This window comes from Ziziphus jujuba, chromosome 4 (assembly GCF_031755915.1).
Source record: "Ziziphus jujuba cultivar Dongzao chromosome 4, ASM3175591v1".
Lineage (NCBI taxonomy): Eukaryota > Viridiplantae > Streptophyta > Magnoliopsida > Rosales > Rhamnaceae > Ziziphus > Ziziphus jujuba.
Genome location: NC_083382.1, coordinates 12,864,889 through 12,920,000, shown reverse-complemented (window position 1 = coordinate 12,920,000; position 55,112 = coordinate 12,864,889). Strand labels below are relative to the sequence as shown.

At 31.9% G+C, this 55,112-nt stretch overlaps 6 protein-coding genes across 10 annotated transcripts; 2 read left to right on the top strand and 4 right to left on the bottom strand.

Moving 5' to 3' along the window:
* Positions 1-13,296: 13,296 nt before the first annotated feature.
* On the top strand, positions 13,297-18,369 carry LOC107409072 (uncharacterized). The gene is made up of 7 exons (XM_048471609.2): positions 13,297-14,795; positions 15,960-16,076; positions 16,728-16,906; positions 16,981-17,074; positions 17,179-17,256; positions 17,387-17,488; positions 17,956-18,369. Exons 1-7 carry the CDS (start codon positions 14,313-14,315, stop codon positions 18,094-18,096), a joined length of 1,194 nt encoding a protein of 397 aa, XP_048327566.1. The 5' UTR covers positions 13,297-14,312; the 3' UTR covers positions 18,097-18,369.
* Positions 18,370-18,514: 145 nt separating this feature from the next.
* LOC107410084 (protein ENHANCED DOWNY MILDEW 2) lies at positions 18,515-28,219 on the bottom strand. 2 transcript variants are annotated; one of them, XM_060816428.1, is made up of 20 exons: positions 28,119-28,219; positions 27,119-27,534; positions 26,936-27,032; positions 26,256-26,306; positions 26,028-26,170; positions 25,745-25,841; positions 25,565-25,663; positions 25,011-25,258; positions 24,822-24,908; positions 24,272-24,742; positions 24,013-24,157; positions 23,836-23,937; positions 22,670-22,762; positions 22,277-22,318; positions 20,772-20,882; positions 20,436-20,507; positions 20,237-20,355; positions 20,092-20,152; positions 19,829-20,000; positions 18,515-19,720 (listed from the first exon to the last, which is right to left on the bottom strand). In XM_060816428.1, exons 2-20 carry the CDS (start codon positions 27,526-27,528, stop codon positions 19,041-19,043), a joined length of 3,300 nt encoding a protein of 1,099 aa, XP_060672411.1. In that variant the 5' UTR covers positions 27,529-27,534; positions 28,119-28,219; the 3' UTR covers positions 18,515-19,040. The 2 variants fall into 2 exon arrangements, with proteins under 2 accessions (XP_060672411.1, XP_060672410.1); XM_060816427.1 differs by having other exon boundaries at positions 18,515-20,000.
* Positions 28,220-29,121: 902 nt separating this feature from the next.
* On the top strand, positions 29,122-32,788 carry LOC107409461 (BTB/POZ domain-containing protein At2g04740). Of its 2 annotated transcripts, XM_048471307.2 has the most exons (6): positions 29,122-29,641; positions 30,457-30,522; positions 30,682-31,216; positions 31,468-31,504; positions 31,641-31,774; positions 32,120-32,788. In XM_048471307.2, exons 1-6 carry the CDS (start codon positions 29,164-29,166, stop codon positions 32,523-32,525), a joined length of 1,656 nt encoding a protein of 551 aa, XP_048327264.2. In that variant the 5' UTR covers positions 29,122-29,163; the 3' UTR covers positions 32,526-32,788. The 2 variants fall into 2 exon arrangements, with proteins under 2 accessions (XP_048327264.2, XP_048327263.2); XM_048471306.2 differs by having other exon boundaries at positions 30,457-31,216.
* Positions 32,789-33,011: 223 nt separating this feature from the next.
* Positions 33,012-39,461, bottom strand: LOC125421794 (fimbrin-5). The gene is made up of 15 exons (XM_048471305.2): positions 39,084-39,461; positions 38,616-38,807; positions 38,304-38,474; positions 37,836-38,074; positions 37,575-37,746; positions 37,402-37,440; positions 37,225-37,293; positions 36,975-37,091; positions 36,261-36,472; positions 35,966-36,121; positions 35,662-35,861; positions 34,619-34,776; positions 34,436-34,532; positions 34,170-34,261; positions 33,012-33,644 (listed from the first exon to the last, which is right to left on the bottom strand). The coding sequence occupies exons 2-15, from the start codon at positions 38,700-38,702 to the stop codon at positions 33,381-33,383; spliced, it is 2,073 nt and encodes a 690-aa protein (XP_048327262.2). The 5' UTR covers positions 38,703-38,807; positions 39,084-39,461; the 3' UTR covers positions 33,012-33,380.
* Positions 39,462-44,820: 5,359 nt separating this feature from the next.
* LOC107408840 (fasciclin-like arabinogalactan protein 7) lies at positions 44,821-46,934 on the bottom strand. Of its 2 annotated transcripts, none has more exons than XM_016016263.4 (2): positions 46,776-46,934; positions 44,821-45,915 (listed from the first exon to the last, which is right to left on the bottom strand). In XM_016016263.4, exon 2 carries the CDS (start codon positions 45,841-45,843, stop codon positions 45,055-45,057), a length of 789 nt encoding a protein of 262 aa, XP_015871749.1. In that variant the 5' UTR covers positions 45,844-45,915; positions 46,776-46,934; the 3' UTR covers positions 44,821-45,054. The 2 variants fall into 2 exon arrangements, with proteins under 2 accessions (XP_015871749.1, XP_060672852.1); XM_060816869.1 differs by lacking the exon at positions 46,776-46,934 and adding an exon at positions 46,748-46,768.
* Positions 46,935-50,619: 3,685 nt separating this feature from the next.
* LOC107408118 (rho GDP-dissociation inhibitor 1) lies at positions 50,620-54,905 on the bottom strand. Of its 2 annotated transcripts, XM_060816509.1 has the most exons (6): positions 54,713-54,905; positions 53,839-54,084; positions 53,630-53,696; positions 52,628-52,846; positions 52,415-52,539; positions 50,620-51,029 (listed from the first exon to the last, which is right to left on the bottom strand). In XM_060816509.1, exons 2-6 carry the CDS (start codon positions 54,061-54,063, stop codon positions 50,952-50,954), a joined length of 714 nt encoding a protein of 237 aa, XP_060672492.1. In that variant the 5' UTR covers positions 54,064-54,084; positions 54,713-54,905; the 3' UTR covers positions 50,620-50,951. The 2 variants fall into 2 exon arrangements, with proteins under 2 accessions (XP_060672492.1, XP_015870969.1); XM_016015483.4 differs by having other exon boundaries at positions 53,839-54,905.
* Positions 54,906-55,112: the final 207 nt, after the last annotated feature.

Below are 55,112 nucleotides of genomic sequence, written 5' to 3'. Positions count from 1 at the left end.
CTTCTTGGGAACAACTTTTCTTCTACCACTCTCTCTCACTATCTCTTTCTCTCTCTCTCTCTCTCTCTCTCTCTTTTGCTTCACTCTTTTTATATTCCTCATCTCTCTATTGACCACAACACACGCTTCTTCTATTTTCTCTCTGTTTCTTTTCCTTTTTTTTTCTTTTCTTTTTTTTTTTCCCCTCACTAATCAACCAAAAACCAGGAGGTAAAAGTTAAAGTCATGAAGAAGAAGAAGAAGAATATGGTGGTGGTTTTGCATCTTACGAGGAAATGGGATTTACGTAGTTTTTTTGTTTCTTTTACTGCCAGTACTCATTAGGAGAAAGTTTGTTGTTTTCGGTGAAGAAGAATTCATCGGCCAAAGAAAAAAAAAAACTATGATCATCGGCGGCGTACATGGGAAAGCCAGGCATTTGTTCTTGTTTTGTTTCTATTTTTTTTTTTGAAATATTTTTATATAATGTTTACTTTTTTTTTTCTGAGTAACAATGCTTACTTTCTTAATTTTTATTAAATATTTCAAGTGATGTTTACAAGAAATATATATGTAAACTGTATTATTCTTAGAGCCACATGTTGATGGGGTTTGATAGAACTGAAATAAGATTTGGCTGGTTTCCCAGGTCTCTCTTTCTTTGCAATTTTATTCATTCTTTTTTTTTTTAATTTTTTTATTTTCCATGTTCTTGATAATGGGATTATGGAGCATGATTTTGCATTTCTTGCATATATATATATATATATATACACATATTCCCCAATAATTTTTTTTCTTTTTTTTTTTAAGATCTGAAATGAGGAAGAACAATATCCATTTGCAGTGCTTGAATCATGTTTTGTTTGTGTAGTGTAAATTTAATTTCGTCAAACAATTTTTTTTTTTTTTTTTTTTGTGGTAATAAATTTTGTCAAACAATTTGATACACGAAGAAGAAATTTATCCTATCCCCTACATAGCAACTGTTTTTGATGATTTTTTACGTGGGTACTTTAGTAATTTTATTTATGAGGGATTTAAAAAATAAATAAATAAATAAATCGTTGTAAATAAAGTTTTCAGTGTTCTATTGACAGTGGTGTATATAGATATTACCTAATACCGTATAATGTTAAATTAAGGGCCAACAACCGACGTAATGAAGTATGATTTGGCCATTTTAGCTCTTCCATTTTCCAAACACATTATTTATTATTATTATTTTTTTTTGGATGAATTTTTCAAACACATTATTTGGTTGGTAAAGTGGCAAATCATGAATTGGACAAATTTAAACATATACAATGGTACATTTCATCAGCGGAGTCCTTTTCAACATTTTTGAGGCATACCCACCACCTCAATTTATTAAGCATCTCTAAAAATAATACACTTCATATTGATATGAACAGTATTCACGATATGTATGTCACCTATAATTAAAATTGTCTTTCCATTTCTTCTAATTATTTTCTTAAATTATATATAATTATTTTTCAGAATTGAGGCTGGTAGGTGGGGAGCTGACCCACGAATTTTGCATAGGAAACATCATAGTACAATATTAAGGAAGCTAATATTGAAAAGAGCCATGTGGAAGGAATTATAATCAGCATAGTATATACTTCCAAATTTCATGTATTTGTTGCTACCAAAAAAAAAAAATTAATTTCTTTTGTTTTATCTAGTTATTTCCAACAGAGGCCATAATAATTCACCAAAAAACCAAAGGCCATGATTGATGATTACATATCTTGATGACTACTTTTAAATCAAATCCGGCTGCTAGCTGCAAAATCAAACCTTTTATTTTATTAATTTCCCAAAAAAAAAAAACCTTTTATTTTCTTAGTCATACTATTTGTCATTTAGTCATTGTTGATGATGATCATGAATGGAAGAAGGATTTTTGGAATACCAAACTTCCCTCTCACATACATATGGGATCAAATGCATATGGATCCCACATTAATAGGATCCCTGTTAATATAACTAAAATTATTTTTTCTTCTAAAAATTAATTTGGAAGTCGATCAATTTGTGTTTCTAAGCCTAAAATGGTTATTTTTATGAAAAAAATGCTTTTGTCTCTTCATAGCATTTTAGCTGAAAAAGCACTGAAAATGCTCTAAAAGTCAATATGAAATAGTAAATTTTTAGTACAATCCAATTAAATTATCTCATGATAATGGTTTATTAGTGATGACAAATATATAAGTATATACATAGAGTTAAGATTCGCATCAGATTAGGTGTCAGTATCAAATCTTATATTATTTATCATTAAATCACATTAAAAATTAAAATTTAAAATTTTATTATTGATCAAATATATATTTTATTGATATATTAAAATTCTATTAAAATAAAATAAATTTTACTGGACACAAATATTTTATTTGAAAAAAATAAATCCTATAAAAATTCAAATAATTATAAATGAATTTTCAAATATTTTAAAACAATTTCAAAAAAAAAAGAATGATTGATCTAATAAAAACCTAATTGTATATATATATATATATATATTTAATGAAAAATTCTAAAATTTAGTAGTGTATTAAATATCACTAAAATGAAAGAAAAATATTATCACAAGCATTTCTAGTACATATCCCATGAATACCTTATAACATAATCACAAATTAATCCTTTTTTTAAAAATTACTTTGTGATAGGGATTTAAATTATATAAGGGAGCAGGTAATTTTTTTATTTATTTTTGATGAATAGGGAGCAGGTAACGTTGTTTCCACAATGATGCACTTTCCCCATATATTATGGAAATTAACTCATATAAACAGAAAAATTGAGACAAACTAATTACGTGCAAAATTAAATAATTATTTAAAAGGAGGATGTAAGAAAATGAAAACCTTAAAAAAAAAAATAAATAAATAAATAAAAGTAGGTACTAGTTTTTGAAGCACGAAATAGAAGATGATTTAATTGAAAAGACGTTTGATTTGAAAAGAATATTATATAAAAATGGGAAAATGCAGATTACGTAAAGACACAGTTGGTGATAAAAAGGAATATAATATAGTAATGTAGTTTGGGAGACCGTGTACGATAGGGAACAAGATTAAAATTGATACCACACAAATTAATTCTACTTTCAAATTTATACGCCTTGCATTACGCCCAATGCCATAGCTCTTGTTGACTTTTATTTTATTTTTTTCTTTTTCCTTTGCCATTTATATCTTCAATTACCATTACTTTTTCTAGACATGTTTCAATGGGACAGCCCACGGCTTAGGATTTTTTTTATTCTTCTTTTTTTCTTTTTAATATTGAAGTTTGAAATTTTGAACTTAAAATTATTGTTTCAATAAAATAATTATTTTGTATTGGAATGTCTCTACAGAAATATCCACAGCTTATTTCAAATATATCTGATTTTTCAACTGGTTTTTTCACTTGTGAAAAAGATATCATTGGCATCATATTGACATGGGGTTACTAATTCACCAAATATATATATATATATGGGGTTACTTAATTTTACCCCGTTCCATTATGCTACATTTTACTTTTGCCCCATAATATAATACGTTACTCATCACCTGAGAAATATTATTTTCCTTTTAATATGGATGTCTAATCATGTAATTTAATCTTAATAAATTTAACAAAATTATTTTCGGATAATATTGCTCATAAATAAAGTAAAATAGTTTTATAAGGTATATTTAAGTTCATTAAACTTATCTGTGAAAAGTTATGAGTAAACTTAACTGATAAAATATTAATAATCCATGAGGTAATATGAGAGGCTTCTTCGTATAGAAGATAAAGTGCAAAAAATAGCAAATTGTTTAAAAAATAAAAAAAAAATAGCAAAAGTTGAAGAGTTAAAATGTAATTATCCTAATAATATTCACTTTTTCTTTGCTATGTTGGTGAAGTTCCTAATAACATTCTTTTTTTCTTTTTGGTAAATGATCCTGATAATAATATTCATATGTAACAGGGTGTGTTCCTAATAATATTCATATATAATGTGTATATGTATTAATGTCAATAATAACCACATGTAGATGTTATTTAATAACAAAAAGGGAAACCAAAAAATATATATATATATATATATATTATGGGGAACAGTGAGGAGACTTGAATGTTCAACGACAAGAATGCCTTGGAATCTTGTACTTTGATTAAAGATTGCTTAATTTGGATTTTCTTTGTCTTTGACATTTATAATCCCTTTCACAAATAAACATCCCTCTCTCTAAATTTATACGCAGATAAATCAGGCTAATAATACCAAAATTTTCATCACGGTAACAATTTTGTAGAATTATTTGCCTTTTTTTTTTTTTGGGTACATTTATAATAAAAAGTATTAAATATACAAATTGCAACATGCATTCTTGATATATCTATATATATATATAGAAAGAGAAATCCTCACAATATATACATATATATATATATATATATAGAGAGAGAGAGAGAGAGAGAGAGATAAATAAGGTAGATAGGACAGGGCATGTGCCTTCCCAACTTTCAATTAGAGTTCTTGAAAATTCAATAAATGCTTCTTAATTTGCAAAGACTTTACAATTTTACATAGTCCCAATGCATTCCTAATCTCGATCACTCACTAACTATTTTCTTAATTAAATCTTATAATAATTGAAAACTAATTTTAATTAAGATTATGTCTTTAAAGTTAGCATTTATTTACTCTCTTTTAATCAAATAAAATAATTCAATTGGATACCACTCAAATAATCACATAACAATTTTCTGTCTGGCCCAAAGCATAAAGATGCTGGCTTTATTTATTTTATTTTACTATTTACAAAAAATAAAAATAAAAATGATAGATAACATAATTTCATAAGCACCCCCAGCCCCGCCAGGTTTGGTCAGAAATCTCATTCAATATCTCACCAATTGTCGATCTATCATGTCAATGTCCTTTAAATTGTACCTGGTTAATATCTCTACCAGATCAACTCAATATTTGACTGAAAAACTAAATATATGAACAGAGTAAAAAAGTGAAAGTTATTTTATTCTTTTTATCGAATATGATGCAGTTGGATTCGCTCTCTTTAAATGTAGATTTTTATTTTTTTATTAATCATTAATCTTTCAGTGAATAAAATTTGATTAAAAAAAAAAAAAAAGTTCTGTTGCCGTTGTAACAGTGCTGAAGTTATTTAAGCTATTTAAGCACTACCATTCAATTTCTTTCACCCAATTTCATCAAGTATAACCACACTTTAGGATCCTCTGTGATGACAAATATTTCAATTGAATTTTTAAAATTCAATTTTGACATATTTATGTTTTTAGTTTGAAAACTTATTTTAATATGGTTTAATTATATTAAATTTAATAGATTCTATCAAATTTGAATCACATGTATCTCACATTATCCTTTAAAAAATAATTTTTTATTATTTTATAAAAGTAAATAAAGAAAATATTTTAGTACCTTTTAAAATTATTGAATTTTATTTTAGATCTCTAAAATCAATTTTTTCACATCGATAAATAATATTATATATTTAATACAATCTAAGAGCTTAAAAAAAATTAGATACTAAAAAATTTTGAAAACACAATAAAAAAATAAGATAGTAAAAACAATTTTGAAAGTATCAAAAAAATATCAGATGCTCAAAAAAAATTTGAGAGTCCAAAAAAAATATTAGATGGCAAAAAAAAATTTTGAAAGCATAATGAAAGATACTAGATATTAGAAAAAATTTCGAGAGTTATAAAAGTATCAAATGTTTAAACATCGAGTATTTTTTTACCATTTGATTTTTTTCTAGACTTTTAGATTTTTTTTTAACATCTAATTTATTTTATTTTGGATTCTCAGTATTTTTCTAGTTTATTTTATTTTGGGTTCTCGGTATTTTTTTTTTATTTTTTTTGTAAATATCTTGTATTCTTTTAAACAATCGGATTTTTTTAATGAATTGATAAATTTTTTAACTTTCAAAATTATTTGAATATTTGATATTTTTATTAGGCTTTCAGAATTTTTTTGAATATGTGATATTTTTTATTATATTTTAATTTTTTTTTACTATTTGATATTTTTTTGGACTCTTAGATTTTTTTAAATATCTGGTATTTTTTCGAGGCTGCCAAATTTTTTTTACTATTTGGTATTTTTGTCATGTTTTAAAAGTTTTTTCAGCATCTAATTTTTTTTTGAGCTCTTAAATTTTGTTAAACATTTAATATTCTTTATCAAATTCTAAAATGAAATTACGTGATTTTAGAGGATACTAAAGTGTTTTTTTCTTTTACTCCTACAAAATAAACAAATGAAATTTAAAAAATAAAAAAAAAAATAATTTTTGAGGGGTTACGTGAGGTGCACATAATTCCAATTTGACGAAATTCATTAAATTTAACACAATTGGATCATATTAAAATAATTTTTCTAATAGAAAATATAAATGTGTCAATTTAAAAAGCTCAATTGAAATATTTATAATTATAGAGGATACTAAAGCGCATTTATCCCTTTTATCAAATAATATATCGGGAGATCAATGGTTAATAAAAAACAAAATTCTAGATTTATGAAAAATTAAGCCAATAAGGTGCTAACATTTTTAAGCTACATATGGCATATGGGATATATTGATTTTATTTTATTTTATTTTTTAATGCAGCTGAATGGGCAGGTTCCCAAATAGACAAGGCACAAACAGTATTTAATAACTTAATTTTTCTTACCATGTGCAACTATACATTCCTGTAGGGACCAAATCTCACAAATTTCCTGTACTTTCCGGAATATAATCTAGAGATAAATATTATTATTTCTTCTTCTTCTTTTTTTTTTTTTTTGTCCCTAAAAGCAGAAATTCTGAATTTGAATCTTCCCATATTAATAAGTCTCACAAATTTGTACCATTTAATTGTTATAAAATTATACTTTTAGGACTAAAATATAACAACTGCATGTAATGGTACTGACTTCAAAACATTACTTACCATCAAAGTAGCAAAGTTCATGCATATATATAAATATATATATTCTCTTAGCCAAATTATTATGAGATACAAATTTCCCGTTCTTAGAAATTTAAAAATATAAGCAACATTCAGTTGTGCTTATTAATAATTAAGAAATTAAAATTGAGAACTTAAAATGAAAAGGGCAAAAAAAAAAGAAAAAGTTCCAGGCTTTTGGTCCATAAAGCATTATTGGACATGACATGGATGGCCCAATTATATTCCTGCTGAATACTTGGGAGTATTGGATAGGTAAGGTTGTTGGGCTCGTTCAATGATCCTATAAAGTCAGTATATCTAAAAGCCCATTTGTAATCCAAAACAAACCAACTTAAATAAACACACTTTTTTGGTCCACTTTTTTTTATCTTTAGGCCCTTTTTTAGAGTTTGAATTCAACATAACTGTTTATTTATTTTTTTATTTTTTAATTTCTTTTTGTTCATCAAAAGGGATTTCATCCAAGTTAATAATAATAAAAAGAACCTGTAATCAGTGCCCAAAAAAATAAAAAATAAAAAGCTGGGGGGGGGGGGGGGGGGAACATCAATTTTTGTGTGATAGAAGAGAGATAGAAATTTTGTACTTAATAAATCATGATGGGGATTAGACAGAGTATTAGGATTTAGGAGCAATCGTTAATCTGCCGAGGAAGACCAGATACCTTAATTTTGACATATATATACTTTTTTCATACTAAAATAAAAGGCATAATGTAATTAAAATACTATTGTTAATGACTAGAGTAAATTATCCCCTTTTTTTTTTTTTTTTTTTGGGTATGTGTTTCTGTTTTTTCCTTTGCTCATTGATAGTAATTAAATAATCCTTATGATATAATTAAGGTTGGTATAAATAAGAATGAAAAATGAAAGAAATTCAAAGGACCTTCGTGGATTTAGAAAAATTGCTATGGAATATGGCCATGTTGAGTGAAACAAACAAGGTACGTAGAATTCACTTTTAAACATTATGTTAAATATTTTCAAATAAACTAGCTCGTAATGCATTCTAGACGATGACCTTGCATAAAGCGTCATTGTCAAACATTACGGTCAGTTCATAGAGTATGTTTATTAAACTTGAATCAATCTACTTAACGTGCTTTAATTTAGACCAGATCTTACAATGTTGTTTGTTGAAAGTTTCTACCTTTAAATTTTGATGAAATCTCTCTCTCTCTCTCTCTCTCTCTCTCTCTCTCTATATATATATATATATATATATATATATATCGTGTGTGTGTGTGTGTGTGCAATATTATATATCTAAGCTTCTGGAAGTGAAAATCCTGAGCAGTTGAACAACTTAAATTAACTTTGTTTGACTTGGGGTTTTGGGAGAACCCCACTAAATTCCTTTTTGGCAAATTAAGTAGTTTTTTTTTTTTGTTTTTTTATAATTTAATAATATTTACCATTTACTTTTTTCTTCTATATTATGTGTTTTTCATGACAAATAACAATATGGTGGGGGTCGTGGTCCTCACGTACCCTACAACTCCAAAAAAAAAAAAAAAAAATCAATTTGATATTTTATATTATATATATATATATATATATATTTATGTTTGTCTTTAATTTGCTTGGGATCGATCCGTGATGGATTTCATTTTTTATTTGTCAAAAAATAATTAATTATGTGTTAGACATGACCTTTAACAATATATGGCTGCCATAGACTTGCCCACGTTTACATTATATTTCAAGACCACCATTTGTCAAGTCTTGCAATTTGCATTAAATATGCTTGCAATAATTGAAAGTCTAAGTTACCATTTCTTTTCTTATAAATTTTATAATCCAACAATATCATTTTATAGATTACAAAGAGTTTTTCTAAGATCATCTTCAATAATATTGTATTTTTCCATTACAATGCTGAAAAATAATATAAATACCGAGTTTATATTATTAAATAATATAAATTTTAATTATTTTAGTTGTTAAAATTAAAAAAAAAAAAAGTGAGACCAAGTCTAATATAATAATATGATTAAATAAAATAATATTTGTCGATATTTCGTTTCATCGTATGTCATTGGCAAGACAATGTCAAAATTTGATATTAGCTTTCACATTTATCATTGAAAAAAATATGCCAATAATAAAAATCTAAAAATGTTAATAGCAAAATGTAATTTGCCATCAGGAATACTCTAACTTAGTTTATTATCGTGAACTCATGTTGGAAAGATTTAAGAGCCCATTGAACTCCAAAATAATACCGATCAATATGTTGTTCTCAATTGACCAAAAGTAATAAAGTATTGGTGTTTTCATTTTTAGTTAACTAATTGTATTACATGTATAAATTAAACAAAATCAAAGTTTTTAAAACGAGGGCTTTAGTAATTTGAAATAATAATAGGTAGATATACAACAACAAGCTCACATAATGGAGTTGACCATACCATTCATTTGCATTATCACTTTAATAACTAAAATAAAACATGTTAATGAGATACTAGATTCATATAGGAAACGTTAAAACAATAAAATTATCAGGGCCAACATAATGTGAATCTAATTTGTAATATATAAGTGCAAATTTGACATTTTGAAAATTAAATTTCAACATATAATGAAATATATGATGGCATGATAATTTATAAAATTATCATATTTCCAATTAAATTTTTATTAGTTCAAATTATTAATTGTTTGTCATTCATATTGTTTGTCACGATATTGATTTCGGAGATATAATTATTAGCTAGGAAAACAATTATTATATTGGAATTTGATAAGGAAATTAAGTATCTAGTGAGAAACTTTTGCACAAGAATTTCTATATAGTTTGTATGTCATAAACCACATTATCTAAATAATATATTATTTTAATATTTTAAAAAAATAAAATATAAATAAGAAAAAGAACAACCCATAAAATATGCATGGAATCTAATACTGATTATTATTAATGGTTAATTTCAGTTTTTTTAAATTTGATTGAAATTTATTTTCAAAACTGACATGATATATTCCTCTCTCTTTCGTCAATTTTATTACATTTTTACTATATCAAAATTATATTTATATATTCATAAAATATAGTATATGTTTTTTTGGTAATCTGCTGCAAAGAGTAGCCCACAGAATGATTGATATTGTTTGATGAATGTGTGATGTGGAAAAGAAATAATTGGGTCTTACTGTCCTTTATAAATATATATATATATATATATATATATATATGAAAATTTTATGATGAGGATGGTTCGCATGAGAACTGCAGTATTAGTAATAGTTTTTTATAGTATTAACGACAGTTTTTTAGAAAATCGTCACCAATATTAAAAAAAACCATTACCAATACTATGATCCGCATGAGGACCGTTCGTATCATAAACGGACTGTATAAATATATATATACACGTATGGCATATATATGGCCCACCCTGATTCAAGTATGAATAATTGCACTGTCACTATATTATTCATTGTTGGGCAACAGATCGAAGACGATGGATGGTGACTTTGCTTGAGCCATACAGCTCTACATGCACGCATATATATAAAGTCTACCATATGGCATTTTGTCTTTGTAGCAAAGCAAAGAAAGTTTGGTGCATAAATGTGAGAGGAGCACGTGTAATATAATGGTATTAATAATGCGATCAGCAACCATATAGATTTTTGATGATGATGATCAAGGGACCCACCCCATATGTGTCTTTGATGGATTCGATCTAAAGTTATCGAATGTCTTACATGCCTTGACAATTACAAGTCTTTCTATTTAATAACCTCGCATTTATACTACCATTGTAGCACTTTATATATATATATAAATTTTTTTACTACCTCATGGGTGTAGACCCTCACATTATAATACAAATCCGAATCCAAATATATATATAATTCAAAAATAAAACAAATATAATATTTTAATAAATGACATATAATTATATGATAATTTCCATCCAAATATATATATAATTCAAAAATAAAACAAATATAATATTTTAATAAATGACATATAATTATATGATAATTTCCATTATAATATGGACGTTGATATCTATTATAATCTAACTATTTATATATGTTTAAATACTATTACTATTATTGCTATTTCAAGTTTAACATAAACAATTATTGTTACATATAGATATATCAAAAGCAAAATCGCTATTTTCTAATACAATAATATTGAATTTTAATTCTTTTACTTTAATGTCATAAAAATAATCATCAATAATTATTTATGATTTACTTGAGTTCTATCTAATAAAATTAATTCCAAATCAAAAACTTATAAATACATATTTACAAAGTTAATAAAGACTTTAAATTGTATTGTAATTAAGTACCCCACTTGGTGTAAGTAGCTCACATTGAGAAGATGACCTACATTATGCACACCACAAAAACCATATTGATGATCACTAATAATAATCCCATGCATGCCTATGTTAATTACCATATTTTTTTTCTTCCTTCATTTTTAATAATACTCTCATAAAAAAAATAAAATTAAAGCTTTAATACTAATATAAATCTAATTAAAGTATGCAACAAGAAAAAGAAAGATTTAAATTTGGCCCTGTTTTAACAACAATTGAAAAAAAAATCACGCCGCCTAAAAATGGGTTTGAGTATGGACATAAAAAAATTAAAAAAAAAAAAGGATGGTGATTGAAGCTTTAAGAAAATCTAACAATGAATTAGCAGACAATCATGATCAATAAGATATAGAGTATATGTAAATCGTACGGTCTTGATCAATAGCTTCTGTCCCCATAGCTGGGACCACAACAAAAACCGGCCCAAGGAAGCCGGCCCACCTTAGTTACGCACTCGCAACGAGGAAAGCCGGCCCAGAACTGATTTAAACCCTTACACGTGTCCAATCCACGAGATGTTTGAATCCGGTGCATTCGTCCGCAGCTGAAGAACCGTGAGACCTTAAGGCAACACGTGTGAAGGCCCCCAAAATGTGGTATTTTTGTCTTCCTTTGGACACTGTCAAGATTCAAGAAAGCTCGCACGTGACAACTCCTTTTTGTTTGGCGCGTTTAAAAAAAAAGGAAGATGTGTGGCCCACTTATTAGTGGGCCCTTATGATTGCCAGCGCAACACCACTCAGGGAAAATCATTTTTGTGGACCCCACATACCATATAAGACGCCGCTACTACCTCCCCATCTTTGTTGTTTAATTACTTTCATATCCTTACCAACTGTTATCAACTAACACGCGGTACCATAATTATTGAATTACAATTTTACCCTTGTATGCTCTACATGAAATAGGACTAAAAAATAAGTCAACTCCCTGTCTCATTTAATTTTAAATAATAGTTTCATGCGCATAGGGTAACTTGAATTGAAGGTAATATTAATAACAGGGTTTTTGAATCAATGCCCTTTTTATTTCATAATTTTTATATTTTAACCCTTATAATATTAAATCAACACCAACATTCTCTATAAAGTTTTAAAATAGTGCAATATCAGTTCAAAACCTTTATATCATGAGTTTTTAGTTGATAAATTATATTTGATCCAATTAAACTTCTGTTTAGATCGAAAGAAATCTCTTTAAATGCAGTGTACTTAATGAACAAAATATTATGGAGTGAAGATTTTGAAGCTAGTTTTATTCCATTTGCAAACATAAGGCTTAATATTGTTAATTCAATATATATTGATAAAAATGCAAAAATGTTTAAATTACATAAGGCATTGGTGTCAAAAAGATTTAATATTATGCATGCAACTATATAAATGCACAATATCGATCACATTGTGTAATATTAATACTAATAATGCCATAATTCTTTCTAAGTAATTTTTCATGGAAAGAATAATTTGTATGTTATCATTTTATGTTCTTTTAATATGTTCCAAAAATAATTTCTTTTAATATAATTGAAATGACTTAATATTTTTATAATAGATAGGAAGCTGCTCTAAATATAGTTTATAGGATTAATGATCATTAGTTACATATTTATATTAGTATTATTTAAACGATATTTTCTTATTCAGTTCACCTTATTTACTACTTTTACTAAAAATCTTGCCATTAAATTCTTGATGTCTTTTTATATTTCACAATTATGTCAGTGCAAATAATTATCATTACCTAATAAAGGGCATTTTGGAACATACAAAGAGAAATAAAATCCATGTAAGGAGGGGCAAAAGAGTAAATTTGTATTTCCAAGCTTTTACCATCAGTTGTAAAATGTAAACCTACCCACGCTCTCTCTCTCTCTCTCTCTCTCTCTCTCTCTCTCTTAATCAGTTTCTCTCTCTAAAAAAATCATCAACGTCTCTATAATATCCACACTTTTAATAAAATGTTCCAAAAATAATATAATAAAAAGGAAATTCAAACCAGAAAAACTTCCCAAAAATTTTTTCTTTTGCAAAAATAGGACCTTTTCTTTCTTTTTCAATTTCATTCCATTTTCTTCTTTTATTTTTCCACGCACACGCACATACCAGAGAAGAAGGCCAACACTCCTCAAGAACACCTATTTTCACGTTGAGTCTTCCTTTTAAATTCCAAAAGCTTAATTTGCTCATCGGAAAGTTCGGAACTTTTTTATCCAATCTAAACCCTCTTCTTTGTTTTTGTTTTTGTTTTTTCGATCACCCATTTTCCCATATAATTTAGTCTTAAAATTAGAATCATTTTTTGGGTTATTGAATCATATTCAAACCCCTATCTAAGGTACCACTTTCGTCTCTCATTTTTTTTTTTTTTTTTCTCTTTCTCTCTCTGTTACTACATTGCTTGGAAGATCTGTTTTCTGAGTTTTGCTTTTTCTTTCTCATTTTATCTTTTTCCGGGTCCTTGGTGTTTTATTTTATTTATTTTTATGTGAATATCCTATCGTTTCATATTATAAGTATATAATTTTTTACTTCAAGAAAAGCCCACCTGAAAAAGAGAAAAAAAAAAAAAAGATAAATTTTTTTCTTTTTTCGGGAGGATTATGTAGTGTATTAGAAATTCAAGTTCTTAAATACCAAAAAAAAAAAAAAAAAAAAAAAAAAAAGAAAAGGGAAAAGGAGGAACTTCCATCGCTTAAAGATTTTAGTGATGTAATTTCCATTTCCTGACCTTCTTCCATCAAAATCTTGAGCTACCCATTTGACGAAGACAAGGAGTTTGCGGCCTCCTTTTGGTCTTACTATTCAATTCAAGCTTTTTTTCAAGCTTTAAGAATTAGACCATTTCATGGTTTTTTAGCTGGTGGGATTTTCTTGTTTGACAAGGGCCTCCCAACCGCCCCCCACACACACTCTTATCCTCTATTTTCCTCTTTCCTTTTTTTTCCTCTTTCTTGATCTATCAAAAATAGCCCTCAAGAATGTATGGAACTCAGAGCAAAAGAGACCTTTCCTTAGAATTCCAATCTCAAATTCCAATTTTGAGGCCTAGCATTCATGCGAGGAGGGCTAATCTTACTGTAAAATTCCAAGACCTTTATGGGTTCACTGTAGAAGGGAATGTGGATGATGTGAATGTGTTGAATGAGGTAAGAGAGAAAGTGAGGAAGCAAGGTCGAGTTTGGTGGGCATTGGAAGCCAGCAAAGGTGCAAATTGGTATTTGCAGCCTTCAATAGCTGAAGGGATTGCACTGAAATCCTCGCTTAAATTCTCATCTCTTGCCAATGCCATTACCTTGAAGAGGTTGATTAGGAAGGGAATTCCACCGGTTCTCCGGCCAAAGGTGTGGTTTTCTTTGTCTGGGGCGGCAAAGAAGAAGTCCACGGTGCCAGATAGTTACTACAATGATCTGACAAAAGCGGTTGAAGGCAAGGTCACGCCTGCCACAAGGCAGATTGATCATGTGAGTCCCATGTTCTCCTCTTGGTGCATATTGATAAGAAGGTTGTGCATTAAATATATTTATTACTTTATTTTTTTTTTCTTTTTCTATTTTTTAATCAATCATTTGACTTCTTGATTTAGATTATTTTTGAAAGACTTGAGCTTTTTTGCAGGTTAATTTACTAGTGAAACATATAATGTAACTGTAACTATCACTTTCCTTTCTTTGCTGATTCTTTTGTTCTCTGGGAATCTTTTGGAAATCTATAGTTTTCACCGTTTTGCTGATTGCTGGTACAAATTCATTTGCAAACACTTCCATTTATTTATTTTTTCTCTGTAACGTTGCATAACGAATGGGGTTTTGCCGATTTGCTGACTGTTGAGTACAGTTATTGCATTAAATGGTTTATAAAGATGTGACACCATAAGAAACCCACAGAGAGAGAGAGAGAGAGAGAGAGAGAGAGAGAGAGAGAGAGAGGGGGGATCTTGAGGGCCGCCAAGGAATAATGTTAAAATGAAAATCTTGATTTGGTTTAAGACATCAAAAGTATTGTTCTATAGGGACGCAAAGGTAGGATAACTATGTTTAGTAATATTACTCATCCTAATGCGCAGCTGAGCTTGTTTGGGAATATCTGATGGAAACAGTATAGAATGATTCATAAGGGTTACATGATTTCGAATACTTGAACATTTTTTCTTTTCTTGTCATTAGTGTAAAGTAGCATTAGCACTGGTAAATGTGCTGATGTTCTCAAAATAAGTGTGTTTTTGTGAATTACAGTTGAAGCTAAAATCAACTTGTCATTCATAATTACAGTTATGTTTTAGATCTTAAGAGGGCTTCATTAAAAGTTAAGAATGGACATAGACCTATCATGGTTTATTCTTGAAAATTTCAAATTTCAAACTTGAAAGTGGCATGCATTTGTATTACTATTGGTTTATTTTCAATATTGGTGTTGGGCTTTCATTTACCTTTGGCTTTTCAACCTTGATTTTATACTATTCAAGATAGTTTAGTTGTAATGCATTTAAGGTAGCATAATTCAGCTTCTATCTGTATTCTGTACCAATTTTGAGTCTACTTTTCAAGATGCTACTTGTAGTTGTAGTCATCTCTGTATGCAGTTATCTCTTCTAATTTTTCTCATTCATTCTCCAAATACTCATGCAGGATCTACCACGGACCTTCCCAGGTCACCCATGGTTGGATACTCCCGAAGGCCATGCTACTTTGCGACGTGTTCTTGTTGGGTATTCTTTCCGTGACTCTGATGTAGGCTACTGTCAGGTGGATTTTATTTCTCTTAATCCTCGATACCAAATAATCATGTTCAGTTATAAAAGTTTGAATAGTCCCACACAATACAAGTGTCATACTCTTTTTTATTCCTACAAACTAATAAATAGTGCCCATAAAAGTGAATCTTCCCAGAAATTATAGCATATTATGCTGGTACGCTTTCATGGGGTCTTGACTCGAATCATCTTGTCTTCTTGAACTTCTTGATCTAGCATATTAGTATGGTACCATTAGAAATCTTGGAGCCAGAAGAATATTTTGTCCAGGTTCTGTTTATAGCCCTCCAATTTGTTTACCATTATTGCCTCTTTATTGTGTATATGTCAAGGTTTTTTAGTTTCAATTCTTAACTAGCAATATTTGTATCTAATCTTAATGTCCAAAATACATATTGTATAGCTGCATGACTGTTGTCTCTCCACCGTTTTGACACTTTAATCTCTCATCTCATATGTCTGACCCTGTCTTAGAGCAAGTCCTGTTTTAAACACTGATTTAGTTGCTTCAGCAAACAATTCTGCTATCTTTTTTCTTATCAATGTATTGCTTCGAGATAATATTAAGCACCAAATATTGGTTTAATTAGGTCTACCAAATTCTTCCACTATGAGTTAAATTTTATACTATTATTTGGTGCAGGGCTTAAATTATGTTGCAGCTTTGTTATTACTTGTGATGAAAACAGAGGAGGATGCATTTTGGATGCTAGCAGTCCTGTTGGAAAATGTGTTAGTTAATGACTGCTATACAAATAACTTATCAGGATGCCATGTTGAACAAAGAGTTTTCAAAGATTTGCTTACTCAAAAATGCCCTAGGTATTTTCCTTTGATGAAGTGGACCGCTTTTATTTCCTTGTTGGTGTCTTCTAAAAATTGGAAGAAAAATGCAGGATAGCCACTCATTTGGAAGCATTGGAATTTGATGTCTCCCTTGTTGCCACTGAGTGGTTCTTATGCCTCTTTTCTAAGAGTTTGCCTTCAGAGGTCAGATTAATGTTCTCTCTTTGCTTGATCAAAAAAATTCTGAATTTAACTTGTGTACCTGACCTAACACTTCTTCTATTGCACTGTTTCGGCTCATTTACCAGACCACTTTACGAGTATGGGATGTCCTTTTTTATGAGGGTGCAAAGGTTCTATTTCATGTGGCTTTGGCAATATTTAAGGTATAAGAGCTTTTAACCTCAGGCATCAAGCATTTGTATTGGCCTAGTTTATCATAAGCTTCTTGAGTTTGGATTTCTTAAAACTTTAGAGAAGACATTACTTTGTTGACACTGTGATTTGTAATTGCAGATGAAGGAAGAGGAGTTGCTTATAACCCATCATGTAGGCGATGTAATTAATATTTTGCACAAAACTACTCATCACCTCTTCGACCCTGATGAGCTATTGACGGTAACACAAAACTACTCATCACTTCATACTCCTTTCTCTTCCTGTGGATGTAAAAACATTTGTGCTTGACATAACTCATATATGACATGTGTTAAAATTCGGAGGTAGGAGCAAATTATTTGGGATGGGTCACATTACTGACTAGTGTAAACTATACAAATGAAATGAAAACTCCTATCAAACAATAAGCAATGAGGACAAAATTTAGAGAAATTCCTATAAAATTATGTATATTTTATGGTGCTTGGAATGTATGACAGCCAAAGTTCTCAAATGATTTCTTGAAATGTGGTGCTTGACTCCCTCCTTACTTATGGCCTTGATCCTTTGCCTTGCATCCTGACCATTAACTTCGTACAAAAGATAAACATAAACCATCAAGTTCCTGAGGTTTATGCTACATCAATTTGAATGGAATATGGAACTTATGTTCATTAAAAACTTGTCTCTTTTATCAAACATTGCAGGTGGCATTTGATAAGATAGGTTCAATGACAACCAACACTATATCTAAGCAAAGGAAAAAGCAGGAACCAGCGGTGATGGCAGAGCTTGATCAGAGATTGAGACGGCTAAATTCACTAAAAGTTGATGAGAACGAAAACTAGCATTTCACTTTACCAAGCCACGTCAAACTCGAAAATTTCAGACAGCCCTTTTAGGTGTATGTCCCTGTCACTATGGAAGACAAGTGAAATTGTACCTGCATCCTGTTTGTTCCTTACATATGGGAACAACCAAGTTAAAAAAGAGTGCCTGTTGTTTTCCAGGTTTTGTTGTAGTTGATAATTGTAAATTATGTTTTATTACCATACACTGGATTAAATACAAGCCAATTCAGGGCATCACTGCGTTTTATATGCCCTGTAATTTTTGTTTTACTGTTATATTGTGTCTCTGCAATTTTCACTCGGAGTTTGATTAATTTTTTTCAGAGCCACTACCACATTCTCAAGCCCAACCCTTCTTTAAAAAAGAGAAAAAGAACGGAGAGGAAAGTGTTTTCCATCTTCTCGGATTCATGATTTGCACAGATGGGTAACGGTCATATGTACAGTAGGGGTCGGATCTAACAAGCAATAAACTACTCCTCAGAATTCGTATACAATAACCCCACCCAAAAAAAAAAAAAAAAAAAAAAAATTACTTCAAAAACCAAGACCAAATAAAGATCAGATGGTAGAACTTGACATGGAATGTGTACTATATATAATGTGGTCCTTTTCAGAGGTTATATAGGTTGCAAAGGAATTAACAATGATATTGTTTCCGGCAGTTGTTGTGGCAGTACAAGCTAAAGACTGCTCCTAGATATTATATTCAAATTATAAGAACATCTGGGTAAGTCAGCATGGTCAAATTTGGTCAGCTAATGTAGCTTTTAGGTTGAGAAGCAGGGTTTCCAGGATCAGAGTGATTGAAAGATCAGAGAATTGAAGCTGAGCTGCCACTTCCACCCACCATGGGGGTCTGATAATAATCTACACCGGAAGGAAGAGGCTCAGGATCAGAGTAATTGAAAGATTGAAGGACGGAAGCTGAGCTGCCACTTTCACCCACCATGGGGGTCTGAATAATCTACACCAGGAGGAAGAGGCTCAGGATCAGAGTGATTAAAAGATTGAAGAATTGAAGCTGAGTAGCCACTTCCACCCACCATGGAGGTCTGATAATAATCTACACGAGGAGGAAGAGGCTCCGGTGGAGAGGAACAGAAGTGCTGAAATCCATAACCCATATTTGGTGCAAAGTGAGGTTGGTATGAAAGATTGTGATTCAATGGCAATCCATGAATAATCTCCTTCATTCTTTCTTTATGGGATGTTTGGTTGAAATTGTAGATGGTACCAGTGGCGCGACCATGAGACTGATAGGTGAAATTGTGTGGCCAGCTATGATTAAGATTGTTGGATGATGAGAAATTAGGCCTACTGTCTATGCAAGTAGGATTACCAGTCTGAGTTCCTTGGTCCAATTTAATCTGCGATGCATGCCCTGAACGGCTTTTTTGTACGTCTTGATGTCCCTCTTCTATGACTTCCATTTTTGATGTTTCAACGTCTTCATGTTGTCTTGCAGAATGGACGGGTGAATCAGTTGGAGTAGAACATTCAATGTCAACAGGAAAACCATCAGTATTACAAGGTGTCGAACCATCCCACTTTCCTTGTTTCACCCCCTCAGTCTGGTCCCTTCTCTCGGCTCCTTCAGCTTCAGCTTCATTCTTATCTTCTGGTACATCATCAAGCGTGAGGTTGATTTCATCAGATGCATACAAACTGGGGTAGTCACTATAACTAGTATGATTTTCCTTCATAACATAGTTTTTGATGTTGTTACCCTTTTCATGCAGTTCTCTTTGGTCGTTCCATACGTGGCCTTGTTCTTTTGCTATTGCCTTATGCCTAATACTCCAGTCACAACGACTCCAAAGATATAATGGTGGTGCCTTCAAGTTCCAATCCTCTAGTTGCTTGTTATGTATGTCAACAGATCCAGGCAGATAGAATGACTGGAAAAGGGAAATATTGTCACGGAGTCATTTCATAGTGCATACATTTAATGAACGCATCAGGATTATGAGTGATTATTAATAAATATACCTTGCCTGAGAGTATTTCTTTGTCCTCCCAAATCAAATTGTATCCATCTTTTTCATCAAGTCTGCCAAAGTAACAAACACATGAGAGAGAGAGAGAGAGAGAGAGAGAGAGAGAGAGAGAGAGAGAGAGTGTTATAAGCACACACCGTTTGGTTTCTTTTGGAACAATTAAAATAAGGAGCTTTGGTCTAAACTCCTGGGCTTTTTTAATGAACTTGTTAGCAAGAGATGCTTTTACTCCAAAAGGAGGATTCAATCCCATGATCTACACATCAGAAAAGACCAAAACAAGCAATAAGAAAGAAGAAGGGATTTTGAAATTTACAATGCAAAATTAAGTCTTACCAGCCGAGAACCATTAGGTAATTCTTCCTGGTTGACAGTCATCCAGTCTCTCTTCTCAAAATTAAAATCATTCTATACAATGGAAAGAAGGAAATATGAATTTGGGAGAAGCCGAAGTAGCATAAACTTAAGGAAAAAGAAAGAAGAAAAACCCAGTAAAGCAAATAGAGTGCGTCAATCAAATATTATTCCAAGTCAAAAATATTGGATCCAAGCCCAACCAATAAATTGTCTGTTGTTTGAGTATCAATTCCCTCTAAATTAAGATTTGACAATACGCATGCATAAATTTGTCCTTAACAGAATTACAAATATAAATCAAGAGCCAGGGTCTACCTTGGGTGCAAAAATATCATAATTTTTGAATGTACAATGCTTCCCTGTTATTTCAAGCTTTTCTTTCATCAGACAACTGAAATCATTGGAACCGCAGCAGAAGTCAACTAGCTGTTGAATGGAGAGACTAGTATTAGTTGATTTTCTGATGATAATGAGCAATTTTATGGAGTTCATATACACAGTTGAATACAAATGCAACATAACAAGTAATAACAGCAAGACATCATCGTTGGAATTTTCGAATGACACAACACGACATCCGTTTCTAACTCAAAAATTTTCCAGCACCAGCAGCACTAAAACTACCAAATCATCTTAGTTTCCACAACCATTTTATTTGTAATCTCCTTTGCAATATATGCTTCCAACAACATACTCCAAGAAGGAAAAAGTCCCTTTTTCTTCTTCTTCTTCTTTTTTTTTTTTTTTTTTTTTTTTTATGCAAACTAGACATTCTATTAAATTATAGTTCCTTCTATATCATGATTTTTCTTTACAAATCACACCAAAGGAGACAGCATCTGCACAGGGGTGAAGCAGATGTCCCAAAACTGAATGGGAAGCGGCTAGCTTGATAAGTTTTTCTTAAATATTAAGCAAAGTCATGGATACCCAAAAACTTCTAAGCGTGGCTGTTCCGAATATTAAACACAGACCTCATAAAAAAGAAATCCTTTTTGTCACATGCTATTTCATTATTCATGAAAAATCCTTTTTGTCACATGCTATTTCATTACTCATGAATGATAAACTTGACCTAAATTATACACACTATCTGTAAGCATAAATTTAGCTAAGGCAAAAATTAGAACCACGACCAGTGCCCCTTGCTCTAGCTGACCTATAGCCAACTATGAACCAAAGATTCATGAATTATGTACCTTGGTCAAGACGCACTAATTATTTCATTCAAGGCGTGGAAGCATGTATTTAAAAAGTCAAAAAAATGAATTTGAAAATGCATGGCAAACACATTTTCATTGGATTTACCTTGAAGCCCTGAGATTTCTACTCTTTTTAACTATACAATAGAAAATGCTCAAGCATTGTGCCTATCAGTTAATACTGCCTGATCTTTAACCAACAGAAACTGGTTGTGGTTGCAGCTGCAATATTTTTGTCAAATCTGGGAACTCCTAACTAGTCAAACCTTCTAATTTATGGTACACTTTTATTGCGAAATATAAAGATATATGATGAAAATGTAGGGCAAGGGTATTGATATAAAGAAGCCTATTTGAAACATGACAGTAATCCTTCAGGTCATGTTGGTACGCGAAATTACTAGTAATAACCAAAAGACAGATGTCATATAAATTTATATTTCAGAGTCCTATATCTTTTAAGCTATTATATTTTGAGAGGTACAAACGAAGGAAATGCATCTATAGGAATATTTCACCAAAATGGACTAATTATCTATTTTTCTAAGCAAAGAAAGAATCAAATAAAATTGCTATGATAAAAGTATGGAAGCAAAAAACACGAGGACATATTCTTACGGTATCTCCATCTTGCATGTACCAGTGGAGCCTGTCGACAACCTGCAGAATTCATTCTTGCCGTGAGCTCAACCTCTTAATTTATAAATCAACCAACGATTTCTAGCTGATTCACAATGATATATTACAATGCATAATAATCTGAAAGCAGAAATACCAAGAGCAATATTCACACATAACATAATAACCCATAGGACTAGAAGCAGCATTTAGTACAGTTGGGTTCCTCTAATTTAAACGTCACAAAGACCTTCCTCTAATCCCTTGGGTGGCTGTTTGGGACAGAAAATTTAAAGGCAGACATGATTCAAAAGGTAATAGGAAATAGACTTAACTATGTAATCAAACTTTTTATTAATAATATATATAAATTGTAAAAAAATAATGATTTACCTTCTTAAGCTTGTCTACTTTTGTGAAATGACGACCAAACGATGTATAGCGCATGCCATGAAGAAAAGGTGCAAGATATACATTAAGTTTTCTCTGCACATTGCAAGCCAAAGATCATTATGCTTATCAGAGCATGGTCCATATAAATTGTCTTATTAAGATGATGATGCTATACATCTCACAGCCTGTTTTACATTAACTTGAATCACTTTGTGCCTTAAACATTACGACATTATAGCATATTTGAAAATGTAGTCATAAAAGAAAATTTTTTATTTTTGCACATTGCTATTGAAAAATTCTGGGATCAAAATAAATGATAAATTTTCAGGACTACATTTTAACGTACAAAAAATACAGAGGATCAAAAATAATTTGGAGTGACTATCACTCAACATATTGCTGCATCAAAATACACTACAAATGTGAACTCAAAATACATAATATGCAATGAGAATTGCAATGCATAAAATAATATCAATTAAAAAATAATGATTGAAAATGGAGCATGTAATCTGTATTCATAAAATTTTGAGTTTGGGTTATACTAAATTTTAAAATCTGAATGTATGACCACTGGCCTTCTTAATCAAGCGATACCTCTTTCGCTCTTATTGAAGCAAAAGGTTTGGTTTCTAAGGAAAGGTTACTTGCAGTTATGCAGCCTATCGATTGGAGCAAAATAACAGAAAATACTATATAAGGTGGAATTGCAAAACAGGTAAATAATATTTACCTATCAAAACCAGCTATTCCAGTAATACTTAGCTATAGGTGCCAATAGACTATTTTGGAGAGAATAAGAGAACATAGTGAGGTTAAAAAAGAAATCTTACTACATATTACTGAGCAATGTCCAAGGAATGTAACACTGTTAGGAGGAGAAGAAAGATCAGGTTTATGATTGACAGAGAAATTACAACATCATCCAAGAACAAATTCAACAAAGCATCAAAGAATCATGCAAATAATAAACATAATGAAGAAAGTTAATTGCAATTTAGTGTACAAGTTCATGATGACAAAGGAAACAGAAGGTTGAAAACCTGGAAATGCATTAAAAGGTTGCAAAAGAAGCACAATAAATCATCAACAGACGTGAAAATAAAATTATGTTAAATGAACCTACAGTAAATATCCATCAAATTGGTAGAACTGGCTCAAACCTTCCATTTAAAAATCTGGGACAGAATGTCTGCTTCACAAACAGCTTTTGCATCCTCAATACTGCCACCTGCATCTAGCTTTGACAAAGCTGTTCGAATAGCCTGCAAATATATATCAATACGTATTAAAGGAAGACAAAGCCAGGTTTCTATCATCAACAGCAATCGGTATTATACCTCAACAGAACCCTCCACTTTTCCCATTGTAATGGATTTTTCCAGTGAATTATCACAATACACATATTCGGTTGGTCCTTTCTTACTTTTAATAATTTCTTCATAACTGATCGAAGAAGCTGCATCTTCCATAAGTTTTATGATTCTGTATGTCAGAATAAGATTCAAACAATTAGGTATTATTTAATGAAATTCATAATTAGATTTTAATATCTGGAAATTCATTTTAAAAGAACTTATGAAGAATGAAAGCAATCACCGGCTTTCCATTTCAGGATCAACTGAAGACTGTGAACTGTTTGCCATTTTAACTATAGTCTCTTCCTCAGATTTCCTTCCAATGGCACTAGCTATTTTCTGCTGCATGGAGATGGACTTATGCGGATATGCCTTTGAACAATAAGAGGAAGATCTAATATTCACTTTTGGAGGAATTTTAACTGCATGAATTGCAGTTGTCTTTCTTAAAGAATCAAAATCTGGTCCACATCTTTTTTGAATATTTTTGGTGGAGCCACCAAGATTTATACTACCACCCCCCACCTTCTCAATGCGCTTCTGCAACTTTACTATTCTTCCTTGTGTGCTCAAAATTTCAGAAGCATTCCTTTTCATTGATGCAACACCCTTCCCTCTGCTTGCTAGCAGTGCAGAATCCTGTACCTTCTTCGTCGGAAACTTTAAGTGGTCTCTAGCTGGAGTCCCAAGTTCTCTAATAATCTCATGATCCCTGGTCAACATAATTGGTAATCAATATGATATAAAGTATAACATCTGACCTCATGCAGATATATGTATCATGAACTTACATGCAGTACATCAGGATCCGATTTGGAAGTAGACCATCCCAAGCCCTTTGCAAGATCTGATCGTTGCTACATTCAAAAGAAACACTCCTAGAAAAAGAACCAAAGGGAACCATCATATTTTCATTTTCACATAAGGAAACCAAATTCCTGGAAAGTTTATCTTCCAAATAAATTTTGAATTTAGAGTACCTGGGCAAACATTTTCTGTGATACGCCTTTGGACAACGTCGACATACTGCAAATTGATTTTCATGCTCCTCCTTATTTTCACCTTTCTCACAAACAAAGCATTTATGGGCAGGACAGGTAAATGATTCCCCTGCAGCAATTTTATTCTGGAGCTCTTCAGCTCGATATACATTAGCTGGGTGGAGCAGCTTTGCAACACAGTCTGGATGATAGAAATGGCCACATGTTGCACAAGCACAAGGGAAGACCTTGAATGCAGGAAAAAAGTCAAGTTTAGGATAGAATATCTTTAGGCATATCAATGTAGCTCTGTGTTTTAGTAACAAGGGTTCCCCAACCAAGGTTGTAGACAATTTATTTAAAATAACATTTGAGAAGTTGATGTAATCTAATATTGTCTAAATGAAACTTTTCAAGACCCGACACACACCCCCCCCTACCCCCCCCCCCCCCCCCCCCCCCCCGCCGGGAAGAAAAAAGAAAAAAAAAAAAATTATGCATAAACAAGGAAGTGCATCAGCAATAAGAAATTTTTAGATACCAGAATATTATACCTCTGCGCCACGGGATTTATCTGAAGAGCCCAACTTGCCACAAACGAAACATTGATGTTGCTTGTGCTTACAGTTTTGGCACATAAATGAAGGAAGTGCCTGCATACAATCAGCATTAACTATAAGTGCAAATAACTGGAAATCGGGTTTACATATTGACAAAACCAATGAATTGCATACTTTAACTTGATCCTTCAAAAATCCAAGAGATTCACAACGAGTATCAAAGCCATCTTCTTTAGCTGCATGAAAGGATCTCATGCATCTTCCTTCACAACTGCAACCAAATAAAATTTGGATTAATAATCCAACAAGTAAATGAACATAGCAAAGTTATGCCTGGTAATTATGAGAAGCTCATACAATTAGCAGTTTTAGGAAACAAATTTTTCCAACAAATCTGCTGATGATTGTGACAGTTTTTACAGGAATACATCATATGAAAACACTACACAAAGCATACCACAGAATTTCACCACCATTATCACAAATTGCACAAACATGATCGTACAGCTCATTATCCCCATTATTATCATTTTTTCCATTACCACCATCTCCATAATCATCATCATTCATAAACTCCAGTTTCTGCATTGTTTGCATTTCCTGTCAAACCAACCAAAGTATCCTTGAATATAATGGAAGATTTGAAACATCGTGTTAAACACAAGAGCAATCAATGAGAATTGACCTCCTTGAAAGCTTTGTTTGTTGTTGGCTTCTCCATATAAGCAAAGAGATACTGCAAAGTGCCCAGAGAAGGAAATCATTACTAAATTTCAATAAAAAATTTGAGAACGACTCCATATGTGATAAAAGGGAATCATAGTATAACATATTGAATTTGTTGCAAGTCATAACCTATTTAATTTTTACATTAGACAATCTAACATACAAGTTAATCAAGTGGAATAAATAATGGGCACTCTTGGAACCAAGAGAATGGCTAGGAAAAAGAAAAAACGATTATAATCATTTGAGAAGGGGAACTGCTAGCGCTGCAACTTATGTTGCTGCGATTTGAGAAAGAACGAGCTGAGTAGATCAACCTAGGAGATGCTTAAACTAGGTCCATGGTCATATCATATAATAGCTCTTAACTATTCTCACATTTTCAGACAGAATGGATGTCTCTTTTCTGGAGACAAAAGGACAGATCAATATGCATTTACAATTCTTTCATAACTATTTCATTGAGCTTGATTTTTGCAGCATTATTATCCAACAGAATAGCAAGTAAGAACTTGTATAATTTCTTCCATATTCATTATTTGTTTCTAAATTTACAACAAGAATCTAATTCCAGATGATTAAAAAATGATACAAGTAACATTAAATGCTTGATTCTAGAAAAAAATAAATTTATGTAACCTTGGATTTTTCTAAATCTTTATCCCTCTCAATGGCTACCCTGATTAATGGCAAATGATTCAACAGATCCTCCTCTGAATGTTGGACATCAAATGAGCTACAAGAAACAAAGTTCATCAGATTCACCACTACAAACATAATGGCAAATTAAAAAAACCCAAAAAATTATACAAAAGCACGAACCTGAGCTCTTTGAACAAGTAGGCACATATAGATTTCCAAGATGCATCAGGATTCTTCTTCACAAAATGAAGCAAGTGAATAGTTACCAAAGTCGTCCTGATAATATTTTCGAAGCTCTTTCTTGGCTTTTGGAGTGTCAACCATTTGTTATCCTTGGAAAGCACGGAAATCTCTGGTTGAACAAAGGACAACTCAAACCTCCAAGCTATGACCCTCTTGTAAACCTTCTGAATCCCATCATCAGCAACGCCTCTCAAGTAAACAGGTCTGTCAACGTCATCCAGACTCTCATCCTCACTCCATTGGAGTGGCAAAACGGTAAATGAAATGGGTTCTTCTTTGTCACTGATGAAGTGGTAATCCGTGACACGGTCTGGAACAATCTCACCCTCTTCATCTGATGAATCCATCAACAACTGCAATGCATCACTAGAAGAAATCAAAATTTGAAAAATCAAGAAGTTTAAAAAAAAAAAAAAAAAAAATTATAAACAGGGTAATGGAACGGTCATATATATTTTTTTTCTAAAAAGAAAAGGCTAAAGAAAGAAATCCATACTTAACCCAAAAAAAAAAAAAAAAAAAAAAAAAAAAAAAAATCCCCAGGAACACACAAAAGAATGAAGAAACAAGTAAAAACAAAGCCACAGTAACAAGTTCAAACTTTTAAATCCATAAGACGTACTCACTCAAAACCCAATCCCCTGTTTGGCAAGTAAGAAAACCGAGGGAAAAAATATCAAAATGAAGAAGATGTTTTTTTTTTTTTTTTTTTTTTTTCGTGTAAAAGATAACAAAAACACAAAGTTCGGTTTTAGTAAGGTAAAACCCAGAATCAGAAACTAAAAAAAAAAATTCGAATCAAAAAAACACATTTTACATAAATTTTCCAAATGTGAGAGCCTTAAAACACTATACATTTTTGGATATTTGTAGAGGTTATCTACATTTTTAATTTTCATATTTTGTTTTTTGTTTGTAGAGAACAATGAATACCCACTTTCTATAGAAAGCTTTAATTTTTGTTTGCAGAAAGAATTACTCAGACAGAGAGAGAGCAAGTAGAGAGGAGGTTGACAAAAATGGCATTTCAGGTTAAACGTCGTGTGCTCTAAATGCGTTTGCCATGAACCAAAACCACCAACTTTTTGTCTTTTTCTCCATCTGTATGGGACTTGTCGTGTTATGTGCCCTTTTGCATGTACCATGACCTCGCCTTAAGATTGGTCCACTTGTTTATTATTTATATTGAGATAGTGGATCATATATCTTCCAGGATTTTTTTTTTTTTTTTTTTTTTGGGGGGGGGGACTAATGAGGAGGCTTCATGGTTATAAAATAATGTTAGGATAAAATTATTATATTAGAATTTAATGAAATTAGTAATCATATATCTTTGAAATAGGTAATTTTCATAAACAATGTCTGCTTTCAGTACCTCATTACTCTTTGTGATTTTAAAATGTCCAAAATTAATTTTAAAAGGATTAAAAAAAAAAGAATATTTCTTATAATGTTTAACAGATATACATATACATATATTATTATATGAAAGCTTTTTTTTTTAAAAAAAAAAATATTCTGTTTCTAGAAAATTGATCATTTTACTAAAACCAAAACTATAAAAAAAAAATTGAGTTATAAGTTTTTGTCCAAAAAAAAAAATATATATATATATATAATGTAATTCTATTTTGTTACATGAGAATTTCAAAATAGTACGTGCCACTTTAAGTCGGATGCTTTTTTTATTTTCACCAAAAAAAAAAAAAAAAAGTTGGATACCATTTTAAGAAAAAGAATGTTTGAGGGGTTGTCCTTCTTCTTCTTTTTTTTTTGGTCATAAGAATATTGAGGGTTTAAGAATTGAGACAACATGATAATTAAAAAATAATAATAATAATAACAATTATGAGAATGGTCGGGTCGGGCATATCCAACCAACTCCACGAACAGAAAGCCCAAATTCTCGAACCAATAAACCCACATAAAAACCCAGACCGACATATACACCAAGTTTTTTGTTCGGTCCGAACACCGACCCAATGCCACCAAGGCGAAGCTCCTGGACCATCGACCCGGACATCGACGGAATCGACCTTGACGCTTCCGATTTCGCCGCCTCCGTCCCGCTCAAGAAGGTCCCAAACGGCGACGTTTTCGAGGCCTCGCGTGCCGGCGATGTCGATCGTCTCCGATATCTCCTCGAGTCCGGTGTCAACGTCAACGCTCGCGACCAGTGGGACTCGGTGGCGCTCTACTATGCCTGCCTCGCCGGACACCTCGACGCCGCGCGTATGTTGCTGGAGAGCGGCGCCATTTGCTCCGAGCACACCTTTGACGGCGACCGGTGCCATTACGCGGCGCTGAACTTGAAGGTCAGGAAGCTGTTGAAGGCGTTCGAGGCCAGACCACCGCCTCTGGGACCTTTGCAGGCGGCTCTCAGAGAGACCTTCTTGCGGTGTGGTGCTAACAGGGCCTACTTGGAGCAGGCTGAAAATAATGGTCAGCTCCAAATTTCGGGTACGTTTTCTTGTTGTTTTTTGTTTGTGTGTTTGTGTTGGAATTGGGTTTTTGATAATTGGGTATCTTATTTCACCCCCAAAAGCGAAATAAAAACTTGATCTTTATTGTAAAACAGAGTGATTCAAGTGGTTTGGGAAGTTTGATTTATTATTATTATTATTATTATGAAATGTATATTTGTGGAATGGTGGTTAGCAAGTAGAAATTCAGAGTTAGGCTGAAGAAGAAGCAAGTTTTGGAGTTTGTAAATTAATCTTTAGTGAACATTTAAGGATATATGAAAAATCGTAAGCATCTGTGAAATGATACTAAGGATCTTACCTCAAATGAAGGGTAGGTTTGAGGGTTGGGAAAATACTTGGAAGACCATCAGGCTGCATGGACTGGATCAAATTCTCTTTCAAGCAATTTATTTTGTTGTTAAAGTAGGAGGGAGCTTCTGGATCAAACTTAACAGTGATATCAATCTGAAACAGTGAAAGTGAAACAACGCCTTTTGTGTTTCTCTCTCATTTTCTTTATTTTGGTCGTGAAGAGGCACACAACTTTTTAATTTCTGTATCTTTTTTTTTTTTTTTTGTTCGAAATTTTGGAATGCAAAATATATGGTGCTTTAGTGCTTTTGCATTCCATGCATTTGTGAAGGGTTTGTTTTTTTGTATAGAACCGGTGAGCCTATCAACTAGAAGTCCGATATTAGAAGATAAAGTAATTGTGGATCCATAGATGTTGATATCTACTGGAATCAGCATTTAAAACTATTGAGTGTATAAAACTGATGATTGACATGAAGTTTTATGCCTTATGGGTAGGTTTTTCATCAAGTTGCGCCTCCAATTCCAACCACTTCCCTCCAGATGTGGTATTTTTTGTGCAAGGTAGGCCTGTTGAAGCTCACAGATTCATATTGAGTGCTCGGTCGCCATTCTTTAAGAGAAAGTTTGAGACCGATTGGAGACATCGCAAAGAAGTAAGATTTGCTAGGGAAAAGTTATCATATCCTGCTCTTTATAGCCTCATCCATTTCTTTTATTCAGATAGACTAGAGATTTCAGTGGATGATATGGAGGATCTTGTGAGGATCTGCAAAGTATGTAAATGTGAATCTTTGCAAAGGATTATTGAGAAAGAACTTATTCATCAAAAGTATGCTGAGTACAAAGCATTGGGAGATGTCGACAATGCTCAGAAACGGTTCATCTTACAGGGTGTGTCCCTTCCTGACGAAGACCGGCTTCCTGGTGCATTGAACCAGATCCTTCAAATTTCCCTTGCCAATTCCACCAGGGAACCTATCATAGAAAATGGCATTTCAGAATTAGTATCCTGCATTGGTACAATGCATATTGGTAATTTTGTAGATGATCTTGCAGATGTTTGTGTTAGAATTGATAAAAGGATTTTCCGTTGCCACCAAGTGGTTTTAGCATCAAGGTCAGAATACTTCAAGGCAAGATTATCTCGGGTGAAGGATTTTCATGAGGGAAAAGATGGGTTACCCATTGATACCCTTCCATGTCTTGAAGAACATGATTTAAGCATGGAAGCATTTGAAAAAATGATCGAATATATGTAAGTCCATAGAAGTTGCATAGATTATTTGGGAGACAATAAAAAATTTTAAGTTGGTGCTTCAGTCAAAGCATTTATTGACTGTTTTAATAGATACTTCCTGGCTGCCAATATTTATTGTCCTTGTTTTATACACATTTAACCATCTTTTAAATCTTCAACTGTTTAATGTGATGATATCCTATGTTCTTTTTATATTAGCTTCATATTTAATTGTCATGTGTCTTATTTTGAATCCTTGGTTGGTACAGGTATACTGATGGTTTGAAGGATATAGACCCTCATCAGGTGTCTTATATGTTGATCAAAACTGATTATAACATTAACAATTGCCATAACTTTACTCTTATACTTTTCTCTTGTTTTTTGGTTTTTGGTTTTTGTTTTTTGGTCTAATACCTTTTTTATCATAATAACTGAGCAGGCTGAGGAAATGTTTGATGCTGCTTCTAGATACTTACTATTTCCTCTTAAGCGTGCTGTAGCTGATGCTCTGCTGCCGCATTTGGAAATGGTTTCACCTGCAGAACTATGCCATTGGCTGATATTATCAGACATGTATGGTGCTCTTATTTATTTTCTTTTCCTTGGATATCATGATCAATTGATATTGTAATTGTTATTTCTTTTGCTTTGTTTTGTAATTGAGAGGGATAAGCCTACGCGTCCACATTCACTCGTGTATGAAATTGGGGAGGGAAAAAACTGTTATTTTTACTCCCTTTCTTCCGCATGCTATGTGTAATGACGCAAAATACCTTGTTATTTCATCCTAGGTGACATCAAATGATGGACTGGCTGAATGGATTTTATTGGGATTTCTATGTAATCCTAGCATTCCCATGATTCGGATGAGCATATATGTGTAACAGCTCTGTAATTTAAGCATATTTGTGTTTACAGGTATGGTGTTCTGAAGATCCGTGAGTATTGTTTAGACACAATAGCTTGTAACTATGAGACATTTGCTGATAGTCGTGAATTCCGAGCAATGCTGTTGACACTGCCACCACCATCTGGAGACTCTTCACTTCGAACCACAGTTCCAAGTGCTCCTGGAGCTGAGGTCAATACAGACCAAGTCAATCTTCTCGATGATCTAAGAGAAAAATGGCTTGAAGCTGAAGCTGCTGAGCTTGACAAGAGGGATGAGAGTGCATTACTATTTGACAAGCGCCTTGAGATGCTTATGCTTGTTGCAGAACAGGAAAAATCTGATGGAGGTCTGTCTGACGATATTCAGGAAAGACCTATAACATCTGAATTCCCTCCTGCTGCCACCTTTGTGCCAAGTGAAGAACATAAATAGAAAATTTAGGTCTGTTCAATTTTGTTGTTTCCAAAAATATATTAATGAATACGAGTTACTTAGGTTGAACTTTGCTACTGCGGAGGTATTATACATCTGAGAGTGCTCTAGTTGGCTTTTTTTTTTTTTTTTTCGTTGAGCTGTAACTTAAGTTGCTCGAGCATCCAATAATTGCTACATTTATTAATTTGTTTGTTGTTATCTGTAATGGACTGCTGAATTGTAAATTTCTTTTGAATGTATACTTCTTGATGTTCTCTGTCTTTTGGCTCTGGAATTTGTATACGTTGATATGAGGATTAAAGTGATGAAATAAATATATAGTCTTTAACTATATTGGTGGTCCACTAATGCGGCATTTAGAGAAAATTAATAATATTGCTTTCCTTTGTAAATTAGCTTGCAACCCCATATACGCATAAAATTAGAGTTCGCAACCCCATAGACACATAAAATAAGTTCCATATTAATCTCTGGCTGTAAGTATCCAACAAGCAACCGATAAACCTATTAAGTTTTATTCGAAAATGCCTCTATATAATTGCAACAAGGATGGACAAATAATTTACCAAAACAAAACAAGGATGGACAAATAATGCCTACTTCCACCTTCACATTATTCAGTAAAGTTGAGGTAATTTCCATCAAAAGAATATGCCTAAGAATGTCAAATTTATAAAAACAAAATTTACACGACCCTTCTTTTCTGTGGTTCACGAGCCCATAAAAGACGAGCATTCTCTCCTCTTGCTCCAAACTACCTGCAACAATTTACCTCTGATTTCCTGTCCATCTGAGAAAATGAAGGGGGAAAAAAAAAAGTAAAAAATAAATGTATTTTTTTGTCATTCTTTATCACGATTGTTCATTTTCAACATTATCTGAGGGCTCATCATTTTCACTCTTATGGGGGGATTGCTCATTCCCATCCTCTGGAGAGCCAACGGTGTCTGAAGCAGAATCGTTGATGGCCAAATTAGAGATTTCACCAGCCAAACCTGTTTCATTTTCATTAGACTCATTGGGCGTATCAGGTGTAGAGTCCGACTCTCCTGCTGGTTGCAGCAGGCTCCAGTACATAATGCTTGCAGTCAAAATAAGGATCATTTTCTGGTTTACCTGTGAAAAATGCAGATGATCAAAGAATTTTGATGTTAAATCAAATAATTCATTAATTAATGAATAAAATAAATCGAAATTCATGAATCCCACTTAGCCAAGAAATGTCAGCAGACTCTGAACGTCAGCTCAGGGCTGTCAACTTTAGAGTGGTCAAGTATAAACCTCAAACAAATCCAAAAACTAAGACACAAACATGAATTTGGGCAAACAATAGCTTACACCAGTCTCACATGATGTTAGGGTAAATGTGCTCAGAAAACCATCTTAACTTCAAGATTCCGCATTTTGATTTAACAAAAAGAAAAGCTCGCTGGAGTTGACATATGATAGATAAGTTGAAGACTAATCTACAAAAGACGAACTATAATAGTAGTTTCTACTACTCCATATACAGATTTTAGGTACTTGGTCCCTCTAAACCCAGATACATACAATATTAAGATTTTATACATCTGACATTTCTTATTACGTAAGAGACAAGATGAGTACATAATAACATCCATGGTCCAGAAAAATACTCACCTCTATGATATCCTCTGGTAACAAAAAGATGGAGCAGCCAAGCTTTCGAGCAACACTGATTATATACGTTGCATTCAATTTCTTATCTTCATCTGCAATTTGAGTAATAATGAAATGAGAATCTTTCACCAAAGTTCTGATATTAAACTATCATTCTCTTTGCAACCCATTCTAGATTAGAACCCCTTGCTGATGGAATTGCAAGCCCAATTTGGAATTCCCATACAAACAGGTCCATTGTCCATCAGATATGGAACCTGACTTACCAGTTTCCCCCTTCGTGACAAGACTCCAGTTGACCACCCTTGGCTCCACAGAACTAAGAAGTTCGAGGAAGAATATCCCATTTGAAAGGTTCTTATCCTAAAAACAAAAGGTTAAAATTATAAATAAAACTTACCAATATGGTGAAAACAGATAGTATAACAGAATCATCTTTCACTTAATACCTTGAAACTCTCCATTTGTGAGGTTCTACCTGCTTTCTTCACTTTGTTGTTTGCCCAAAGTAGAATATCAGCATCAGTAATCTCTTTACCTTGGGAGTGCGACCTCAAATTTTTCAATAGTTGGAGCATGGAAAACCTCATCAGCTGCCATAAATATGCTGGGGAATATGGGATACAAGATTTAAATTGTAATCCAAAAATAATCTAAAAGTATGACCTTTCATTTATTTATTTATTTTTAAAGAAAAACAGAAAAAAAAAAAAATTTGAAACCCTTGATTAAGATCAAAAGGAAAAAGGGAGAAACCCAGAGGAAATTTATAATAAGCAAAACAGACATCTTCCAACAAGAGCATATTCTTTCCATGTTGAAGGGCAAAAAATCTTTGAATTCATAGAATTATTATTATTATTATTATTATTATTTTTACTGCAACATAAAGGCACCCTTCTATATCTCTCAGCAAGTCAGTATTCTCTTGTAAAATGATCAATCTATCAAACAGTAATAACTTCCAAGCAAAACTGACTGCATGTTCCTAACTCCGATCCCACTTAATGTATAAAAACCAGTTTTCCTTAGATTGTAAGTTATCATAGTTTTCGTGAAGTTTCAAAAAAAAAAAAAAAAAAAAAACAAAAAACAAAAAACAAAAAAAAAAAAGGAAAAAGAAAGAAAAGAAGGGATATCCTCATATATGTAACAAATATAGAAAACCTCCACTTACATACATTTATCTCTAGTGATCATATAATGATCATATCGCAGAAATTAACATTAAATATACTCTTGCTGCCATAGGACTTTAATGGAGTTGTCCACTAATTTACAATTGAAGTGATTAAGCAAAATGGACTTTATATTCTTTCTATGCACTTAAAAATTCAACATTACCAACCAAGCAAATCTAACGATATGGCATCCTCTTACTCATTGTAAAATGCCACAAACTCTATAGATGCATCATAAATTGTTTATGGTAAACTACAGAGTAATAATAGTAAGATAACACCAGTCCTATGAGGAAAATTTTCTCACTTACCCAATATGAGCTTCTTATTTCCTTGCACAATATCATTCCCAGCCACATTGACAAGAGAAAAGTTTAATTCCTTCCCAATTTTTATAACTTGGTTGCAATTCTCAACTTTTCTAAATGGCATCTTTATAGGAGGCTTTGTTGCCTGCTTCCAGTTGACCGAACCTTCTGAAACTTTGTCAAGGACTTCTAACAGGACCCATCTGCATGCTCAAGGGACACAGACCAATCAAGACTCAACAACACTCTACATGTATATGTTCTAGGAGGAGGGTATGGGGAGAAGAAGAGAGACTAAGAGCCTCACCCATTTCGAACATCCTCAAAAACATTATTGACATAGGTAGCAGTTCCAAGACTGTTAATCCACAATCGGAAGCATCTCTCTTCCCGGGAAGTTTGGGCATCATCTGTCATCATCTCAGCAAAGGACATTTTTTTGGAATCAACAGTCAAGCCATTCCTACAGAAGAACACAATTGACACTTACACCAGTATAGAATGATAAAATTCAAATAAAGGTATGAACCAAAAAGGACCAAACACAAACAACAAAGACTGAAACATTAAATATAAACTGAAGTAGTAGCATTCTTTCTTACCTGTGCTGGAATATTTGTGCAACAAATGCCAGATTAAGATTTGGGGAGCCCTCAACAATGTCCTTAGGTGTCAGGTATCTTTTGCAATCCAATTTCTCAGCATGCTCAAGTACCATGTTTGCTCTTTCTGCAGGATCCCTAGTGTCTAAGGCAGCAGGGCCAGAATGCTCTGGTGCAAGAGCATTAAGCAGGTAAGCATAGGCCTCTCCGTCCTGCAAATGCATAAACATTATAGCATCATCATACTTACAAGAGACAGCATTCCTGAAAACATGATAAAAGCACATTTGAATATAATTATTTTATTTATACCATTATCTGTAAGTAGTAACTAAGTCATTAAATTTTAACTGCGAAGTGCCTTGGAAGTCATTAACAATTAAATCTACACTGTTACCTTAAAACTCATATTAGTGGAAAATTAACATCAGAACCAGCATTATAAAACCAGGTTTCACTAGTTTTCCGTCATTTTATAGAGCCACAAAAAAGCATGAATCCAAAATTCTCTATTGCTAAGGCATGTATTCTTTTTTTTTTTTGTTTTTTTTTTTTAAAGAAATGGGATAATTTTTTGTTTTGGAAAAAAAAATGTATAATACAAAGAGAAACGGTATATCTATATTCATTCAACCACAAATAACTATCCTTCTAACAAGCCCAGACAACTCACAAAACAAATTTCCACTAGTAAATTAGAGAAGTTTCTCTTACCTTCACATCAGAAGAGAAGTTTGTGACTTGTTTCTCATACCCAGCCTTCTTAAGATGGAAATTCATCCATTTCAACAAAACCTTCTCTGGTGGTAAACCCATGAGTTCCTCCACATCCTGAATTATAAGCATACGTAATAACTTAAGTAAATCAATTATATGCACTTAAATGAATAAGAATAGTAAAGAAAAATCATCCATCATCCTTGTATTATCAACATAGAAGGAAAACCAATAACACTTCAATAACCTTGCTGTCATCCACCAGTTCCACAAGTTGAGGAGTTTTCTTTAGATTGAGATCAGCCAAAAGTTGAATCTGATGTCCAGAAGATGCAGTGAGAACATAATTAATTGTTTTAGCCATGGTTTCTATGTTCTAAGAGATAAAGTGCAAATAGGAAGATGGAGTCGTCCAATTGAATACCTTAATTATTTGAGAAATCAATCCAAGTACAAGATGTGGCTGGAAAAATAAACATATAGAGATATAAATGTTACAGTAGAAGATAAGCATACTACCGGAGAAAATTTCAGAACAAGAGAAATAAAGAATACAAAGCAAAATTCCAATTGGTAGCTAGCAGTAGTTCAACTTACTCTTGCCTCAACCAAGTCTTGTGTGCCAATATTAACTACTGTGCAGCCAATAGCCTTTGCAGAATTAAGGCAAAGGGTATGGTTCTCATTTCTCTCCCATGGATTAAGGACACCTTTAGTGTTAATTGCTCGCTCATCTATAGTCCCAGGAACAGCTACATTAATAAGTTTACTGCATGAAGTGACTAAAAGCATCAAAAACTTGAATATGTCCATCTATTCTTGCAAGCAAACAATCTCCACAGGTTTTAGCACACCTACCACAGAAGAACTCCATCTTTAGCAAGGTCAAACAAAGCATTTGAAGATGGATCTATTGGAAGATACTTCTTCATGTATGGATCTTCAGCCAGGTAGCTGTTAATGTGGGCAACATAAGAAGACTTCTCGGATACATTAATTGTATGCTGGAAAGTAGTTGTGGTTGCCTTGAGAAATGAAGAGGAATTCTTTGAACCGCCTGATTTAGTTGTAGCTCGGGCTTGCAAATTCAGATGTGCCTGCCAATTAAATTTTCCAAGAGTAGCTTAAGAATTCTGTTTCCTCCAACAAAAATGAGAAAATGACATCCACATAGAAGGACGAAAGAAAGTTTGCCCATTTAGTATCTACTACATTGATTGTCTTTTTATATATTTATCAAAAGTATATTTCATCCTACCCCAAATGAAAAAATTCTGTTAGAAAACATTAAAGAGAAGCATGCAATGCCATTCTTCAAAGACTTACCCGAAGGAAGGATTCGAAATCAATCTCTTCATCCATGTCCTTACACGACTCCTCCAAAACAGCCTTAATCTCATCCTCAGTGAACATTTCACTGAAAGCCTTCAATTTCACAAAAAGAGCTGGCAAATCTCCCACTGTGACTCTACCCGATTGAGTCCTTATTGATAGGAACTAAAAACCAATGCAACCCATTTCACATGTCAACGGAATATTGCAGCTTGATCATATAAATTTTCCAAACAACGCATACAACATAATAATCCAAGAGCCCAAAATACAAAATATTTTATAACAATAAAGAGAAATGCTTACTCTGGATTTGAGGGTGCGAAGCTCCACTTGGGTGAATTGGCTCTGTAGCCATGGATCAGAAACAAGAACACCCACAAAACTAGACATTTTCCTTTTTGTTTGAGCAAAATTCTAGCCACAATAATGAACACTGATTGCCCACCAAAAAAAAAATTGCACTCAAAGCCTATACACAGACTTATACATCAGAACCTGAACAAGTTAGCGGGAAATTAGTAAACGAACAAACGCTAAGAAAAACGCAAACTCGGATCCAAAATAAGCGAAAAGAAAAAAAAAGAAAAAAAAAACTGGATTAAACAATCAAAGATATATGTAACTTAACGTGCAAGGACATGAAATTACGCGTTTTTTCTGGATTGACCCAGATGGTCGAATCAAATATAATATATATAGAAAAAACAAAAACAATCAAAACCCATGTATTAAAAACGAGGATTCATATACAGAAATGAAAGAAAAACATACCTTTTTCCTGGTATACATTAGGGAACTAAAGCTGAAATTGAAGTGCCTTTGTCATTGTATTGGCAAGATTACGGTTTGTTCTTGAGAGAGAGAGAGAGAGAGAGCTATGAGATTTTTTGGCTTGGGAAATGAAAAAAGAGAGGGAGAGAAAAGCGGTGGTGGCGATAGGACAAGCGAATAGCCAGGGGAAAGCGAAGCAGAGCCAGAAAAAGAAGGCAAAGGGAAGGGAAGGGAATGAAGAAAAAATGGTATTGAAGCCAATATTGCTTACTACTCGCTGCTGCTATGACATCTTTCTCTGTCGTGTCAAATATTGAAAGCCACTCCCCTTCATTCAATTTCCGTGTGGAGCGTTTTTTTGGCACCTCTTTTTTCACACCAACACAACACAACCCATTAAAGGAATCCCAAAAACATAAAATAAAAACAAATCCACTTTTTAGGAATCAAATCAAAATAATTACCCACTTTTTTGGCTTTTTTATCCTAATAATTTCAATAATATTTGCGAGTTTAGATGGCGTTCCAAAGTGGTTTTTGGTAGGTTTGTTAGTTAAAAAACCAAAAAAAAATACATAAATAAAATATGTACTGTTACATTGGCCATTTTTAATTTTATTTTTTAATAGTATGTCATATACTATGTACCAAATAACTTTTATCCCAATTGTCCAAAATTCCCTTTTTTGTTTTCATATGGTCATTGAAAAGTGGAATTACCTAATAATGGAAGTCATAAGCTTTTTTAAGCCATAATTCCTATCTACTCTACCAAAATTTTGTATTTACAATTCCTAGGACGATGATGTTGCACAAAACAAGTGATTCTCATTACCCATTCTAACATTTCTTGAGCAAAATGACTTTTTTTTGGGTAATAAACAAAAAAAAAAAAAAAACATTTTTTCTTGAATTTATGGTAAGAATTATTATATGAAGAAACAACCATGTAGACTGTTTTCGAAAAGATTATAATTAAACTTGAATCATGTTGATGGGTTAGTGTCTTCTTTTTGTATTTATGATCTCTTGGATATCTTTTGAGAGAATAAAAATGATAACAATTTTTATTATTTCTAAAGATAAGATCTTGGACTCAAAATGTATGTAACATTTTCAAATTTTTAATTAACAAAAAAATGTGTAGTAAAAAAATAATGATAAAAGTTTAATTATTTATTACTAGTAAGAGGTCAGACAATGAACAAAAAATAATGCATAAGTCATGTTTTCAAATTCCCAAGTGTAATCAAATACAAATTCTAGTGTTTTTTTTTTTTTTTTGGTATAATTTTTTTTGCCCCATGTTAGCCAAATTTCCGAATTTCGATCCTATAGACCATAATTTTCCTGACCTTACAATGTTTGTCAATAATTTTTATGAATCTTGGACCCATCCTGTCCATATCTACGTCATAAATTTTTTGCTTCCTGCTCTTAACAATGCTTGTAGATTAAGCAAAGTATGTACCTGGGAATTTATTGGCATTACCCTCTAAATTCAAAAGCTACATTCCTTTTGGATGAAAGTTGAAACCTAACCAAACTCAGAAGTTGGAATCTTTTACCCTAAACTACAAAATTAGAATTTAATTATAGCCTAAAGATTCCAATCTATTCAACAAAAGGAAAAGGCCAAATGGAAAATTGAAGGCTCTTTCACTAATTAGTTAATTAGTCTTATAAACGTTAACTTTATAACAACATATGTAAGTTATATATAAAAAAATAAATAAATAAAAACATCACATATAAAACCTTGTTTAGGATAATTTTTATCTCTGCTTTTGCTTTTTCAAAAGCGTATCCTTATAAATTTTAGTTACATTTTTAAAAGATAAGTCCTAAAAACTTTCAAATTTGTTTCAAATATATACAAATATAATTTTGAAATTTTAAAAGTAAAAAATTATGTGAAACTGGATTTAAATTTGACATGAAAATAATTTATAAGTAATTTGAGGGATTAAAAGGCTAGCTCAACTTAAACCCAAAAATTGTTCAGATAAAGCTAAGAGAATAGGCCCATGTTTGAAGACTATGGTCTAGTTAAACTTTGAAGAGTTTACATATATGAACCTCATCCCAAGCAATGTTCAAAATTTTGGTATCGATAGAAATATCGAAAGTTTAGTCCAATATATAAATCCAATATAAATCAAATCTAAAAATGGAATCTATATTTGACCCTCGAGTGCAAAGGCAGAAGGGAGCTTGACTGCAAGACCCACCCGTCGAGCAAGGACGAAAGTCGGCCTTTGTGATTTGACGGTATGGAAATTTCCATGAAAATATTGGAAAGTATCGAATATTGATAAAAATTCATAAAAAATGATGAAAGTTTATTTTTAAAAATGAAAATTTTCGTTAAAACCTTAGTATTGGCTTATTTAAACAATCAATTATCAAATTAAGTATAAAAATTGCAAAAATATTGAATAAATATTATATTTCTCTTAATCAATTTAATTAATATAAACGATAACAATCATAAATAAACTATTATTGATAAAATTATGCCAAAAAATATATATATTTGATAAATTATTTATTAGTTAAGATAAAACAATCATTATAATTACATTATATTTCATAAATATCATCTCAATACTAATAGAATTCTTAGATAATTGAAAATTATTAGTATCTTTCTCGTTCTCATTTTGAGATATGAAATGTGAAAAGTAATTATTAAAATATACATCTTCTTAATAATTTTTATATAATTATTAGTATGTCAACCATAAAAGTCTTGTATTAAATATAGTTGTTCTTAATATTTAGTATAACATATTTTATTATTATTTTTTATTTGCTTAATATTATTAATTTAAATGTTATCAATATCAATTCTACATAATATTATATTTTCATGTTATTATTTTTCATTCTTATATAATCAATTATTAACTTGTAATTATGAGATTCTAATAAATCTATTTTATACAAAATGTATAGCAAGTATATATATATATTATTAATAAATAGAACTTACTAAGGTTATTGAATTTAATCCATTTCGGTTTATTTATATCATTAAATAGTTAAAAATTTATTAAAATGTTAAAAAAAATTATCACTAAAGTTAATTTAGTAAAATAATTACTAAACATCAATAATATTTTTGATTTTTTTATAAAAAAAATTTATAAATATTTCCATGAAAATTTTTGAATTTTGATGGATATTATGGATTTTTTTAACTAAATTGTTAGGGATTTGATGTAGATATTTTGATGAAAATTTCCATAAAATTTTGGTAAAATTTTGAAAATTTTGATAAATATTAAGGAAATTCTATACATTTCCATTTGAAACATAAATTTTAGTTCAATCTCTTAAGAAAAAAAAATTTCAAAAAAATTTCGGAGAAATTTCAAATATTTTAAATCTTGATCCAAAGGACCACAAGCTAGCCGTGGTGGTTATTTTATTTTATTCTCTCTCTCTCTCTCTCTCTACAAAAGCCTATTCTACTCATCTTTATATAATCCTTTTTAATTTTTAATTTTTGTTATTTTTTAATTTTTAATCCGATTATGAGGGATGCAAATTGCGATCTTTGCATTGATGCGAGTTATGAGACTAGCACGAAAGAAAAGAAGGTTTGGGGCTGGCTTTGAATCAAGACCAGGATTTCTATACATTTTTTTTTCTTTTTGGACTGCTTCCACCAGGATTTCTATATTTAGTAGTTAAATTTGGTCGCAGTATAATCCTTAAAATTATTTCTCATATAAGTTTGAATTTTTATAATTGAAATACCCGCTTTCTAATATTAAAATTTTGAAAAATTTTTATTTAAACTTTTTTAGTTTTGCTTTAGTCTTCTGACTCATATGCAATGGTAGGGCTTGAAATACTGTTCTCTTGGTTAAAGTTTAAAAGCTTCTCATCAAACTATCTATAAGCATCTTAAATGTCATATTCTAACTTTGATATGTTAAAATATTTCCAATAGAAATGTGAATTACAAAAATAAACATAATTTATTTATAATATAGAATGTGAAATTTATCTTAGTCCAAAACATTTTAAAATTCCAAACATTTTAAAGTTTTCAAAAATCCAATTTTATTTTAAAAGTCACTTTTTTAAAAAAAATAAAATATATAATTAATTAATACTTACACATGGCTTTTATATATATTAACAATTTTAGAATTAATTATATATTTGCATCATTTAGATTTAATAATAACAATTTTCATACAACATAGATAATATTTGTATTAATGGTTGGAGATATTTTTAGGTTAGTAAAAGCCAAGATTGAAATTTAATAGAAACTATTGGTTTAATCAGTATAAAATTAAAAGAAAAAGTTTTCGAACCGTAGAGTAAATCGTAGCTCACGAGGTGCACAAAAGGTCTAATTATAAAATGAATTAATGACCATAACCCACCTCACACTTCATGGATTTGGTGTGGTAGGTGTGTGGAAATTGAGATGGAATTCTACATATATAGCTTAGATGTTTCCTTATGCTTTTCGACATTTTGTTTCCACTTTTGGTTAATAGAAACTTTTACTTTAATTAGTATAAAATTAAAAGAAAATGTTTTTAAAATAACAATAGAGAACAATGTAGCTTTGGAGGTGTACAGTGGTTTTAATTATCAGATGAATTAATGGCCACAACCTACCTCACAACTTAAAGGATTTGCACTAAAACTTCTTAATTAATGACCATGCTACAGTTAGGTCCATTGATGAAAACAAATAAAGAAAGCCTTTTTCCTTAATGGTTATGCAACATGCAACAACTTAAAATAGATTGTTTTCAAAATTCTCTTTTTCATGGACCGTGATTGAATATAATTTTCTAATGTAATAGAAGTTTATTACTTATACATAATTAAACTTGTAGTTTTGTTATTCAAACCAAAATAAATAAATAAATAAATAAAAATTGAAAATATGCTTGACTTATAGAGGGGTGTTAGTATCTTTCTACCCAAAAAAAAAGAAGTGAGTGTTTATATAAAGAAATCAAAAAAAATATAAAAATAAAAATTAATGGATGACTATAATTATGAATATCAAATAATTAAAAACAAAATATGCAAAAAGCAAAAGAAAAGCAAAATACGGAATTGCCATTATATTTAACTCTTCATTTAAAGTTTACATTCTATAAGTGAGATAATGATATTTATTTGTTTTTTATGTTCCTTATAGCCGGGGGTGAAAGTGATATTTACTTAAAATATTATTTGATTCTTCTGCTACCAAGTTTTGCCCTATTCCAGAAGGATGGTTAGTCTTCAAAGCTGGTTTTTTTATTGAGCATTGAAAACATCAATCTTATGAAGACAAGTTTGAAAGTGACCCATTTAAAAAGGTCAAAAATAAAAAGACATGTTCACAGCTCTGAAAAAGCCATTCTAAAAAATTACAAAATTAACAACTTGCATTCAAAATCTTCAACATTAAGCTTTTAGGTAACATGGTTTTCGCCAAAATATCTTCTTTTTCTTTCTTCCTTATTTTTTTTTTTATTTTTTTATTTTGGTCCTTGTATGCTGGTTTGAGGATCAGCATCAGCACCATTTGTGCGTTTTCACTAAGAAAAATAACACTTTTCATGCATAATTTGAACAAGAAACAAGGTCAAAATTTTTTTTTTTTCTTTTCTTTTGCTCGAAAAAAAAAATTGAAGCATGACCCACATATTATTTTATAAAAAATTTCACTAATATAATGAGAAATGACACCAGAAAAATGATCTGAGAGTACAACAAATATGTAGATATATATTTTTCTATATGAACAGTACTAGATCAAACAAAATGCATTTTTAGATAACATAAAAGATCTGCTTCACATCCTTATACATGAATATCAATAGAACATATGTCCAGAAAAAAATCAATATTTTTTTTTTTTTCAAATCAAACCCTCTTAAAATATAAATTAAAACATATATCATGACCCAAAAAAAAAAAAAAGAAAGAATCTCTTTCCATATCACAGGAACAACAACGCAAGCCCACCTGAGATTGCCAAAACAAAGCTGTTCCCAAATCCCAAGCTGATGATCTTGTTAGAAGAAGAATTCCCTGGTGAAGATGATGCTGGTGATTTTGCTTCAGTGTCTGCAGTTTTTGGAGCATCTGCAGCTGGTGCAAGGTCTGGTGAAGGTGCTGGTGCAGCTGTCGGAGGTATATCTGTACCAAAGATGGCCTCAGGGAGAAGAACCTTATCAACCTGGTAAATTGCAACTGGGTCAGTTGAATGCACACTGCTACTTACTTTTGTAGTAGCCCAACCTGTTTCAACGTGCACAGTCCCTGATTTATCGGTGAAATTCAAGGTGTATTGGCCACCAGCCATGGTGGTTTGGCTGTTTGCAGTCAGGTTGGTGAATTCAGCTAGACTGTAATACTGGGGCAAAGCATGGAAGAGCAAAAGGGATTTGAGCTGGTCATTAGTGAGATTGGATAGGGAAGGCTTTTTAAGAGATTTGAAGGCATCATCTTTTGGTACAAAAATAGTTACTCCTTGATCAGTGTTGTTGGCTTGGTTTTGTAAAGTTTCAATCACTTTGGTTGACTGAGCATACTTAAGGAAGGTATTGAATGGACCAGCAACTGAGAGCAAATAGGTCAGGTTTACATACTCAGGAGCTGGTGCCGGTGCCGGCGTCGGAGTTAGAGTTGGGCTTGCTGATGGAGGTGAAGCAGTTTGAGCAAATGCTGATGAAGAAAACAGAAGCAGCAATGTACTGCTAACTATGAAAACCAAGTGGGATTCCATTTTTCTTAACAAGTTTTGTGATAATTGAATGCTTTTTTTTTTTTTTCTATGGTAACCAGACTCTCCAAATTCCTGCAGAGACAAATTTAGGCATCAGGAATTAGATCTGAACATAATAAAAGAAAGGGCCGGTGACTAATATCCAATTAAATTAGAGTGCAGGTAGAAATTATTCAAGAATGAGCCCAAGATCTGAAATTTCTTTCACTCAGTTCTCAAACAAACATGTTCCATCAAAACCCATATCACCAAGTTTCCACAAGAATCAGAACAGTGGAGAAACTCACAGAGTCCACTTACCAAAATCTAGATCTTGATTAAAGCATGAAAATAGTAGATTTTGAATACAAGATGCATAATTACAGAGCAAATGGAGTAAAGTTTAATATCAGAGAGCAGATTCAATGGTATTGTACTGGATACTGTGATGTTGAAGACAGGACAAGATGCAGAGCATGAAAGATTGCTCGAAATATGATTCAATTCCTTGTATAGTCTTTTATGAGATATGCAACTTAAATATTTTCCTAAAGATAGAAAATTTATTGGAAAAAAACTAGATAAAAATGCAACTTCAAAGAGAATAGAAAATTTATTGGGAAAAAAAAAAAAAGATCAAAATGCAAATTCAAAGAGAAGTTCAATCTTTTTTTTTTTTTTTTTTTTTGTTGTTTTCCCAGTAAGTTTCTTTTCAGCCAACCAGAAGTTTCCCAGTAAACCCAAGTCAGCAAATCTCTACAGGAACTAGAAAAAATGCCACCAGAACCACACAATGTACCACAACAATGTCAAAGAAACAGATCTAGATCAGCTCACCCAAAAGTAAGCAAACATAATCATATAATTCAAAAAAAAAAGAAAAGCAAGAAATAAACCCAGCTATCAAAAGTCACAAAAATTGTACATGAAAAAATGCAGAGGAAAAAACTGACCCCAGCAAGAGGAACTCAGAGAGAAATGGTGGTGGAAGGAGAGGATGATAATGCAATAAAAGATGGGAAAGTGATGAGATTATATATAAAAGGTGGACTTATTAAGCAAGTAAGAGAAAAACAAAATAAAAGTTGGAGGTGCGGTAAATAACAGCTGGTGGTGAAGAGTATGTGAGATATAAAGAGGTAGTAGGTGGTACAAAATTACAAATCAACAGAAAGGCTGTTGTTCAAACCATGGACTAGAAATGGTTCTTACTTGGACACAAAATAAAGTAATACTTTATTAGAATATGAAATTTCGCAAGAAAAAGAGGACTATGTAGGGTAGGCTTTCTAAATCACCCTGCAACTAATTTGTTTTTTAATATCCTCCATACACCAAATTTGCACTGTTTCTCTCTCTAGTCTCTACCCCACCATTATCAATATCTCCTCCTTCCCATGACCATGAGTTTTCTCTAGAGAATTTCTCTTGTCATGACATTTTCATATCTTCTTGCTTCTTAGGATTAGGTATTAGGAATTGGCCAGCTTCCAAAAAGTGTACAGGCATTATGGTACAGAATTTGTCAAGGAATACACAACATTTAACCCACTGAGGAAAACGAAAAAAAAAAAAATATATATATATATATATATATATATATATTATGCAGAATAGACTAAACCCCATTAAACCCATTACTAATGGATGAAAGAAGAAACAAAGAAAACAGAAAGAAATAAAAAAACGCTTTAATGGGGTAGAGGACTAATTGATCAAAATTCCAAATTGAGCTTCTAATAGTGGTTTTAGTTCTAGTTCAAGTTCAAGTTCATGCAATCATCAATTTACATGCAATTAGAAGGACGTTGTGTAAGTTATAAATATTACGTGACTTAACCGTTACAAATTAAATAAATAAAGAAATAATCTTTTTCCTTCAGCTGAGCTACACATTGCAGAACTGCCATATTGGTCGAGTCGTTTGTGAGAGTGGTTACAAAAACAAAAAACCAAATGGTTGAAAAAACTCAAACCAATGGTCCTAGGACTACTGCCTATTTTCAGGACGGTTTAATAAATGCGGTTCACGAGGATTGAAAGTTAAGAAATAAAAAGCTGTAGTAATTATTTGAGCTTTTCAAATATTTACATATATTTTTTATTTAACCACTTAACTTTTTTCCTATATATATATATATATTTTTTTTTTTCTATATATATATTTTTCCCCTTTTTTTAATTTATTTTTGGATATGAAAAAAAATAAAGGGAAAAAAAAAAAAGAGAAAATAGTATGTCGGGGTTATGGTACATAATACAAGGAGTTAGAACTAGAAGAAGCCCATAAGTAGAAGATGGTGAAGAAAAAGTTAAAAGTTATCGTGAGATTTTGAGTAAAACAAAAATAAAAAGGATGAGAAATTGGAGATTCGAGAAGGTGATAATGGGGGCCCACCATGGGGGATTTGGGCCAACAAGCATAGGCTGTCTGGTGGTTGCTCTTCACGGCCCGGTGCCAACTGGAAGTCAATGATTTGCCCAAAAATCATGCGCACAGCGCAACCTCGCTCACTGCGCACCCAGCCTTAACGTTAGCATTTCCAGCTCACCTTTACGGCGCAAGAAACGACACCGTCTCTGTCAGAAAAAAACAAATCAGATTGGTTCTTCCACTGATTTGATACGTGGCAAAATTTATTGATAAGATTTAAAATGATAATGTGATTTAATATTTTATTTTTCATCATTATTATTATTATTATTTTTTATCACATATTAAAAAATTTATGAAAAAAACTATATAAAAACAAAAACCAATATAAGTTGTCGGCGCCAACACCCCCCACCACGACGCCACGTACACTATTTATATATAACTATTCCCCAATTTGGTATCGATCACATGCCACTTTAAATAATTTAGAAAATAAATTCTTAACCAATAACCATATATAATTGGCATAATTACTAATTATTTTATACATTTATAAATCATGCTCACCACTAAACCTTTTTTCCCCCCTAATTTTTGCTTTGAGTTCACACTAATTTATATCATTATAACCAAATTCTGCTTTCCCAAAAGTTAAAAACAAATCAAATCAAATCAAACAGTATGGAAATTAAAATATTCTGTTTCATATATACAAAAAAAAAAAAAAAGGATTTTTTGGTGTTGAGAGAGGCATGTGAAGGTCATTGGAATCCGCAATCAAATCAAGTTTAGCATATTTAATACATTAATTAAACATTGACTTAGAATAGGCAGGATTTTGCATTGTTGACAAGGAAGGTAGGTTGGCAATTTCTTAACTCAAAACAATAGCCCGGTTTTGCATTAGAATTTTAGCACATGATCCTCATTTTGTTCAACCAAATCACACCCCATTAAAGCAGATCATTTAGGTTACAAATTAATTAATTAAACAAAGTCACTTGCATGGGGTTTTGGTTGAGGAGGCCTCATTGTAATGTTGGTCAAATGTAATTTAGCATTTGCAGATTGCATTAGCTTTACTCTAGGCCAAAGTCCTTGAATTGAATCCAATGGACAGGGATTGAGATTCAAAGACGTGTCCCTAGGAGAGGATGTAAGGTAATTTTCAGATGTAAAACCAACAGTTAGGATGGCTAATCGATCTGATTCTTTTACCAAAAAGTAAAATAAACGAATAAATAATCAATCTGATTCTATTTTTTCAATTTTGTGGGGGCCAATTAATGTTGGATACTGATACTTCAACCTATATATATATATCCTTGAAAAGGTAGATGGAAACAACTGAGAAAGACTGTTTTGAATTTTGAACCTTATTGTCTTTCATACTTTGGAAATTGTCATAGAACAAAAAAAAAAAAAAAAGAAAAAAAAAAAGGTGGTTCTTGCATTTTTGGCCTATTTTATTGAGTGTGAAAGTGAAGCACCTTCAAATGCAAATTATGGTTGCTGCTGCTTCAAGTTTGTCACTCCCAAAAAAAAAGAAAAGCCAAAAGGTGATGAAATCAATATTTTAGTTGATCTCTTGTGTTCAATTTTTGTTTTTGCTTCTTTTAGATTATTTATAGTGAATTTAGTAACCAAACCAATATAATTGTCTTGCTCAAGTGGAAACTTCCAGATAAGAATATAAAAGGAGATCAGACATGGACAAAAAACCAATACAAAATCAACTTTAAGCTGTTTGATCAGGCTCAATGAAACAGTAAAACTTGGTTGTTGTTGCCAGGCTTTTCAAAAGTGGTTGGTTCCTAGCCCCTTCCTCCACCTTTTGTGTCCCTCACTTTTTTTCCCCATTGTCTCATATCCTTTAATTATGTTCCAACCAAATATTTTTTAATGTGTTCATTCTTATTAGAAATTTACATAAGTGGTATAAACAATTACTAATCATACAAATTCTGCCTGCTGATTGGAGGCTTGAATAGGAAACCCACATGGGCTGACACAAAAGGAAGTAAAAACCAGATGAACAGAAACAGGTAAGGTACAACAAAAATTAGTTTCAAATTTTGCATGGATTTCCACTTAAAAATGTAAGCACATTTGTATGCATGTCTCTACCAATTGTTCATTTTCATCATTTCCTAAACCAAACACTACATGTTAGAAATTTTACTATTTTAAGCAGAAACATTATTCATTAGGGTTCCTGAAAGTTTTCAATGAGTTCTTGAAGCAAAAGTGTGTATTAGTTGGGTTTAGCTGTAGCAGGATGGATAACCACTAAAAAGAAATTATTAGAGAGAAAGAAAAAAGTGAAGTTTATTTAAACAAAATCAAATCCATTCTACCATATCATTTGCTTTACCACCACAACTAGAAAAAAAGGTGTAGCCCAGCCCCATGCCGGCCTATACAAAAATTTGAGTCACTCCATTAATAAGCAGATGCAAAGGCAGCAGCAAAAGCAGAGTATCAAAAAGACAGGCTAAGCTTTGTCTTTTATTAAAGGTAGTTACCAAAGAATTCCCCTCACTCTAAATTCTCTCTCTCTGTCTCTCTCTTTTTCTTACACTCCAATGTTATGGAAATTAATCGTGGGACAAGAATGTAGTAGTAACATAACTATGGAACTTATCGTCGAATATTTGATTAATGGGAACACAAAAATCTAAAACTAATTGTGGCATAGTAACATCAACGGAATGAGGGAGTTATGGTAGTACTTGTTGGTTAGTTCTCTGTTTTAAGTTGCAGCCCATTCCTTTCGAATATCAAAGGTGTAGTTGATTTCCAAGTAGCACTTGTTATCATCATCAACAAACTGCAAAGAAGGGAGAAGAATGAGATTGTACTGTGGTAACAAATTTACTGCAATCAGAAACTCTAGCTAGAATTTTGAATGTTTGATATTTTCAAGAAATCCAAATACAGAGAATTAAAACCCAGAAAGCCAATGAATTCGTGTCTTAATCAATGAGTACAGTTCAGCATGGGCCATGGTGCTTGCAAAAAATAGCCAAGCAGAAACACATTCAAATAATATAAATGGGCCATTTGTGTGCCAGACAAAATGACAAATTATGATGATGAGCCTCGTCCAAATATGATATGGGTGGTCATGATTTGAAGGTTTTATGCATCAATTAATATAGTTTTCATTAAAGTAGACAAACTAAAATTGCAAGGTCATGAGTTGGATGGTGAAAAACGTATAGGGTCCCAGGGGTCTTAGTAACTAGATAGAGAGATTATAATAAAGGTTGAGAATCATTATTCAAACCCCTAAATACTAATCAGCCTTAGCAATGTTCAAGAAAATTTTGAAGAACTGTAGGGAGAAAATGGAAGCTTTATGAAAAATTTTAGGCAATAAGAAAAGCATTGAAATAATTGAAGAATTAATTCACCATGGAAAATAATTAATTCACAAAACTCTTAAGATTCCAAGATATCAAATTAGGGGTACTGGAAAAGGATTTGTCATACAATATATTCCAGAAAAAGTATTTTGGGCTTCCATTGTAATTTTACCTCTTTCATATTAAATGATCTGGAAACCACTTAAAATACAAAATTACTGTTCTCAAGTTTTACCCCTCAGCAATACAGTTTCAACTCTCTCAGGTAAGATAAAGAAGATAAGTGCAGGATCCCATTTAAAAGAAGAAAATAAAGAAAAGAAAGTAGGTCCAAATGTTTTACAAGAATGGATAACAGGACTTGCATGTCTGGACCAGTTCAATGAAAGGTAAAGAGACATATCACTTCATCAATTTGGACACATTTTTTTACCATACAGACCTCTTCTCCTGGATGCAGTAGAATAGAATACAACAAGAAACTGACTTCAGTTTGATCAACAAGCAACATTCAAGGAAGAAAGGCCTATAGCTATACATCCAAATATTTCCAGATCAAGTTTTATATTTAATAACAACTTCTACAAGATATTCCTAACATAAGCAGGCAGAGTTAGAAGGAAGGGTCATTTGGAGGTATAAATAGATGTGAAAATTTTTACTCCAATCGTACGGCTTACCATTACTGTTAATTTGATATAGGAACAAAAATGGAGTAGTTATCCTTTCAAAAAAAATCTATACTCCCCAAAATCAATGGATATATTAAAGGAACTTTAAGGCTATCCAGATTTATGCATTAAAAGAAGTTGGAATAAAAGTGACACAAGATATCTTAAACAAATACCTTTGATCTTGCAGAATATGATCCTCTGGCAAATATGCCAGAGGGTGTGGTTTCCTCTGGCATCACGTGTGTGTACGGCTCTGGCTGGGGACTGAAGGTCCCAATCATCTCTTTTGCACTGTCCACTGAAGTTAAACTCCTAGTGAGAGAATGAACTCTAAAGCATTTGGTATCTAAAAGTTTCTGTTAAGAATTAGAATGCTATAAACTTACCCTTCATACCAGTTTTCCAAACAGTATTGGTGTATTTGAGGCCAGATACAATATTATTGCTGACCTTGAAAGCAAATTTCAGGTTATAACGACTGCCTTCTTTCAAAGTAAACCATAAACCTTTCGGTTTTCCATCTTCAGGAATGCGAAGAACAATGTCAGCTCGTCCAGGAGAAATGATTGACAGTTCAGTGATCTTCACTTCTGGCTCAAGGGTCTCTGCAATACAAAAAAAATGTAGAAAAAAGAAATGTTACACAAAAATGCAGTGGTTAGAAAAAAGAAATGTTACACAAAATGCAGTGATGGGATTTTCTAACATTGGTCGCTTGATAAATGTGGTTAACTGGTGGACAATCTCCTATTTATCTTGAACAACATTCACCCAAAAAACAAAAACAAAAAAAACAAAAAAAAAAAAAAAAAAAAAAAAAAACACATTTGACGAAAACAATAGACGTTTATAATTCTATCATGCTTTTTCAAATTTCATGGAAGATTGACAACTTTTTGCTTGTTTTACAAGATAGACTCACAGAAAAAAAAATTAAAGAAATGAATTAATGAATAAGCTAAAAAATTGTTCACCACAAGAATAGGCCAAAATAAACCTGATGATTGTTGCATGGTTTCTGAGAAAGGAAGAAGTGCTTTAAGTGTATTAACATTATAAATTTGATGATAAGTATAAAAGTTTTGGTCGAACAAAGGAACATCTAATGGATTAGTAATAATTTTATCAGTATAAATAGGAATCCTTAAACAGAATAAAGACAAAGGGACCAGAACCAGAAGTTTTCTGCATGAACATATAATTACTATAAAATTGAAAAGGAGTCAACTTTTAATATCTACAAATTACCATCAATTATCCAATTTGATAGTTGGCAATGAATCATCAATATTGAAAATTAAGAAAGTCAAAAGGGATTAGCAAAAACTTTAAAGATTCCAAAAATTCTTTCCTAATAAAATCATAAAATTATTAGTTTAGACAGAAACCTCCAACGCTTTCAATATCCACAGCCCCAAGAAGCTGTTCCTTCCACCTTCTCAAACTCTCGTCATCCTGCATTAACAAAGTCACCAAAAAAAAAAAATAAATAAATAAATAAAACGTAAAAATACTAATTCATTTGAGAGAATTTTATAAGAAAAAATAGAAAGAAAAAGAAAATTTTTAACATTTCTAACTTGGAGGAAGGACAAACCTTATCCTTCTCAAGCTGTTCTTTAAGGGTGTATTGAGGACCCAACTGTAATTTGTTCCCATCATCATCTTCTTCCTCCTGATCAGTTGCATACAGAGAACTCTCACTCATTTGTCTTCCTACTCTCTCTCCTCCCTCATCACCACCACCTTCTTGATTTGCTTGCACCGTTTCATTTTCACTCTTTTCTCCACCCTCATTCTTCTTGTTGTCATCAAACCCCATATTCTTGGAACTTGAAACAACCTCAGCACCCAAAGACATTCAACTCATCAACCAGTCAACAATGGAAACAGTAATTAAGCAATTACCAAATTCCACAGGTAGAGAAAAAAAAGACCCAAAAACCAAGAAAGCCAACAAAACAAAAACCAAGAAGAAGAATTTAGAGAAATCCCAGCAAGAAAAAATGGGACAGAAACTAATGCAGAGAGAGAGGCAGGGAAGGAAAAAGCAGGGTTCTTAGAAACGAAATGAATTTTTTTTTTGTATGAAAACAAAAACCCAGAAAAGAAGAACAAAAAGGCAAGAATTGTCAATGCTTCAGAATTATCCAACAACTATGAGCTAAAAGAAAATGAAAAGCACAAAAGACCCACAAACAATAAGAACAAATAAAGACAAAATGTTATGAAAAAAAGAAAAAACACACTGCAATTGTCTCCTAGCTTTGTGTGGTGGGTTGTTGTTGAAAATCTCAAAAGGAAGAGAGAGAGAGAGAAGGGATGGGTGGTTTAGGGGCCTTTTTTTTTTTTTATGTTTAGTCAAAAAAACAAAAACTGAGTGAGAAACGGTCGTGTGGTGATCCGAAATTATATGGGGAGAGAGAGAGAGAGAGAGAGAGAAAGAAAGAGAGAAAGAACGTGAGGCTCACTAATATGCAACTTCCATTGACGCAGAGAACACAAATTCAAGGGGTGGAGTTTTTATTAGAGAGAGAAAGATAGAAGAGTCTTTCAAAGACTGTCATGGCCTTAGGAAACTTATTTAGAGAATGTCATTCTTTTCATAAAGTCCAGAGATTTTCTAAAAGACTTTTTATGGTGTTTTCACAGACTCAGAAAAAAATATGGTCCTACCCCATAAATATATACTTTGTTTATTAATATTATAATATAATGTCCTTTCTATAAATGCCTGACTTGGGTTGGGTCAATGAAGGAAAGAGGAGCTGAAGAAAAAAAGGAAAGAAAGAGGAGCTGAAGGAAGGGTTCCAATTATTCTTTGGATCTTTCTGGTTTTTGCAATTTAATTATAACTATGATTAAATAAAC

Bases quoted from the DNA above. Each gene is read 5' to 3' on its own strand.
- LOC107409072 (XM_048471609.2), top strand. From the start codon at position 14,313: ATGTATGGAACTCAGAGCAAAAGAGACCTTTCCTTAGAATTCCAATCT. The intron at 14,796-15,959 runs GTGAGTCCCATG...ATACTCATGCAG, and splicing joins CCACAAGGCAGATTGATCAT to GATCTACCACGGACCTTCCC. The intron at 16,077-16,727 runs GTGGATTTTATT...TATTTGGTGCAG, and splicing joins CTGATGTAGGCTACTGTCAG to GGCTTAAATTATGTTGCAGC.
- LOC107410084 (XM_060816427.1), bottom strand. From the start codon at position 27,528: ATGGATTCATCAGATGAAGAGGGTGAGATTGTTCCAGACCGTGTCACG. The intron at 25,259-25,564 runs GTATAATATTCT...CCTGCATTCAAG, and splicing joins ATAAATCCCGTGGCGCAGAG to GTCTTCCCTTGTGCTTGTGC. The intron at 24,158-24,271 runs GTGATTGCTTTC...TCTGACATACAG, and splicing joins GATCCTGAAATGGAAAGCCG to AATCATAAAACTTATGGAAG.
- LOC107409461 (XM_048471306.2), top strand. From the start codon at position 29,164: ATGCCACCAAGGCGAAGCTCCTGGACCATCGACCCGGACATCGACGGA. The intron at 29,642-30,456 runs GTACGTTTTCTT...CCTTATGGGTAG, and splicing joins TGGTCAGCTCCAAATTTCGG to GTTTTTCATCAAGTTGCGCC. The intron at 31,775-32,119 runs GTATGGTGCTCT...TTGTGTTTACAG, and splicing joins TGGCTGATATTATCAGACAT to GTATGGTGTTCTGAAGATCC.
- LOC125421794 (XM_048471305.2), bottom strand. From the start codon at position 38,702: ATGTCTAGTTTTGTGGGTGTTCTTGTTTCTGATCCATGGCTACAGAGC. The intron at 37,092-37,224 runs GTTATTGAAGTG...CTTATAATTCAG, and splicing joins AACTGGTGGATGACAGCAAG to GATGTGGAGGAACTCATGGG. The intron at 36,473-36,974 runs GTAAGAGAAACT...ATGCATTTGCAG, and splicing joins ACTTCTCTTCTGATGTGAAG to GACGGAGAGGCCTATGCTTA.
- LOC107408840 (XM_016016263.4), bottom strand. From the start codon at position 45,843: ATGGAATCCCACTTGGTTTTCATAGTTAGCAGTACATTGCTGCTTCTG.
- LOC107408118 (XM_016015483.4), bottom strand. From the start codon at position 54,102: ATGTCTTTGGGTGCTGAGGTTGTTTCAAGTTCCAAGAATATGGGGTTT. The intron at 53,697-53,838 runs GTTTGTCCTTCC...TTGTTAATGCAG, and splicing joins AACAGCTTGAGAAGGATAAG to GATGACGAGAGTTTGAGAAG. The intron at 52,540-52,627 runs GTAAGTTTATAG...GTTTAACTTCAG, and splicing joins TTGGAAAACTGGTATGAAGG to TGGACAGTGCAAAAGAGATG.